Source organism: Mesoplodon mirus (genome assembly GCF_964341445.2).
Source record: "Mesoplodon mirus genome assembly, chromosome: 7".
NCBI lineage: Eukaryota > Metazoa > Chordata > Mammalia > Artiodactyla > Ziphiidae > Mesoplodon > Mesoplodon mirus.
Window position 1 is genome coordinate 24,853,632 of NC_138983.1, and position 72,089 is coordinate 24,925,720.

At 45.5% G+C, this 72,089-nt stretch overlaps 1 protein-coding gene across 2 annotated transcripts; it reads right to left on the reverse strand.

Annotated features, from left to right (window-relative positions):
- Positions 1-10,828: 10,828 nt before the first annotated feature.
- EHF (ETS homologous factor) lies at positions 10,829-49,272 on the reverse strand. Of its 2 annotated transcripts, none has more exons than XM_082629727.1 (9): positions 49,154-49,272; positions 27,668-27,767; positions 23,776-24,021; positions 21,279-21,341; positions 18,542-18,610; positions 18,355-18,423; positions 12,932-12,991; positions 11,186-11,381; positions 10,829-11,082 (listed from the first exon to the last, which is right to left on the reverse strand). In XM_082629727.1, exons 2-9 carry the CDS (start codon positions 27,762-27,764, stop codon positions 10,983-10,985), a joined length of 900 nt encoding a protein of 299 aa, XP_082485853.1. In that variant the 5' UTR covers positions 27,765-27,767; positions 49,154-49,272; the 3' UTR covers positions 10,829-10,982. The 2 variants fall into 2 exon arrangements, with proteins under 2 accessions (XP_082485853.1, XP_082485852.1); XM_082629726.1 differs by having other exon boundaries at positions 12,932-12,994.
- Between the last annotated feature and the right edge of the window lie 22,817 nt (positions 49,273-72,089).

Here is a 72,089-nt window from a genome sequence, read left to right on the forward strand (position 1 = left end):
AAAACAAAAAACCCCAAAGTTAGCAGAAGGAAAGGAATCATAAAGATCAGATCAGAAATAAATGAAAAATAAAGAAGGAAACAATAGCAAAGATCACTAGAAGTAAAAGCTGGTTCTTTGAGAAGATAAACAAAATTGATAAACCATTAGCCAGATTCATCAAGAAAAAAAGGGAGAAGACTCAAATCAACAGAATTAGAAATGAAAAATGAGAAGTAACAACTGACACTGCAGAAATACAAAAGATCATGAGAGAGTACTGCAAGCAACTATATGCCAATAAATTGGAAAATCTGGAAGAAATGGACAAAATCTTAGAAAAGCACAATCTTCTGAGACTGAACCAGGAAGAAACAGAAAATATAAACAGACCAATCACAAGCACAGAAATTGAGAGTGTGATTAAAACTCTTCCAACAGGGCTTCCCTGGTGGCACAGTGGTTGAGAGTCTGCCTGCCGATGCAGGGGACACGGGTTCATGCCCCAGTCTGGGAAGATCCCACATGCCGTGGAGCGGCTAGGCCCGTGAGCCATGGCCACTGAGCCTGTGCGTCCAGAGCCTGTGCTCCACAACAGGAGAGGCCACAACAGTGAGAGGTCCGCGTACTGCAAAAAAAAAAAAAAAAAATCTTCCAACAAACAGAAGCCCAGGACCAGATGGCTTCACAGGCGAATTCTATCGAACATTTAAAGAAGAGCTAACACTTATCCTTCTCAAACTCTTCCAAAATATAGCAGAGGGAGGAACACTCCCAAACTCATTCTACAAGGCCACCATCACCCTGGTACCAAAACCAAAGATGTCACAAAGAAAGAAGACTTCAGGCCAATATAACTAATGAACATAGATGCAAAAATTCTCAACAAAATACTATCAAGCAGAATCCAACAGCACATTAGAAGGTTCAGACACCATGATCAAGTGGGGTTTATCCCAGCAATGCAAGGATTCTTCAATATATGCAAATCAATCAATGTGATAAACTATATTAACAAATTGAAGGAGAAAAACCATATGATAAAAGGAATCTAAATCAGAAAAGAAGAAGTAAATTTGTCACTGTTTGCAGATGACATGATACTATACACAGAGAATCCTAAAGATGCTATCAGAAAACTACTAGAGCTAATCAATGAATCTGCTGAAGTAGCAGGATACAAAATAAATGCACAGAAATCTCTTGCATTCCTATACACTAATGATGAAAATCTGAAAGAGAAATTAAGGAAACACTCCCATTTACCATTGCAACATAAAGAATAAAATACCTAGGAATAAACTTACCTAAGGAGACAAAAGGCCTGTATGAAGAAAACTATAAGTCACTGATGAAAGAAATTAAAGATGATACAAACAGATGGAGAGATATACCATGTTCTCGGATTGGAAGAATCAACATTGTGAATGACTCTACTACCCAAAGCAATCTACAGATTCAATGCAATCCCTATCAAATTACCAATGGCATTTTCACAGAGCTAAAACAAAAAATTTCACAATTTGTATGGAAACACAAAAGACCCCAAATAGCCCCAAAGCAATCATGAGAAAGAAAAATGGAGCTGGAGGAATCAGGCTCCCAGACTTCAGACTATACTACAAAGCTACAGTAATCAACACAGTATGGTACTGGCACAAAAACAGATATAGAGATCAATGGAACAGGATAAAACACCCAAAGATAAACTCATGCACATATGGTCACCTTATTTTTGATAAAGGAGGCGAGAATATACAATGGAGAAAAGACAGCCTCTTCAATAATGGTGCTGGGAAAACCAGACAACTGCATGTAAAAGAATGAAATTAGAACACTCCCTAACACCATACACAAAAATAAACTCAAAATGGATTAAAGACCAAATGTAAGGCCAGACATTATAAAACTCTTAGAGGAAAACATAGGCAGAACACTCTATGACATAAATCACAGCAAGATCCTTTTTGGCTCACTTCCTAGAGAAATGGGAATAAAAACCAAGTAAACAAATGGGACCTAATGAAGCTTTTGCACAGCAAAGGAAACCATAAACAAGATGAAAAGACAACCCTCAGAATGGGAGAAAATATTTGCAAATGAAGCAACTGACAAAGGATTAATCTCCAAAATACACAAGCAGCTCATGCAGCTCCATATCAAAAAAGCAAACAACCCAATTCAAAAGTGGGCAGAAGACCTATACAGACATTTCTCCAAAGAAGATATACAGATAGCCAACAAACACATGAAAGGATGCTCAACATCACTAATCATTAGAGAAATGCAAATCAAAACTACAATGAGGTATCACCTCACACCGGTCAGAATGGCCATCACAAAAAAATCTACAAACAATAAATGCTGGGTAGGTTGTGGAGAAAAGGCAACCCTCTTGCACTGTTGGTGGGAATGTAAATTGATACAGCCACTATGGAGAACAGTATGGAGTTTCCTTAAAAAACTAAAAATAGAACTACCATACGACCCAGCAATCCCACTACTGGGCATATACCCTGAGAAAACCATAATTCAAAGAGTGTCATGCACCACAATATTCATTGCAGCTTTATTTACAATAGCCAGGACGTGGAAGCAACTTAAGTGTCCATCGACAAATGAATGGATAAAGAAGATGTGGCACATATATACAATGGAATATTAATCAGCCATGAAAAGAAACTAAATTGAGTTATTTGCAGTGAGGTGGATGGACCTAGAGTCTTTCATAGTCTTTCTGAGTGAAGTAAGTCATAGTCTTTCTGAGTGAAGTAAGTCAGAAAGGGAAAAACAAATACCGTATGCCAATGCATATATATGGAATCAAAAAAAAAAATGAAATGTTTCTGAAGAACCCAGGGGCAGGACAGGAATAAAGACACAGACATAGAGAATGGACTTGAGGACATGGGGAGGGGGAAGGGTAAGCAGGGGCGAAGTGAGAGAGTGGCATGGACACATATACACTACCAAATGCAGAATAGATAGCTAGTGGGCAGCAGCCGTATAGCACAGGGAGATCAGCTTGGTGCTTTGCGACCACCTAGAGGGGTGGGATAGGGAGGGTGAGAGGGAGATGCAAGAGGGAGGAGATGTGTGGATATATGTATACATATAGCTGATTCACTTTGTTATAAAGCAGAAACTAACAAACCATTGTAAAGCAATTATACTCCAATAAAGATGTTTTTTTAAAAAAATAAGTGTATTTTAGGCAAAGGGAACAGCTGAAGCAAAGTTCCCGAGGTAGGGATAAGTTTGACTATGACTTTCAGTGGGGCATTTTCAGTGACTTGATATGAACAGAGGCCAGATCATGACAGTTAACAGAAGAGAATTGAAGTATAAGGAAATAGAGAGTCTATGGGTAAACTACTCACTCAAAGAGTTGGTCTTGAAAAGAAGGAAGAGAACGGTATTGGTGGCATTTATGGTCGACAGTGGGCAGTGCCAGCCATTTCTCTTTGGGTACCTTTCATTTCCCTTCCCATTTCAGTGATTTCCCCTCAATACCAATATTCTCAAGCGGAAAGCCACATCCTTGGAACATTCACATTAACGACTATGAGGTATTTGTGGGGTTTGGAGATAAGAATACTCAAATCCTCCCACTCCAAGTCTCCACTGACAGCATGGAACTTGTTTGTACTTGTAGATACTGTCACCATTTCAGCAAGCACAGAGATATTTGCTTTGGATCTTTATTATTTTTTTTGTTCTCTAGAATTCAGGGTCACCTCTGGTTTCTAAGGCTTACTGTTTCTTATTTTACTGTTGGTTAGTTTTGCTCACTATCTTTCCACCCTTACCCCATGCTCCCAGGTCAAATTCTAGAGAAAGGCTGTCCAATAGAACTTTCTTTGATTATGGAAATGTTCTATATCTGCATGTCCAGTACAGGAACCATTAGTCATATGTGGCTATGCAGCATTTGGAATCTGGGTAGTGCAATTAAGAAGCCACAATTTCGGCTAGGACAACAGAAGAATTTATATTTTAATTTTATTTAAACATTAATTTAAAAATATGACACATTTAAATGTTTGGAAAATCAGTATGTTTGGAAAAAATCAGATATATGAGTCAAATAATTTGATTATAAAATTTATGAAATCTAAATACAGATCAAGCCTTTCCAATCAATATTTAACATGTGTTCAGTAAGTGTAAAATGCACACCAGATTTTACAAACTTAATATGAAACTTTTTCATATTTCATAAAATATCTCATTATTAACATATTAACTAATTTTAAAATGACTATTTTTATATATTAGATTTTTAAATATATTATTATAAGTAATTTCACCTGCTTCTTTTTACTGGTTAAAGGGAAAATTGGAAAATCTCAAATTTCAAGTTACATATGTGACTCATTTTATTTTCATCAGAGAGAGCTAATTTAAGCTATTATTTACATATTAAAGAGCAGATTTGACAAATTCCCCTGTTCTTAGGTATATGAATATAATTCATAATGTTATTGACTTATGATGCTTTACATTAAAACAGAAGAGTGAAAAAAAAAGCCACAATTTCATTTACATAATTTTCACTAACTTAAATAGCCACATGTGGCCAGCACCCATATTTTTGGACAGATAGTTCTAAAGTTAAAATTCAGGAGAGTTCATAGTTCCCAAAGAGAAGACACTCTGCAAGTTCTTTGTGATTACTGAGAAATGTATCAATGCAAATAAATAATTCCCAGGACAATGAGGGAATTTCTTCTCAATCAAAAAAAAAAAAAGGAATATATACAAAGTAGGCCAAGTTTGATGTGCTTGAATATTATCAGCATACAAATTTAGCCCAAACGTGAAAATACTCCTTCTTGTAAATCAGAGAGGTAATCTCTAAAGATCATCATTTCCCTAAGTGTGTTCTAAAGGGTGCTGATTTCATGAAGTCTTCTTTGATGAAAAAGGTGCATTGTCAAATAGGCTTGGAAAATTGGGAACACTTTTTTCCCTCTCTTATAGATTCACAATACACATCATAACACAAAGGTTCTGGGAAATCCTACAGTAAATAACTCTGTGATACATTGTTTGACTCACTTTCTCCAATGTATTTAACCATGAAACTCTGTGTGTGTGTCTGTGTGTGCATGTGTGTGTGTAAAGCATTAGTGTTTTGACACACTAGAGAAATATTAGGGTTAAGAGTATGGACTTTGGGGGAATTCCCTGGAAGACCAGTGGTAAGGACTCAGTGCTTTCACTGCAGGGCCGTGCCCCTCGTTCAATCCCTGGTCAGGGAACAAAGATCCTGCAAGCTGCGTGGTGAGGCAAAAAAAAAAAAGTATGGACTTTGGGAAAAAGAGAGCTGGGTGAACAATGCCAGTTCTACCACTTACTACTAGCTGTGTGACCTTGAGAAAGTCATTTAATCTTTCTGACATTCATTTCCTTCATTTGAAAATTGGAGATAATAGCTATAAACAGCAGGCTTGCATGAGGATTAAATGTAATAGTGTATGCAAAGAAGATATCACAGTTCCTGGGATCAAGTGGATCTTCCCCAAATGGTTAGCTATTATTATTTTCATTATGACTTCTATTTATTTATTTATTTTTATTTTTAAAATTTTTTTATTGGCTGTATTGGGTCTTTGTTGCTGCTTGCGGGCTTTTTCTAGTTGCGGCGAGTGGGGGCTACTCTTCGTTGCAGTGCGCTGGTTTCTCATTGTGGTGGCTTCTCTTGTTCTGGAGCACAGTCTCTAGCATGCAGGCTTCAATAGTTGTGGTACGCGGGCTTGGTTGCTCCGCGGCATGTGGGATCTTCCTTGACCAGGGCTCGAACCCGGGTCCCCTGCACTGGCAGGGGGATTCTTAACCACTGAGCTACCAGGGCAGTCCCTCATTATGACTTCTTAAGTGACTGAAGGACTGAGAGTTTCTGGGCCCCAGGAGAAATATATTATGAACTGGTAGAGCTCATTTCTTGCCTGGAAATATTTTTACCTGTTGTACTGGAAACCTGGATGTAAGAGTGATCTTTTCTGCCTCTCTTTGTTCATCCTTCACTAAGAATGTACACTCAGCATCAGATGCTCTCCATCTCACTCAAAAGAAAAACCAGAGCCTTCAAAATGACCTCTAAGTTCTGTGTGATCTGGCCTTCCAGGGCCTCTCTAACATTATTTCCTACTCCTGCTGAGTCTACTCTGGCAAACAGACTGTGCTGCTGTTCCTTGGACATGTCAAGAACACACGTCAGGAACCTCAGGAACTTTGCACCTGCTGATCTGTCCAGTAGGGTACCATTCCCCCAGCCATCTGCATGGCTCCTTTCCTTCCACCCTTCTTAACCCTACCTAAACTTGCAATCAACCCTACATACTCCAGCACACTTTACTCCTCTTCCTTGCTCTACATTTCTTGACTACACATCTGATATGCTATGTTCGTCTCTTAATATTTTGTTTCTTGTCTGTCTCCATCCAATAGAACATAAACGTCACGAGAGCAGAATTTTTTTTGTCTCTTTCATTCTCTGCCATAACTCAGTGCCTAGGACAGTGCCTGGCACATAGTAGTAGACGCTCAGTAAATGCATATTGAGTAACCATATGCAGAAACTGCATATGTTGTGTTGCTAAGTGTGTCGTTAAGTGTGTTGCTAAGTGCATTCCCTCTAAGCCTGGTTTTGAATGACTTGTTGAAGCATGAAGCACACAGTTACAGGTTGGTGTCTGTGGTTTTTATTAGTGTTTTCTGGGACCCATCAAACCAAAAAAAATATTTTGAAAAATATAATTCTTTCATAAAACAGAAATATTCAGTTTGAATTTAACACAGTTTCAAGGGCAAGATTTCTGATTTTTAAAAAAATAGCAGCAGTAGGGTTGCTTCCCACAAATTGTCAACCCAGAAGCCAGATGGGAAGAAGAGCAAGAATTAGGCATATAGTTACAGAAAGATTAATCCCAATTAAGCTAAACTTGTGAAGGCTTATACATTTTAGTGGTTCGTGAGGCCCAGCCTCAACACGTTTTTATTAAATGTTCTCTGTATCTCTTATTCCAGAAATGGAATACTGAGAAGCAATGCTGAGGTTAATTCAGCTCTGATAATTGTGATTGCTGTGTTCTTTCTTTCACACAAGAAGTATCCATCCAATGGGCTCTATGGAGCACCTATTATACCCCACATAGTTAGATAAGCTCCTCACAAACATGGTTCCATGCTGTGCACACAGTAGGCACTCAATAAACTTTTTTTTAACTAAAGAAGAATAATATAATTGCCTTTCCCTCTTACTATTTTAACTTTTCCTACACTTTATACATTTGAAAAACAACACACTTGCAAAACTAAAACCTAACATGCATGACTAACCTTATCAAAAGATCCCTCAGTATTTTTCAAAACAACAACAAAAAAATACAAACCAACCCCAAAATACTAAAACTTAGAACTGCTTTACACTTAAATAGCAATTTACATCATATAAACACATTCATAATCTTCATTGGTTTAAACAGGTTCAAGGTTCATGACTGGCTTCTTATACCAGATAAGTCTCACAGTTCCTAATAAGGTGACAGAATTCTCACACAACATACGTTGACTTGCAGAACCAAATAACCTGTTTTGATTTTATTTCAGCGCAGGTAGGAAGGCAAAGTAAAGAGTCTCACAGTAAAATGTTCACCTGATAGATAATATGTCCTTGAAGTTTTGGCCGTTGTGCTCTTCATCCAGTGAAGAAAACAATTTACATCACGATTATGGATATGGCTTCCCAATCCGAGGAGTCTTCCAGAAGACATTCATTCATTAACTCAATATATGGTTATTGAGGACCTGTCTCATGTTAGATACTGGGAAAACAATATTGCTAAGATATCATCCCTGCCCTCAAAGAGCTTACAGTCTAGCAAGGTAAGAGTTTGAAGAAGGACAAGCACATTCACAAGAAAACTCACTGCCCGGGTCTGCCCTGCTCAGAAAGCAAGTTCAAGAAGCTGTAAGTATGTCCCTGGGAGTCAGGGCTTTGCTCGTTTCATCAAGTCAAATATCTAGAAGCCTCAGATGATCTGAGTCTGGTAAAGTCTTAGCAATACCTTTCCTGCCTCAGGTTCCTAGGAAAAAAACAAACAAGAGTCCAAGCCTTTAGTTTAAGGAGAGTTTAAGGAGACCATGCGTAGTGACCATAGGAGCATCAGCTCAGACGAGCTTCTCAAGTGAGAAGCTGTGAGTTGCCAAAAGAAGGGGGCTTCACCTGGTGCTGGCTTGTCTCTGGGATTTTGTTTTCTCTTGCAACACCGGGGGGAAGGATTCTATTCACACCCCAAATTGGCATGGCTCGATTACCTTCAGTTCTCCAAGTCATGAACAGCGCACAGAAAATGCATCAAACTCAAGCCAAGACAATAGAGAGATACGCTGAGAACTTAATACGCCCACCTATTTATGCAGGAACCGGGTGCCAAGAAACTGTCACTTTCAACAAATAACACAATCTGCTAATTATCTGCAGAGTGTTCCATTCAATATGTCCCAGACTCACTACCTAGCAGGGACTGCTCTTCAATGGAGAGGGTGAGGGAAGAGCCAAGACCAATTTGGAGGAATGTGAAAAACTTACAGGTTTGCGGAAGAGCAAGGTCGGAGAAGGATCCAGGCTGCCTAGATGATGAACAGGCCAAGCCAGAGAAGAAACAGCAGAGAGCGAATTAGCAGATACCCCTAATCACGTCACACAATTCAGACACACACAGCCACACAAACATTCATGTGTTTACACAAATTCAAATATCTGGAGGTTTAATTTATTCTGTGGGAAGTATAGTCAACTGCTGGGAAAGCCTCATAGTTCTTTAGCCTTCCTTGGAGAGCAAGGTGTGTCTTTCATGCAGGAATGTCTCAGATCTGTGCTGCTCATCTTCATTTCTCTCAGTTCCCTCAGTAACTGTGACTTGACAACACTGAATAGCACCCAAGTCAGGCAGAGAGAAAAACAACTCGGTTGTACCTTCAGAAGATCATTCATCTCACTAAGCTGTGCTCCAAGGTCACTGGCGATAATGGCTGTCGTTATAATTAGGACAAATTCTTAATTCTTCATACTTCCAACCTTCTGAATCCATTACAGACACTCTGCAACTTTTGACTATGACTCGCTTGCCTGAGTTGAGGAAGGCAGTGCAGGAGGTGTTCCATCAGTGGATGAGACGAGCCCCCTCTTATTGGTACATGTCTTCATTCCCATAATATGCTCAAGATAGAGAGGCAGGAGGGAGGAGAAAGCCAAGGACATGGGGAGCAGGAAAGAAAAGTTGCAAAAGGGATCTGGATATTCAAACTCATTTTCAAAGTGTCTATAGGCTCACGTACCTCCCAGATTTCAGGGTCTGGCGATAAGTCTCCAGGGACCCAGAACAACACCAGCATTGGAGAAGTCTCCAACTCCTTCCTGACCATAGATCCTGAACTGAGTTTTCTGTTTTTCTCTTCCATCCTTCCTTTCTTTTCTTTGTCCTTTTTTTTTTTTTTTAACATTCTTCTGGATGCAAATCTAGGCAAGACATCATTCACTTTGGAATGAATTAAGATGAGACAGGAAAGAGATTATCCAAAAGAGGAAAGATTATAAGAACTAACATCTGCAAAGATTCTCCCCTGGAACTAACTTCCTCTCTCTCACACACACACTCTTTTTCTCTCCTCTCAGTGTTTCCTTCTGTAATATAATTTTTACTCTGTTTTGTAATTCTAGTGCAAATGTGTTCTATTGTTAGCCCTTGTTTATCTGAGTCTAGCTCTCATCTCAGGTTCTGAAAAGAAATCCCTCTAGCTCTTTCAACCCATTGTCCAAACATTTTAAAAATGAAAAATAGGTTGACTTTAAAGTCTTGCTTTTGCTTCTCTCTAGGGATTTTTTGTTGTTATTGTTCCGAGAATAAATCACCATCCTCATCTTGACTAGCTAAATCAGTGGTTCTCCCTCCCCCCCGGCCCCAGGGGCATTTGGTAATGTCTAGAGACATTTTTGGTTGTCATAACTTTGAGGACCAGAGTGCTATTGGCACCTAGTGGGTAGAGATCATAGATACTGCTAAACATTCCAAAACACACAGGACAGCCAAATAATACACAACAAAGAATAATTCAGCCAAAAATATCAATTGTGCCAATTGGGAAACCACAGGACAATGGGAGTACAAGAGCAAACTCATAACTACCTCCCTTTTCCCACTTATTTTTAAGCAACTGGGATAAAAATAACCAAAGCCAGACCTTCTCTTAAGTAACTAAAAGTGAGCAGAGGTGGCAATTGAAGTTTTTCACCAATCATCCAAGGGGGAGGAGGGAAGATAGACTTGGCACCAGGTAAATCATTCCTGAATGAGTATAAAGCCCCCTCCACCATTAGTATTCTCTGATTTAAGCATAAAAGGCATGTGATTATGCAGTGATTACAGTCCACTGTGGATTGTGGACGTCCTCATTCTCCACTCACTGACACCCGAAGGTCAGGGTAGACTTCTCAGCATCCTTCTGGTTCATCCCACCAATCGGAGACCCTGGAGTTCATCCTAGAGACCACGCCCACCCCTCTTGAAGAGGCCACAAGGATGCTATGTGCGGAGGACACGTCACCTTTTCCTAAATCATTTTGCATATAAAAACTTTTAATGCCATCTGATTTTTTTTTCTTTCTCCTTAGCAAGAAGCACATGGCTACAGACTCTGTTCTTGCAGTGGGAAAGAACTTCACAATAGAGGCAAAAATAAATCACAGCCACATACAGTGTCATATTTCACAGAAAACTGTGTACGTTTGTTCCCCATATAGGACATACTTCAAAGTAACAAAATAATTCTATCAACTGTCATGTTCCTTCTTCCTGTTAGAAGTAGATGTATTTTTTTCCCCGTCATGGTACATAAATATCAGAGAAAAGTAGTCTTTGAAATATTTATGTCCAGGGACTTCTTGGTTGGTTATCATTTGGGATGTGTTTAGGTTTGTGTTCAGTGTGTCAGCAGCTTCAGTTTTCATTTTCCCTCCATCCGCGTGCATTCTTCCCAAATTTATATACCAGTCTTCGTCCATCCACACGTTCCAGAATTTCTCTTTTGTAGTAATATCTGTAACAAAAGGCATTGCATAAGGTGGCTGGTCTGATTAAGACAGCCGGGGGAATGACTGGTCACACGGCCTTATCATGTTTGGAGACATGAAACTCCTCACCTCATGGCTCGGCTGAGTTTTTCATAGGTCATGCTGCTGTTGTTTTTCTTTTTCCCCCAAAGCTGGGCGACAGCCTCTGATTTCAAGAACCTGAAGATGCCCTCAGACCGGTCTTCCCACTTGATTAACCCTGGATTCTTGTCTGGGTTCAGGAGGATGTCGCGGATGAATTCCCATAAGTGAGTCCCTCGCGGATCTGAGGTGAAGGAGAAACAGGAGTTTATTCATGGCTGAAGGCCTAGAGGAAGCCTAGAGGTGAAACATCTTACATCAAGTCAGAGATACTCGACTCCATGCTACCCGCCTGTGATGCCAAATCACAGAATCCCCACTGGGTATTTAAGAATGAACTGGCACAGTTTTTTAATTTTACAAATCAGAAAGCTGAGGCATGGAGAATGTAACTGACTTGACCAAGGTCACACAGCTAACTAGTGGCAAAGCCAAGACAAAAGAACAGGTCTTACATAGAGAACAGATTTGTGTTTGCCAAGGGGGCACGGGTTGGGAGAGGGGGCGGAGTGGGAGGTCGGGGTTAGCAAATGTAGGCTATTATATGGAATGGATAAACAACAAGCTTCTACGGTATAGCACAGGGAACTATATTCAATATCCTGTGATAAACAATAATAAAAAATATTTTTAAAAAAGAATGTATATATATGTGTAACTGAATCACTTTGCTGTACAGCAGAAATTAACACAACATTGTAAATCAACTGTACTTCAATAAAAAGAAATAAATTTTAAAAATAGGTTTTAGATCTCCTAGGCTAGGAGGTGTATCTTCTAAATATGGTTGACAGATTGCTGGGCATTCATTTCAACTTGTTACTTCCCAGGAGAGCAACGCTCAACCACTTTTATTCGGAACTTCTTTTATTTAGAACCTCAACCAATTAGACGGCTGCCACCCAGAAACTGTGTGTCAGCCAAATGCGCATCGGTAGGGTCTTAGAATTCTAACTCCTAGAATATATTGGGGCGGGGTCTCACAGGGGTTGAGGGGGCCAATTTGAAAATGAAACAGCTACTGTAATGAAATTAGCAACCAAATTCAATTCTACCCTCACTGGATTTGTGACACACAACTCCCTCCCACACCCAGTTTGAAGGGCTGTGTTCATTCAGTTCTGTGGGATGACCTGGAGTAGCAGATAGCAGATAGCAGTCCAACTCCTTACAATTTCCAGATTACACCACATTGATTTCTTTCCGTGTCCTCCGCCCCCCACCTCCATGTCTCTGATATTTCATACACTTTCATAAGGTTTTATTATCGGGGGAAATACAACTCCCCCAAAGCACTGTTGAATCTTAAGAATAAACAGTATTTCTTGGAACAATAACTCCACAAAAGTAAGAAGCCAACATATAGCAAAAGAAAAAAAGAATACACCCTCAGCTGTTTCTTCCCATCTCTCTCCTCTTCCCACCCTTTTTTCTGGAGAAAGGGAAATTGCTCACCCCATGCCTGAAAGAAGTTCTCGTTCACTGATGTCTCAGTTTTAGCACAAAGAGAACAGAATGAGGAGGAAATATCCACTGGGGATCCACTTTGAGAAGCGACTGCAGAGGGGGTTACTTAGCCAGCAAGTGATGCCTCTCTTTTCACACCCTACCCAGTCTGAGGTGAAGAAATGCAGGCAGCAGGCAGAGGCAATATTTGTCTAAAAACTGGTGGCCTCCAGTTACTCTCCACTCAAGGGGAAGGGCCAGGAGGCATCTGAAAGCCAGCCAACTTACTGTGCTTTTTGGTGTGGGACTTTGTTGGTTGGTCTTGCTGCTTTTTCATATCAGGCGACTCTGCTAAAGAGAAAAATGAGAACTGCTTCATTTCCCTATTTCCTACAGTTATCATCTTCATTCATTCATCCACTCATTTCACCAGTATTTATTGAGCACCTACTACATGTCTGGCACTGTTCAGGTAGGTGATCGTGTCCAAAACAAAACAGAGGTGATAAGTGCTCTGGAGAAAAAATTTCAGGGTAAGAAATAGGGGTAGAAGTGTGGAGATGGGAATAATTTTGCCATTAAATATAAGGTGGTCACAGAAGACGTCTCTGATAAGGGGACCAGAACAGTGTGAGGGGACAGCCATACAGAGAGCTTGTGGAAGAGCTTTCCATGCCTGAGAATAGCAAAGGCCCTGAGGTCAGTGTGCATAGAATAGAAGGAAGCCAGTGTGGCTGTGAACAAGGGGCACGGGGAGCAGGTGAGGTTCACTAAGGCCTTATAGGACTTTTTGAGGATTTTAGCTTTTATTCTGTGAGAGATGGGAAGCCATTGAAGGATTTATTTATCTATTTATTTATTTATTTATGGCTGTGTTGGGTCTTCTTTGTTGCCCGCAGGCTTTTTCTAGTTGAGGCGAGCGGGGGCTACTCTTCGTTGTGGTGCATGGGCTTCTCATTACAGTGGCTTCTTGTTGCAGAGCATGGACTCCAGATGCGTGGGCTTCAGCAGCTGTGGCACGTGGGCTTAGTAGTTGTGGCTCGCGGCCTCTAGAGCGCAGGCTCAGTAGTTGTGGTACCTGGCTTAGTTGCTCCCCGGCATGTGGAATCTTCCCGGACCAGGGGTCGAACCCGTGTCCCCTGCATTGGCAGGCGGATTCTTAACCACTGCACCACCAGGGAAGTCCCCACTGAAGGATTTAGGTCATTGAAAAGTTTTAGGTATATATATATAATACAAAAATGTAAACATTTATAACAAAGAAAGATGACTTTTAAGCCAGAGGAATGCCTTTTTTGGCATGCAAAGTTACCTTTTAATTAGCCTGACAAAGAGGCCATTGACTGGCCTAAGCTCAGTACAGAGGGCCACAGTGGACTATGAAAACACAGATTAGTTTAACAAATGACTCATTATGGTAACCCTTGAGATTATCAACAAAGAGGAGATGACAGAGGAAAATCTGTGAAATAAAACTTGTTAAAGAGAAAACTAAATCATCTAGCAGTGTGTGTGTGTGGGGGGGGTGTGTGTGTGCCAATGGGCACTTCAAATGTCAGGACGACTAAAGCAGATCTTACCATAAAAAAAATTACCACAATCAAAAATCTGCCAACTTGAATCCAGGGCAGCCCCTAAATGGTAGCCAATCCTGATAAGAAATTGGACCAGTATATCGTATCCCTTCTGTGTACATTACATCAGGGCTCCCTAACTTAAGGTTTGCTGACCCATGTGTGGACTTCAAGGGCATTTCAGACTGACTGAAACCACAGGCAAAGGAAGAGGGTCCACAGCTTTCAAGATTGTCAGTAGTGATCCATTATTCAATAAAGTTTGAATACCATTAGATCCTAAGGAAAATGGTTAAGAAGACTAGCTCCTGTTTCTTGACCACTTACTATGTACCAGGCACTGTGGTCAGCACTTTACATGAATCACCTGTTTTGATTCACACAATCGCCCTATGAAGACGGTACTAGCAGGATCCAGAGGTTTTACTCAAAACCACTATTCTATGCCATTTCCAAAGATGGTGCCACATAACAGATTTCATAAACATCTTCCCTGCCAAGAATCAGGTTCAGTTCTGCAACCCACTACTTAGTGGGGAAAAGTCATTCCAATTTGATGATTCTCTATTTCCCCGCGTGCATGGATGCATTCACCTATCTGATCCCCCAGATTGTCACAACTCAGAGCTCCCAGCAGTTTGAAAGTCGTGGTGGGATAAATGAGAGAGTTTTAATAAGATCTGGTTAGAAGAGAAACCTCTTTTTCTGGTTAAATGTGCCACCACCCTCCCCCACCCCGCCGCCCCTCCCCTCAACACTGTCATCAGGAGGGTTTGCACCCGACTTGGATTTCTCTGAAACCTGAAAGAACAAATTCGCAGGAAATGCAAGGAGACTCCACTCTCCCTCTCTGTAGGTTTCAGGGTGAGGTTGCGACATCCCATCAGGATGTGACAATATTGCGACAGGTTGGCACCCACAGCGGTTTCCAAGTGATACATCATTCTGACAGGGCCACGTTGTTCTGCAGACAAAGAGTGGCATTTACCCAGCAGGCCACAAGCAAAGCTCATTTTCAAATGGCATCCAGGAGGGATGCAGGGCCATTATTTCAGAGCCAGCACTGAACTCAGAAAAACCCAAGGGTAGGTGTCTCTCAGCTTTTTGGCCTCAATCATTGTTTAGGGGTTGCAAACTCATGTAAAGCAAGAATCAGTTACTTTGGGGAGTTAAGGTACCTTTATGAATAAAATGGAAACCTTGGCCCCTCTCCCCAGAAAAAGGCACATATGTGTACACTCGTGAAATTCTGTAACAATTTCAGGAGTGTGTGGGTCACTTAGGAGTCCATGGACTCCAGATTAAGAAGCCCCAGACCAGCTACACCACGAGGAAATGTCTCTTTGAGATGTCAGCCATTTACCCAAGCTAGACTTCCATCCAGCTTAAGAAAGACCCCCCGCGAAAAAAATTCCCCCAATAAAAATGTGTGCATCATCGTAGGCAAGAATATGCAGCCAAAGGCAAAAGAAACTTGAATTTCTTCCAGCCTCTTCTTCCAGTCCCCAGGGCATGGGGGACAAGCTGTGGAATCACCCACCTGCCTCAGCACTAAAATCTTTTGATCTGAAACCTTACCTTAATATGATGGCCCTGCCCCCTGTCTCTTCCCCTGGCCTCAAAATAAAAGTCAAAACCTTTGAAGTTAGCCACGTGGTTAAGTGATTCATCCTTGTAAAATAATGGCTTGCTCTGGGGAAACTGTCCAGCTTGGCTTTCTCCTGCTCCGCTCCCAGGCACCTCAGGCCAAGGTCCAGTCCAGACGGGGCAGCACCGAGGCACAAGTTTATGATGAGTTCCAGAGCGTGACTTCATCTAAGCTGCTTCACAAGAAGCAAAGATTAGAAGCATTTGCATATGATTCAGCTGTGAGCCATTTCTTTACGGGATATACAAATTTCAGTGTTATAATATACAATGCCACCCTCGCTCTAGGCTCAGCGAGTCGGTAAATAAACACATCAATCCCGAGTTAGCGTGATCGGCTCGAGGACTATCGGGCAGATCAGGAACACTGGCGGCGGCCATTTTATGAAATGAGCAGATGACAGAGAAATCAAAACAGAGCCCGCTCCCCCACCTGTGTTTATCAGCAAGGGCGTCAGTTGACATGTGGCCTCGCCTCAGCGCGGCTTGTGACTTGCACTAAAACACATAAAGATACTTAACTGCACTCCATTTCATAGGAGCTGGAAATCTAAAGACTCAGACAAATGACAAGGGTCTTTGGGGGGGGGGGCGGTTCTGGTCCCGTCCAGTAAAGACTAAACTATTCTAAAAGGAATTGATCCTTACGAGGTTGTAATAACTATCCTACCTGGAAGGCTGTTACCCCAAAGAATTCACCAACCCAGACACTGAAATGATTCTTTAAGTGATCATTCTGATCGGGGTCCTGGATGGCTTATCTCATTTTCCAGCCTGTGTTACAATTTCAGGATAGGAATCTGGAGTAAGGTGATCAAGAATCAGGGGAGGTACAGGAGAGCAGATTTGTAAAGCCCATTTGAAGAAGGACTATTGAAAAGTAGAATAGCTGAACTCAGGAGACAGTGAGTTCCCTGTTACTACAAATATGAAAGCCGACATTGGTCCCTGTTGATTGGGAGATTCCAGCAGGTTAAGTCAGGATGCAGGAGAGAGCAGTGTGTCCTGGCTGGGAGGGCAGCAGAGTTGTTGATTACGGCTTTTCCTTTCCCAGGTGCCTAGAGACTTAACCATCCCTGAGGCTCAGGAAGTGGTTGGTTCAACTTTATTCTTCCTTGGAATCTTCTGCCCTAAGCCAAAGACCCAGGACATGGGAGGTGACACCTTAGGAGGTGTGTCAGGAAGTCAGAGGGTGACCATGGTGGTTTCTTCAGCTCTGAAAACCTTGGTCTTGACTGGGTGGTGACGATTGCCACAGAAATTTTACCCTGACTGACTCAGTTCCCCCAGCATGGCAAATCCACTGCAGAACCTTTCTAGTGTTTGATCTAGTTCCCTAATTTCAGCAAATACTTAGAGTGACACATAAGGCGATGGGCCTCTGTGTGGAGGGGGAGGTCGAGAAATGAATTGGCCTCCATTCTTAACCTCAATTCCAGAAGCATTTACCCTGGCTCCCAGACCTGTCTCATTCAAAGGGCTTGACCCGAACAAAACCTCAAACCAAAAGCTTTCATTTTTTCAGTTCTCAAAAGCACACTCAACAAAATGAAAAAAAAAAAAGGAAGGAGGAAGGGTTGTTGTTTGATTCTTCCTTTCACAGACACTCTTTTAAATCCCAGTTCTGAAGTTGCCCCAAATTCAATTCCAGGAAAAGACAGATTCACTTGTGACGGGTCTAAACTCCATTTCACAGAGCCAAACAGATTCACAAATTCGCACCGAGATCAAGAGACAACACGAAACCCTCTCTTCACCTCCCCCATGCACTCATTCCTACCAGTGGAACTATTTGTAAGTGGACAAGGAGAAATAATCTGAAATACAATCTGAAAGCTTCTCTCCCAGACTCCCAGCAGACCAGCCCTCTCATTCAGTGTAACCTTGATTGAGTCATGGGTAGACCCCAGATGCATCCAATCCTAACCAAACACGACTCATATGAACATAATTCATAATGTGCAGGCGGTCTGACTAATTAGAGAGTCCTGATGAGCCAACAAGGTCAGACTTTAAAACTGACCTGTGATTCCCAGGGTTCCAGAAGTTTTCAGCTACTGCCCCTCCACCCAGAGACCATCATCCCAGGTTCACTGTCCTCTGAATTCCACTGTTAGACATTCATTCTCTAAAGCCAAAGACAGCTTGTTGAAAATTAAATAGAGCCTTCTCCCCCATAAGTATACCCACATATGAATAATTTTATTGGATAATTTCACAAAAGCAAGTTTTTACTGAAAAGAGAGTTTCTGTTGTCACAGAGAGTGACTTGGTTTCACAGGAGCAAAACACATTTCCTAGAGGCATCCTTGCTGGTTATTTTCAATGTACAAATATGGGCCCAAAAGCAGATTCTTTATAAACCTTTCCTAGCCTTTTAATGGGAAAGACTCCAGTGAAGTTGGAAATGTAGGGCATTGGTAATTCTCATTCATTCACAGTAAACACTTGCAGGAGGCACACTCAGCCTCAGATGCCAGGACAACTTACCAATGGGAAGGTGACCGCTGGTTGTCATGGAGATCTGGGCCCGGCAGAAAGTTTTGCTGTCCAACAAATCTGTGGCAATGAAAACATAAAGGACATTAAGAGTCCCCTCCTTACCACATAAATTTTTGGCTGTTAGCAAACCGGAATAAGAATGTAAAAGGGTCTTAAGCGTTGGGGAGTTAGTTACCTACTGTGCTACCATAGTTGGTATCATAGAAATAGTTTTCTTCTTTCCAGGTGTTCATGATGGAAGGGTCTACAAAGGACAGAAAATGGGACTGTCAGCAATCACCTTCCCCAGGTGAGGAGTTTGCCTTTTCTTACTCACTGTTCATCAAAGAGGTGTGGGACAAGGGGCTGGTTCTCAGAGAGAAGAGATAAGATTCTGCTTCAGCCACATGTTACCTTATCATAATGTTACCCCAGTTTTCTTCCAGGGCCCTAGGGGAGATGGACTTTGTTACGGCCCCATCCAGGTGTTCTACACCTGTCGCATTTTGAGGGAAGTGAGAGAAGTTGTAACAGTGGGATCCTGTCCTGGACCAATGCTTTCCTGAGGATATTCCCAGTCTGTACTTGGGGGGGGGGGGTGTCCAGGAGCCTGGCATTGTCTTACATTCTACTATATTGTCACCAGAACATCTTTAGACTAGTAAAAAAAAAAAAGGTAGGGACAAAATAATTTCATGATTAATGAGCATCTTTACTAGTAACGTCTTCCTGGGAGAATTAATGATGTTTCTTTAAGAAAAAGTCTGCTCAGTCTTATCACAGAGTCTTTACTGCTAAAATCCAGAGAGAAACTCTCCTCAAGTTGGGTAACAGCCCCCTCCCTCCAGAATTTCTCCAATATGCTTAAGGGGTAACATAAAATTTTCAAAACAGAACTAAGGAGAAGGAGATGAGAGTGTTACCAAATCAAATAAACAGGTTTTAAGAGTAGGGCCTCATTGCTTCATCTAGGAAAAGTTCTCTCTCTCTCTCTCTTCAGTGTGCTGGGTAAGCACGTCTCCTGACTCTTCAGATTTCAGACTCCAAGGAAACTCCCCTCCACCTACCCTAAACGAAGCCCAACTCCTACACACCCCTCACCTCTGGGCTGATCTCCAACCGAAGTTTCTTCTTTCCTGGCTGGCCAAGAGCTGTGAGATCTGGCAGGAGCTGTCACCTCATCCCCACCAGGAACTTCCTGCTCTCCCCTCGTCACAGACAGAGGCTGCCCTCCGCTCCCTCCTGCTCAGCATCTGAATTTCAGGGCCGGGGTGGTAAGCCACTGGCCGAGTTTCATTTTGTTTGTGTAGCATAAGTGGTATACAAACCTGACTCACTGGCTAAGTCCTCCTGTTTACGACATAGGGATTTAGCTGGTATTTGAACTAATAGCTACGTGTTTGGGCACCCCAAGCCTGATCACTTAGGGGTTACACCCTCTGTCCTCGTTGGGTCACCTTGTACACCTGTTGTTGTCTCTGAAAACAAACTGAACCAAAAAGATTTGGGGGTGTTGGCCCCTGTATGAGCCTCCTTTCCCCTCTTCCCAGGGTGGAGCTTCTTCCCCACCCCTTGGCTCAGCTTTTGTGAACTGGCAACATGAGAATGTCTGGATGGTCAAGGAGGAATTGTCAAGTACTTGGGACCTCTCCAGTACCAAACTGTCTCCTCCGCTGGGGCTATCTGTCCAGTCAACAGTGGGGATTTGGGGTCAGGGGGCACCATCCTCTAGGCCAACTCCTGTGCCTGCCTCTAGGGCAGTCACACCCATAAAGCATAGACCATCTGGGTAACTCAACCCTGGTCTCTGGGGGGAAGGGCAGGGCTAGGAATACCTAATTAACATGTTTAGCAGCTACTGTTTTTCTTTAATAATGGTAGACCAGCCCCCTTACAAAAGAGTAAATAACTGCGTGGGGCCAATTTCCGCCCCTAGTGACTCAAAAATCACCCCAGGTAAAATACAGTCCTTGGTGACTGGCACGCAACCTGCAGGGAGGCCTGAGGCAAACTCTGTGGTTGGTCCATGTGGCCCACATTCTCACTGATGTGGACATGGGGAGTGACCTTGGAGCAGTGGCAGCTCCTATGGGCTTGGGGGGACTTGCAGAGCTCTCCCTAGCCGAAGAGGTCATAGGCCAAAGGTCACTATACAAAGACCTCTGATTGGTACAAGGCTCTAGGGCACAACTTCTCAAGGCAGTTACTGCCCCCTGCAAGTCCCCAGGGGAGACAGAAAGTTCTCAGGAGAGAGATTTTGGGACAGAGGAAGGAGGGATGATTAGGCAGATGGAGAACAAAAATGAATGTAGCTACTCTGGGCCTGCAGACTCTACTCAGAGCTCAGAATAGTGTCTTTTGTCTAAAAGCGTACTTAAGGCGGGAATCAGTTCCACAGCTGCCTTTGGACATCCCTACAGAAACTCCAAGGTCCCCAGAAACTATAGTAACTACAACACCAAGTCTGAATATTCCTCCTCCTTGTGAAACACACTCCCTCCAAGGGAGGAGGGGGAGAGGAGACACTGACCCTTCCTCTTCTCTCCCCTTGCTTCTCCTAACTTGGCCAAGTCCAATCCCCTGACTCTTTGTGGTGACAAGAAAGCCCACTTAGATTCTGCATTTTCTGGGCTCCTGGATCAGAGCCTGGGTGTTCCCTTGACCAACCATGGAAAGCAGAGAAGTGTGGGCAGAATTAGGCTCACCATCAATCTTAACAATCAGAAATAGTCGTCAGTCATTGGTCCCAAGGACGAGGGATGAGGCTCATGGCTGCCTGGCCCATTGGAGACAGCCAGGGAAGAGAGATCCCTGGGTTTCCTGCCAAAGTACTGGCTCCATCCTGCTCCCACACTCTCCCTCACACTCCCTCCCAGTTGTCCTCCGCAGGCCTTTGCCTACCAAGTTGGCTCCCTTCATCTGCCACGACTCACCAGCTTGTTCGGTCTTGACAATGACATTGTGTGTGGACTGGAACAGGTCACTGCTGCACTGGCCTGTGAAGGACAGATTGGGAAACTCAGAGTGGGCCCACGTGTAGCCAAAATGTGTTGCTTGACCAAGGACGAAGCTGGCTTCATGGAAGAGCTTCTGACAATCCCACAGCATGATCACCCTTCTTTGCTTCTGGGAGGGGGCTTCCCTCTCTGGATCTATAATCTCAAGCCTGGGGCCCTTGGCCCAGAAAATCAGTAGCTAGGGCACCAACATCAGATGGAATTATTTGGCCTTGTATAGAGAAGGCATCCAGTATGAAGGAAATAGAACTTTAGAAGTTGGAAGACCAGTTTTTCCACTAATAGCTGCAAGGTACTTCACCTTTCTTCATCTTGGTTTCCTCAACTGTACATTTAGGAGATTAAGCTAGCTAAAGTCATTAGATTTCCTCTAAGGTTCTTTCCCATACTAAGATTTGATACAAAATGCAAAGGAAAACCACCTTAGTTCTTCTTTGATCTTAAATTTAATCAAACCCCTTTTGATTAGATCTAATCTATGAGCTATGTCTGGATAAGTGCAGTGATTCTTCCCTTATTTATGCCTGGCAACTTTTCTCCAGATGCATCATATATGAAAGCACATATATACAAGTGAATTCGTTTCATATGTTTTTCCTGCCCATCCAGGTTATAAATATCTCAGGAGCAGAGGTCATGCTTTAATGTCTCTGACCTTCAGTTTTCCCAGATGAAAACTGCCCCTGTCAAATGGGTGCAATATTTATTTTCACATAAGGTCACCAAATGAATCAATTCACTTAGAGTCCTTGTATAAGTAAATACTCAATAAATGTAAGTTAGTAGAATGTCTACAAAAAGGCAAACAATGAAACAAAGGTGAGAAATCTGGACATTAGGCATTCAGAGACACCAGCAGCATGCAAGTCATGGAAGGCCAAAGGTGGAAGGTCAAAGGTGGAAGGTCAAGGATGGCCACATCACCTCCCACACTTCCCTGCCTTAAGCTTCAATCAGGGCAAAGCTTTAAAGGAGCGGATTTAATTGGAGGTGGGGAGGTAAATATTTTTAATTCTTCAAGTGTAAGTCTGCTCTTTCTGAAGATGCCTGGGGGTTATTTTTAGAGCTTTGTTTGGTTTGGTTCTAGTAAAAGAAAAATGAGCAACCACCTCTGTGAGGTGGATGGGAAGTAGGGAGTGCCCAGGAGCTGAATGAGGTCATCTCAAATGGCCACCACTTCTGCCTGCTCCGAAGCCAGACGCTGGATTCTCTTCAGTGTTGATGGCAGCTATCTGGACCTGAATCTGGTTCATAGCCCTGGAGCTCATGCTTCCCAAAGCTCCAGCTACATGTCCAAACACAGATTCTGCTTAGACAGACATGCCCATTCTGATGTGGACAGGACAGCTCACTATTCATACATATCACTGCTTTCCAAAATAGTTCTCAGAGGAGCTAGTTTTTTTGTTTGTTTGTTTTTTTGCGGTACGCGGGCCTCTCACTGTTGTGGCCTCTCCCGTTGTGGAGTACAGGCTCCGGACGTGCAGGCTCAGCAGCCATGGCTCACGGGCCCAGCCGCTGTGCGGCAAGTGGGATCTTCCCAGACCAGGGCATGAACCCATGTCCCCTGCATCGGCAGGCGGACTCTCAACCACTGAGCCACCAGGGAAGCCCGGAGCTAGTTTTTTATAACCATATCAGAAGAACCTTAGGCCCGTGTCAAGGACATTCTGCAAGATAGTTGTCTACCCTACCAGCTCTTGCAAGCCAGTGTAGCACGTGTGTAGTTGTGAATAAACTATCACCAATGGACAGCCTTTAAACGGTGCCTGTCTATGTGCTATGTGAGGCCTCAGGAAAGACACCTGGGGCTCTAGGGCAGCACCAATCCCAGAAATCACTGAAGAAACATCCCAAATGTGTCCAGACCATTCGTTTTAAGCCTTTTTTCGATTCAGGACCTTTTAAAAATCTGTTGTAAGATCGTAAGCTTTCTCCCCTCCCAAAAAACAAACTAGATCTAATTTTGCCTATTTTCTTACCACACTTACGTCCCATCTTGAGAACCTAGGTGTAGAAATGTTTTTAAAAAAATAGCCATGATGATCTTAACAAGCAAGGGATTGGGAATGAAACAATCGAACCCCATTTGCAAGAGAAAGAAGTGGTTTTCTGAGAGTACCAAGTATCCTGTGAATACCCAGCTAACCTTTGTCTCCTTGGAAATTAACCATGTAAAGAGAGAATTACAGTATGCTGGATTTGTATGGGATTAGACACACCTTGTACCCTAGGCTTCAAGCCTGTCCTCTCACTTCCCTTCTACTTCTCTGTCTCAGGAAACAGTCATTTGGAGGTGAGACCATCCTTGGATTCCCCTAAACAGGAACCCTGCCAGCTGTGGAGTCTCTGCTCTTCCCAGATGGCTCCTAGCAGGGCAGAGAGACAGAGACAGAGACAGAGAAAGAGTTACCATTCCACTTGAGATGCTGCAAGTTGCTGTAGAGGAGCTGTCCTGCTGTCCCTGCCGCCCGGGTGAACTCCTGCAGACTCATGCTGCAGAGATGCTCGCCGTTGATGTCAAACTCCTGGAAAGGGATGCAGCTGGCGTCCAGCTGGTTGGTGTCCAGGAGGTGCTGGAGCCACTCCCACACCTGGTACTTGGTCCAGTACTGAGGATGGATTTCATGCCACTGGCCTCCAAAAAACCCGCTGGAAACTGCAAAACAGAAGGCGGCCCTGTGAGTGACCCGTGTTTGTTTCCGAGCATGATCCCAGACATGGGGATGCCCCTCTGGCTGCCAGACGTCACAGGGATCACAACCACCCTCTGCGTGCATCAGTGGGGATTGGAGCTTGAGATGGGCTCTGGAGAGGAGGCTCTAGGAAATGCAATTCTTTCCCCAGTTGTGGTGGGAGCCAATCATTCAGCCTCCGTATATCTTCATTTTGTTCTCCATATACTTACCCCTGAGCTCTGGATGAGGACACAACACTTGAAATGCTCTGAGATCATGAGCTCTTTCCCCACCTCCCACAAACTACCATGAAAGCTAAAGCATTGCTACAGTTTCAATAGAGTATTAGCTTCTTGTCCACACCCACATAATTCTCTCCTTCTTCTCCCTCTCTCTCTCCCATTTATTTCTCTCTCTTACACACGCATATATACACATACATACCCAAAACTCAGACCATTTTCAACCAAACTGAAGCTTGAGACTCAGGTTCTTGTCTCTGTGATGCCTTTGCTGCTCCCCAAAGTGGCCCAGATGATTCATCTGCTCACTGTGCTGACATCCTCCCACCCCATACTGGTTATTACAGCCACTAGGATGTCACTTCCCTACTCAGCTACCTTCAGCAATTTCCCTTTATCCACTGAAATTAGGCCCAAAACTGCCAAGCCAGGCATTAAGGCTCTTCACTAACTATTCCTCAAGTGACCTTTTGCCTTTTTTCTACGTTGTTCTTTCAGCCTGGTTTGTATTCTACCTACCACTGCCTGTTGAATTTCTACCCCGCTTGCTGGCCCTGACCACCCTATAAAGCCGTCACAGACCCCCTTGACTGACTGCTGAGGGCTGCTGTCCTCTGAATCTCTAGGAGATGCACTTTACATTTCTCCTAATTACGTTTGTCATATTCTGCCTCTCTTGGTGGGTCTCTAACTACAGTCCTGTTCTCCTTTGTAAATTGTATGCTCAAGGTCATGGACTCTGTCTTACCCATCCTTGTATCTCCCATAAAAACTACCTCAGAGACTTTGCCATCATAGGTACTGTCTCTCTCCTTTAGTAAATTTGGGGCTGAAGAAGAAATAACGTTGGAACCTGGAAGAGTTGTGAGGTGCATTCACAAGATGGTTAATTCAAGTACCGGCGAAGAAGAGGAGTTCATTCAAGCCAATAAATATTACTGAGCTCACTATGGACTAACCATCTATGTATGTGACACTCATACTCACTTAAGAGAACATGACTAAATCAGCCCCAAATCCTGGAGGGATGGAGAAGAGAGAACCAGCCTCTGGCAGCATATAAGCAGACTGAGAGACCTTACAATCCCCTTGAAAGCATGGGCCAAGGGAAGGAGCTCTCTAGTGGGAAAGGTGAGGGGCAAGGACAAGGGGAAAACCCTATTATAGCCCACCAAGCTGAAGGAGGGGAAATCCAGCTGAGCATGACACACAGATATTCCCACAAACTCAAGGATAGACCAATAGAGGAAAACGTAGCAAAAGAAAATGGTCCCTAACTTTTTCTTCAAGGTCATGCTAGATCAGTACTTCTCAAACTCTAATGTGATTATGAATCACCAGGGGATGTGGTTCAAATGCAGATTCTGATTCCATAGACCTGGTGTGGGGCCTGAGTTTCTGCATTCCTAACAAGCTTCCCCAGGATGATTATGATGCTGGTCAGTGGATACAGTTTGAATGGCAAGGAGCTACAGAGCTCCAAAAGGTTTGATCTCCATAATGCCTATGGCCTAGCCCTCAACACCTCAGGAGGAAAGGCTGAAGGGGGAATGTTTCCAACCTGGTCCCACCTGCCACTCATATTATATGCCTTACTCCTCATTCCTCATGGCCACACAAAAGCAGGCCTAAACCCTCAGCTTGGGCCCTAAAGGAGAAGCCAACAGTGGAGGGGGAAGGGGCAGGGACTGGACGAATCTAGTCCCAAAATTTAATTACATAGAAATATTCCCTAATACACCAACACACAGAGCCTAGACCGGATGTCTCCACTTCCTCCTGAATTTTTGGTGTCCTACCAATACAGCTATTTAAGGGTGGGCTACATTTTTTGCAGCTCCCCAAGTCTTTGTACTTTTATTTTTTAATTAATTGTGTTGCTATGACCCTGCAGCTCCGGGTTTGTAAACAAGAGACCCTCAATAACCCCACACCAGGCCTGCGGTACTTTCTTCTCTCGATGTCACATGACCCAGATGAGAGGATGGCTCCTGATAGCGCAGCCTGTTAGAACTTGCCAGAACCCGAGAATTTTGTCTAAAGTTGACCAGGGGAGACTCCCCATCAGCCAGGCGACTCATCAGATTCCTGAAGCTTTGGGAAAAGCACTGAAAATCGTATGAGTTCAGCTCCTCTCTGGCATTCAACTGGCCTCCCCCATCAATCATGACCAGGAGGTGGGCCCTCTCTGGGGCCTCTGGAAGTTAGAGAGTAAAAAAGTGATGTTTAAATTCCACTCCCTGCTGACTACACTCCAGAGCAAACCAGAGGGATGCTGCCTTAATCGAGGGTCCTAGGGCCTGGCATCCAAAAGATTTTGCAGCCTAAAGAGCTTTTCCCTGTTTGGAATCATCCTTTGAGGGCCCCACAAGGAATCTGAGTCCTGCCACAGGGAAGGTCATGCCCAGAAAAGGCAGGAGTTCAGAAGCACAGGTGATCAGTCAGAGAAGGTCACCCATCCCCGCTTTTGACCACGTGTGGCTGGGCTTCCAAGCTGGAAGGTGGAGCTGCCCACGGATCGGCCACTTCTTGGAGAATGCACCCCTTCCATCAGCCTCCCACTGCTGCTTCCCAGACTCTGCTCACCGATGGCCCATTTCCATTTTCTCAAGGGAAGCAAGCACAGCAGAGTCTCTGGGGAGGAGATTAGCGGCAGGTATTGGGCAGGAGAAGGCTCAGAGCTCCCTACACCCACTGCAGTTCGGTACACAGCAGTCTGTGCAAACTGAACACCTTCACAATGGGGTGCGGTGCCCTGATTCAGCAACAACTTTTTTCAGTCCGGCTTCTACAGTAAGCCATGGGCTTGATCACCAAACCCTCTCTAAGCCCCACCACCAGGCCCTCCTTCTTCTAATCAGTCGGTTCTAGATTAAAGCACCAAAGGCAGGCACATGGTCTCCTAACAACTCTCCCCTCCCTTTACAAAGGGAAATCACCGGAAAATGAAATAGAAAGATTAAGCTGCTACAACTCTCTTCTCCTTAACTTCCACGCTTCCATGCGACACACACATACGCACACACACATACACACACACACACACAGTTTTCCATCCTATCCTATCTTGATATCCCAGCCAACACTATTAAAGTCGGCCTTCCTCTGGGGTGCCTCTTCTATCACCCTCTCTGCCAGGCTACCAACCTGGACCTTTGAATATTGGGAGAAAACCATGGAATATCTCAAATGGGCTTCTGGCTGGGGCCCTGGGGGGCCTGTGAGGACCTCCAGCGTGAAGAAGAGTTTTCTCCAGTCTCCCTGGTCCCCACACCCCCCGGCTGAATAAAACCTGTATTTTTCATTAAGTTGGGAAACGAAGCCTAATTAAAGCCGAGGAAGAATCCCCATGGGGAGTGACACTGACCCCCGCGCGGCCCCTTACCATTGCACGTGGGGTAGCTGTCTGTCCAGGCCGGCTGCTGGTGGAGGAGATTGTTGCTGGGATTGAGATTCATTACACCACTTCCTTCCAGAATCATGATCTGTAAAGGGATCAAACAGGCCGTTCAGCCAGTGCCTCTTGGACAAACGTCATTTGAGAGTATAGATCATAGAGTGAATTTAGGAAGGAAGAAATAATTTGGTCCTTCCATCCATTGCCTGTGAAGCATGTTGCCACAGCCGTTTCAGTAAAAGCAAAACTCATTGGCAATTAAAAATTTCCAGGTTCGATTTTCATACGCATGAGGCAAGATTTTATAGCCACCCATTCACAAATGAATAATCTCTGATCAGGAATGAAACAGGAGGAAAATGTAATACTTGCTCACTGGGCGAGTCTGGCCAGCAGCCAATTTTTTTTTTTTTTGACAAAAGTGAAAATACCGAAGAGGTTTTTATTTAAAGTAATATTTCAATCAATGAAAACCCAAATGGGTAGCAGAACAGACCCGGCACCTGTGCAGGAACTCTGACCTGAAATCAGACATTTACAAATCTCAACACATCTGAGCAGCCTACACCTGGGCATCCAGTAAATTTCCTCAGCACAAATGTCTGCCACGGGATGGGCTCGTCTTGGAGGACCTCAGCCATATTTGACCTAGAGTTTTTCAAGTATTTGGCTCCGTGATAATATTAGAAATCAGTTGGTTTTGGGGACAAGACACTGCCCCTTCCCCTCCTTCTTGGTAAAAATTCAGCCCCACATTCCCTCTCCTTTTAGAGACCTGGAGAATACCGCAGGTTTCAAAGCTGATCTGAAGCTGACTTTCTCAGTCTGAGGGCTCGTTTTCTCAGTAAAGGACCCAGGAGAAGGACCCAGGCTCATGTCTTCCATGAGCCTGTTTGGGTTTTTTAAACCATGTAAAAATTTTACACTTTAGAAATATTCACCTCAGTCGTCCAGCATCTACAATGTTCCTACCCTCAAGGCAGGCGCCCTCCACCTTTCAGACTCAAAGCCCCAGAAGTGTGTTCAATCATCCAAAGGATGAACAGCTTGTTTCCAGAGGATGATTGAGCATTACCCAAGGCCTCTAAGGGTAACCTGTTCTTTGTAAAGGTTCAGGTAGGGAGAAGAGTCTAGCTTTAGAGTAGCAGTTCACGGAAATGTTTCTGCCTGTATGGGGGAAATCTTGCATCTTCACGAGTCACCAACCTCCCCCAGTTGGAAACTGCCCAGCCAGAGTAGTTCCATCCCTCAAAACCCTTTCCTCTAATTTAGCTAGTGCTCCTCTGGTTCTATGTAGGGCTTGAGAGGGGAGAAGAGGGGTCTGGAAAAGGCATAAAAATTCATTCATGTGTTCATTTATTCAACAGATATTTATCAGCCTTGCAATGGGCTGGGCACAGTTTTAGGGACCAGGGATAGAGCAGTGATTAAGAGTTGAACTAGGCTAAACAGGAACATTTATCATGATTATTAACATCATCATCCTGGTTGTTTGGCAAATAATTAGGCCTAAGTAGAAGGTAGGAGAAGGAAAGATGTGGTGGGAATAATGAACACTGTAACAGACCACAGTGTGCGGAGATGGCAGAGCTGGATTCTACGTGGTGGTGCCATAGAGATGAGTTTCGAAGTCAGAAAGAGCGGGGGTTTATCCCACGCTCTCACACTTACCTGCTAAAGTTGGTACTAAGTCGAACAAAAGTCATTAACCTCTCTGAACCCCAGTTTCCTCTTATGCAAAATACAGGTCATCATACATACCATGTGTATTGGTTGGAGCTTAAACGAGTTTCTATACCTCAAGCACTTGGCACAAAGTAGGACATGACCGCATGGTAGGTGTTATGAGGAAGAGGGCTACTACATCTCTGGATAACCCAAACCAGAAGCAACCTTGGGCCTCAGTTTCCCCACACAAAAATTTAAAGAAGGTAGATTGCTTCTTAAGTTCATTTCCAGAAATCGCTTTGATTCTCACTCTCAGAGAAAACCAACCCAAGTCGAGCCTTTTTCTCCTTCACAGGAACTGGGCCTTTTCCCATCGAGCTTTCTACAGCAATTGCCCTAAGCTAAGAAACCAAATGGGGGACTCCAAGGTACAAGAAAACTTCCAGGTCCCCAGAGGGGTGGCTGGGGGAGGGAGGAGGCATGGCACCGACTCCTGTTTGCTCAAGGCTGGGCTTGTTCCTTGCCAGCATTTGCTCAACTACCAGCAGTAGACAGGTTACTGTTTAACCCTGAAGGGGCTGCAGCTCAGAGCCCAGCCCATCTGCCCTCCAGGCTGTGGGTAAGGGTGGGGTGGGCAGCGGAGGCTTCCCTGAAATTCTTTCACAAGGGTTTGCCCGAAGGGCTGTTTCAAAGTGGCCATTTCAGTGGAAGCCAGACCTGCCGGGGCCAACTAGGACCCACCTCTTCAGCCGGCTGGCCCAGACCTCCTGCTCACCACTTCCCAAAAAACTAGAAGGCAGGGTGGTGTGAGGACTGAACGCCTGGCTTTGAAGTCAGGGAAAGGTGGGCTCAGATCCTAGCTCCCCTGCTCACTGTGGGTGACCTTGAGCAAGTTCAAGTCTGTCTAGCCTAAATCTTTCTGATCCTCACTTTCCCGCCCTGTAAAATGGGAACAACCCAGACACAGAGGGCTGTGGGCATCAAATGAGCTTGTGCATGCAGAGAGCCGAGTGGGTACTAAGGAACAATTCAATAAATGTCTCATGACCGTGTGGGCCAGTTTTCCTCTTAGGACTGAATGCCCACCAGCCCCTTTCCTCCGGGCAGACATCATTTCTCAGCACGAGGCACCCAGAACTCTCAACCCACAGAGAAGCCCTGAGGACTACAAGGTCACAGCTGCCCGGTTGCCACCTGGCCCCCCAGGAGGCTGAGCATGCTCCCTGCCAGCACCCCCTTTCCAAGGGAAAGCAGCTGGCAGGGTGAAGGGCCCTTTTTTACAGGGCACAGTAAATGGTTACTGCCCATAAAAGAGTTTATGTGGCATATTCCTTAGTGAGTCAGAGTTCACCGAGGTCACCCAGGCTTGTGAGGAAAGAAGATCAGTATTTTCAACCCAGCTTGGGGCTGCAGAGACAGCGCCCTTAGCGTGGGCACCAAAGGCCCCCCACCTCGGGGCCAGCATGGCAGAAGGCCTTTCACCAAGTCCTACCCCCCCGGAGGCCCAGCTCTTCAGGTGTAAATTGAGGACATTTGTCCCCCAGCAGCCTTACAAGACTGTTGAAAAGATCAAATGAGATAATGGATAATAAATGTGCCTTGTGAATTGTTTTTTTTAAAAAAAGCATTATTATAATCAACTCAGCCACACTCCCATATATGAATATAAACTTTCTATGGTACATGGTGATTACTTTATGAGGTATAAAAATCAACCCTTTTCATTAAAAAGTAAGGGAATTATTTAATGCTGCTCTTTAAGCTTTCTACTTTACCTTCAGCATAGCTTTTATTATTTTCTTTCAAAAGAAAAATATATCAAGTGTGGGAGGTAGAGACTTTGGAATCTCTGAGGCCTGGGTTGGAATCCAGGCTCCCCATCTTTCAGCCACGTGACCTTGAGTATGTTACCCTTTCCCAGCTCAATGTCTTCACTGATTTCAAAGGGGAAGTCGGGGAAAGTGGATGTCCTCCAAGCCTAAGGGCTGTTTGGAAGGATAAATAATATCATGGATTTAAAGGTCCCTAGTCCAATGCCAGAACACATGCCCTCATTTAAAATCAGTTTCTTTTCCTTTCTTTAAACATCAGTTCTCAGGGTGTTGCTCTAACACATTTTACTTCTTCCAAGATTGGAGGAAGTAAATTCAGAGCCTAAGTAAGAAGGTTCCATCCTTCGAGCCAAAAGCAAGCTGGGAAAAGGATCTATTTGGCCTCATCTCCAGCTCGAGGGAGAATTCTAGGGGTGAAAAGCAGTTTCTCAACCTCAGCACGACTGGCATCTTGCTTGGTCCAGGATGGTTCTTTGTTGCGGAGCCGACTTGTGCATTGCAGTATGCTTAGCTGCATCACTGGCCTCTAGCCACTAGATTCTAGCACTCACCCACCACCCCCCTGAAAAATGTCCCCTGGAGCCAAATCACCCCCAGTTGTTGTGAACACCAGTCAAATTAGAGCCTGTGGAGGTGACAGCTCAGGCTTTGATCTTGCTGGTGTGGTGAACTTGGACTGTTTTCTATCCTTTCTGAGCTGCTATATCCTCTCCCAGGAAACAGCCGTGGCATTAGTATCACCACCTAAGCTTGCTGGAGGACTGACTGAGATAAGGGACTGCGAGGTCCCCAGCACAGTGCCTGGTCATGCTGGGTAATTGCCTCCTAGGTAGAAATTTAAGAAAATGCACTGGGTATCAGGCCCACCTTTGTCTATTCCCGCATTGTATGTATTCTGGGAACACAGCGTAAATTACTACCTGGGCTCTTAAAAACTGCACACCAGAAAAAAGGTAAATCTTAATTGAAACCGAAAGAGTGAAATGCAATGTGGGTGATGCAGCGTTTTTCCATCTGCATTCTCTTATCCCCCCTTCGTGTATACAAACAGTTGGAGGGAATTTTTGCCCCCTGTGATTGTCTTGACTTCCACATTTGCCCAAGACATCACCCTTTGCACGGCAGTTCTAAAACTGACACTTTGGGCGACAGAAGTCTGGAGCCACGCGTGGGACCCAGTCGACTACAGTAGACGGTACCTCATGCCAGTCTATTCCACCTTAGGCAGCAATTCCATGGCAAACAATGGGCCACTAAGTTTTGACCAGTCCGAACCCATTTTGTCAGAGAGACGGCACCATGCTGTGCTGGGGTGGCCACAGACACTCTTTACTCCCCTACTTTGTTAAGTGGCAGTTCAGGGTTAAACACAAATTCCCACAGAGCCCTAAGATGCTAGGGTCTCAGACCACTTCTGGGCCACCCACGCATAAAGGCGATCTACCACCTCTGTACCCTCCCTACCAGACCTTCATCAAAGGCTAAATTCCCTTCGAGCACCGGCTTGACCACCACGCACAGGGAGGACCAATGGATCGGGGTGGAGGCCATCAGAGCACTTGGCCTGACCCTAAAGTTTAAGAGTCTCACATTTTAGCTGCTGCTCGGTGGCACAAATGGGACTGCATGAGAAAGAGTCTCACTAACATCTAGGTTGAAAGGGCATACTCAAGGTGCGAGGACCTTCAAACCCAGCCCGATGTTGCTGCATTTCTGGAGGGCAGCTCTTACAGTGACTCAGATGGTGAAGTTTGAAATCTTGATTCTGCCCCTTGGCAGGCTGTGTTGACCTTGGGGAAGTACCATCCTCTCTAAAGTCTCAATTTCCCCCCATGACAGAAAGTGGGGGAAATGGAGTTGATGTGCGGATTAAATGAGAATGTTTAATGTGTGAGAATGTAAAGTTCTCACACATTATCTCATACGTGGCAAGTACCCAGGAAATGTTGGCAGTTATCATGGGGTGTGCCCAGGCATCTGTCTCTAAACTGTGCTGGTTGGTTTGGGCGACATTCTTGGGGTCGGGTTAGACCCTTCAGAGGCAGGATGGTGTAACGGTGGAGAGCTCCAGGCTCTGGAGTCAGATGGCCATGGTTTAATCCCTGGCTTTGCCAGTTTACTAATGGGGCAAGCTTGGACAAGTGATTCAACTTCTCCTGAAGGTCTCATTTTCCTCATTGATAGAATGGTATGAAAAGTGTTGATAGATGATATGAAAAGGGTTGTTGAAAGACAAAATGAGATGATACCTGTAGAGTGCTTGGAAAAGCGCTTGGCACATATTAAGTACTTGGTAAATTTTAGCTGGTCTTTATAATCATTATTATCATTTCTTTATTGTGTTGTGGCTATTATTTTGTTGAGTCTCTAAGGAGGAAATTGAGGGTTTAGTTCACTTCAAGCAAGGCTTCCAACTTCCACCATCTACGTAATATTCAGCAATCCCAGCTGGCTGGCACAATCTAGCCTAGGGCTGGACTCGTGCCTCCCCACTCCCCATCCTGGGCTGCTGGGCAGACGCACCGTTAGGCTGAGCTGTGGGCAGCATCTCTCAGCCCCTGCTCACAGAAGCCGTGCTCCGTCCCTCTGGGCCTGCATCCTTCCTGTTCCCCTTTGTCCCACCAGGCACACGCTGCCTGAGGCTGCCAGGAGCGGTGGAAGGGCACACCTCTGCAGGCCTTGGGTTACCACCCAGCATTGTTCTCTCACACACCATGGTTGGTTGGCAGGTGCACAGGAGAGCAGCACATCCAAAGTGGGAGCTCCTGGCAGAGAATGGCCAGAGGATCTCTCTATCCTACAGGGTCCCTTAGCACATGAACTGCTCATTTACTGGAAGAAGGCGGTCTGGGGTTTGAGCTCATGGGTTCAGAAAAATGAGGGGAAAGAGGCACCACTGGGACTTTGACAAGGGACCAGAGTCATGCACTCCAGAACCCAGGAGGCTCTGCCCAGTCTCGGGACTCCTACCAAGGCCAAGAATTGCTCCACTGGTCTCTCTCCTTAAACACACAGAGAGAACCTGCCAACAGAGACAAACGCAGCCCAGCTTGGGCTCGCTTATCTGGAGCAAGGTGTGTCTTTTGTTCTGTGGTGAGGTTACTGAGACCAAGGACAAAATGCTGTAAAAATGAAAAATAAAAAACATAATAGTAATAATAATAATAACCATACTATAGTAGCTAGGGTTTATTGAACATTTAAAATGTGCTGGCTCTGTGCTAATAGTTTTAAATGCATTGTCTCAGTCAATATTCACAATTACTCTGTAAGGCATTATGTCATTTAACAGATGGTTTATCCGAGGATCAGAGAGGTTGGATAACTTGTTCAAGCTCACACAGTTTCGAAAGAATTGAAGCTAGAAGAGAATTCAAACTCCACGTGTCTAGCAACAAATCCTGGGCACTTTCTGCTGAGAAGGGGGTGCTTTGCCAGAGAAGAAAGATGCCTTCAACTCATCCTCACCTCCATCCCCATTCCATACATACTCACAGCATTCTCCCTCTGCCATCTGGGGCCTCACACCTTTACTACGTTTCTCCAAGATTACAAAATCCTCTGGTTCATTCAGTCATGCAGTGACCCTGACTGAAACCCTTCTCCTTTTTGCCAGAGCAACCTGAAGCCATCACTCTTCTCAATATACTCAAGCGTTCTTTTTAGAATGAAAGGGTAGAAATCTGTCTTCATTCTGTCATACCTATGATACACTCAGGTAGGAATATTTAGGGTATGAAAGCTGGGCCAGTTTTACTCTTTTAGCCATTAATTACAGATTTATACCCCTATATATTTATATACACATACATACATATTTACATGCATATATATACATGAGTATATTTGCACACATATATAAGATAAACTCTCCTTTTATGACTCAATAAAGTTATTTTTATTTTATATTTTGGAAATAAATTGGTCCATAATTCTTTGTGCTTCATCTGAATTAGCTCTCAGTCCAGAAAGTAGGGTTTGCTCTTTCTGGGAGGGTAGAGATACACTGGGAGCCACCAGGACCACAGAGCAGACCATAAGCAGGGCTTTGCCTGTATTCCCTGTTCCCAGCCCCAGGGGACTGAGAGTCAAAGCCATGGTCTGCCTTCTTCCCAGCTCCTTGATACATTCAACCACAACATCCCCAAATGGCCTCAGACCTGGCTGTCTTGTGTGGGTATTTTTACTCCTCAGGCTCGAGGAGCAATTAGACATTGTAAATAATTACTTTTGCAATGACAGTAATATCCAAACCATTCTCGGTCCTTAATAAAGTTGCCAGCAGGTGAATTCACAGCATTTGCCTGAAAGATGTTGCAACAGATTACTGACTTCCTGTTTCAATATGACTGTCATTTCAAGAGAACTACTCCCAACGAGAAGAAAAGAAAATTCAAGTACCTGTGAAATCTAACTGAATTCAATACAGACAATAATTTGTGTTTTCCAAATGTATTAAAATGTGAATCAAGCTTGGGGAATGTATTTGATCCTCTCGGGATTACATCACAGGTAATTTCATACCCTCATAATGTGTTTTGAAACAGACATTTCATGTTCCCAGGGGCAACATCAGAAGCATTATTCCTGGGCTTTCAAGCATTTTCATGTGCAATGATGCCATATTGGGAGGCCAAGAGTTGATCCATTATAGATACACTTTACTGACTGTGAGCCATTTGGAAATATACATATTAGGCTGATCCTTATCAGTCTTGGTGCCAGATCCAGACAAGATTCAGATACCGACAGTGGACAGGCACCAAAGTTGATCAAAAAACAAGATTACCTTTCACGACCCCAGGAGCCTTTATCAATCTCGTTCAGATGCGACAAACTAAGAAAAACAGGGCAAGCTTTGAAGCATAAAAGGTCACAGAGTCTTTTGAGACCTCAAGAGAAACTAGGGTTTTCTCCTCTTCAAAATGCACACCAGGTTTTGCACGTATTTTCTGGGCCCCAGGCCCTCTAAAGACCATCCACTCACCCCTGCAAATCTATGGACACCATGGATCTTTAAAAAAAAAAAAAATCTCTCTTGCACTCATGTTGGATTGAAATGTAAAGAAAACTTTGCAGTGGAGTTAGGGATGGGAGACAAGTCTACTCCGACCTCTGAGAGAAGGCCTGAGAGATTCTATTCTTGCTCTTACTTGACATGAGTGTTGCCTAGTTTTCCTATGGTGACACCAGGAGGGGACCCACTGTCCCTCTCCATCAGCACCTAATGTAGAGATCATGCTGCATCCAGGAGAGTCATTCTGGACCTCTGTTTGGCAATACAGTGAAGAATTCACTATCCTCCCCACCACCTTGAACCTCAGTATCTCTCTCCCCACTAATCCTCAATCTCTATTCTAAAACCAAATAATCATAAAGTAAAGATCATATAGAAAAAACAAAAAAAATCCAAAAAAACCCCAAACAAACAAAAAACCAGGCCTACTTTTACAATCCTAGGTCTCTGTAGGTCTTTGGAAAGGTACAGGTATGGGGACTAGAGGATTACATTTATGGTGCTTATTCTCCTACTTGACTGATGAGGCCGCACACCTGTTTCTCAAAGGTTGGTCTATAGGCCACCTGTATCATCATCACCTGAGGAGAAGTTAAATTTGAAGTTTACTGAGGTCCCGCCCAGACCGTGAATCAGAATCTACATTTTTAAGACCCTTCCTTCACGAATCCTTAAACACTCTCACAGCTGAGAGCTTCTGGCCAAAGATTCATCTACTTGCCTTCCCTCGATTTCCCACAACAAGATAATAAACTCCAGCAGATATCAGCCCTAAAAGAAACATCCATAAACACCAAGAAATCTTTGTAAAGTCAGAGACAATACATTCAATCCAAAGAACTCAAGCTCCAGTTCATCTGAGGAGATTCGATCACTGTATTATTTGCAAACTTGAAATAAAGCTGTTCCTAATGTCCAGTACCACCAAATGGTTCAATGCAACGGTGCTCAATGAACTTACAAGTATGAGTCTCTGAAGGCCAAACAAACAAAACCAGCATTTGCAGAGGATTTTTGTAATGATTATTTCCATCAAGGGAATCTCATGGCTGGCTGAGTCACCCCTTATCCCAACCCCCACCCCCACCTCAGCTCTTCCAAAGTTTACTTAACCACCTTGGATTTCAGACCTCACACCGGAGAAAATTAGTATCTTAGCCTTCGGCAGAGAGAAACAATCATCAAGGAATGTTTGTCCCACAGGTCTAAATATTTATCCCCTCCAATTAATATATATTTCTTGACTGTCTACTAGATGCTAGGCACCGTGCTGGGAGCTGGGGGCACAAAACAGTGAACACAACACAGAAGCTGCCCTGCTCTGTTGGACTATCCAGAGAGGACACCACTTCTGAAAACAACAGTAGATCTTTCCAAAATTGTCTGACCTCATTCGCCATCTCCTGCTGGGGTTACCGTGGAGCCAGAGGAGACAGAGCCTGGCAACCTGCTCTGGCATTTGGAAATCACCACGCTTGGAAAGAACTTCAACTCCATTTAAAAACAGGACTGACCCTCCTCTCTCCAGCAACCCCAAGCCCTCACCTTCACAGGAAACCCTCACCAAGACCTGGAGTTGGCCGCCATGAGTTTCACACGAAGCAGCCTCAGCCAAAACCAATCTCCACGCAGGGCAGAATAAAGCAGTTGGTTGTCTGGATGGCTGAATGTCTCTCCCCGAGACAATGGCGTGTTTATGTGTCGGAGGGGTAGGGGCAGGTTAACATAAAACCCACCGTAAACAGAGCTGTTAATTCAGTTGCTGGCAGGGGCTTCTGTTATCTTCTGAATACCTCCCAGAGGCTATAAGCCCTACCTTTGCATTTGAGTTGGCAGCAGAGGTATTTCTTTGCACCTGTTACTCTGCTCCAATAACAACGCAGTTAAGCATTGATTTGTTGGAAAATAAACAGAAAGAAGCAAAGAAAGGCATCTGCCCAAACAGCCTGAGCTGGTTTGACAGAGCGTTCATGCCAATTTGTTTTTCCTATAAAAATCAAAGAAAAACCTGCGCTTTCACTTTGGATGCTACCCTCCCACTCCCTCAGAAGAAAAGGTGGTATCAAAGAGGCCAGCCAGAGCTGGCAGGGCCAAGGAGCCAGAAGACACTGTACTTTTCCATCGGCTGGTTCTGTGAGGGCGCTGAGGGGTGTCCAAGATCTGCAGAATGACATGGCCAGCCTCCAGCCAGCCCAGGTTAAGATCCTGAGTCAGATTAACAAGGGCGGAGAAGGGGCTGCTGGGGTATGATCAAAACCCAAACCACACTCTTCCAAATGGTTGACTCCTGAAAGTCAATATGGTTCAAGGAGGAGGTGTGGCCTATGGGAACCTCCCTAAGCAGAGACTCAGCCTGCTTCTCCTACTTCTTCATCTAGCCCTGGGCAGCAAGCATAGTTTGAAAACTCCAGGTCCCCGGACCATAGCTTTCCCAGTGGGGAAAGGAGGTTAGCCATACCTATCTCCAAGGCAAGATGTGTAGACTCACTCATGTCCCGCCAAGCGACTTGATGTGTCAGGTCCCCAGTGGAAAGGACCTAAGATGTTCACGGTGTGATGCTTGCATTAATTCAAGCATCATCGTGCTCTCATTTCTCAACAGTTTGTCCACATCACATGAGGAGCTCAAGCCAAAAAGGGCCACAAAGAGCTAAACAAATCACTCAAATGGAGATCATGACAATACTAATTAAGCAGTGGCATCATCACCCACCCTTTAACACACAGTGTCAGAAGAAGCCTCTTAATATCTCTTTTTAAGCCTTGAGCAGAAAGCCTAGGACATGGGCAAGGCTCACTTTTCCCCGAGATGACCACCTCCCCTCAGCTTTCTCTCAGCTGTTGGGCCTTCATTATCACCAGACCACTGGCTTAATGGAGGAGTCACAGCAGCGGGGGAAGGCCTCGGAAAAGCCGCTTCTCAAAGAGCGTTACGAACAAGGTGTTCCGACAGAAGAGGGATATGGCTGGCTGAGCATTCCCAAGCATTCTTGTCATGAGCAGGGCAGGGAGTGGAGTGCCTTGGAACCAAACTGGGCAGCCAGAAAAATAAAAGATTTAACAACACCCTCAGTTCTCTGAAAAATAAATAAGACCAAGGACGCAAGAATGCAGGAAGGGTGGAGGGAGGTAAGAGGTGAGAACCGCAGCCAGGGAGGGGTTGGGATGGACTGGGACAATGGATTTGACCATGTTGAGATTCAAGTGTCTTCCCAGAGAAAGACTAAGATGACCCAGCCAAGGAAAGATCAACAGCCACCAATTTAGAATCTCACAGATTGTATAATCACAAAACAACAGACAAAATTACGATGAGGATGATAGTTTAATTTATTGAGTGTTTATGATGTGCTAGGAGTTGAGCTAGGCTTTACAGGAATTTCCTCACTCAATCCTTGCAATAGCCTCAAATGTTGGTACTAATATTATCCCCATTTTACAGGTAAGGAGGCACAGAGAAGTTAAGCAACTTACCCAAAGACACGGAGCTAGTAAATGGACTGGATATATTATAATAAATGTATTGGAGTGTGGCAGGAAAGAGCAATACAACTCTTGCAGCTTTGAAATCGCATCCTTGTATTTCCAAAGACCAAGAGGATGTCTCTTTAGGATCACATTCTTTTACTTTTGAAGTTGAGATCCTTTAAGTACAGATCCTTTCATTTTTTCCCTAAATGTGAACAAGAGGCATACTAAGCATCCTTGTGCCCTAATATGAAAGTTCTCTTAGTGTCCATCAGTGTGGATGCTACAGAAGCACCAGTTCACTGCCACGCAAAACCATTTGTCAATACTTCAGCCTGGCTTCCTGTTGAAAGGCCCAGACTGACTCAGGAGTTGGGCTTGGCTGCTTGAAGCCACCTCAGACTTATTATCCATGATAAAAGAGCAATAATAATAACAAGGAAACAAACTGTTGAAAAATTACGGGAAAATTATACCTCCTTTGGAAAAGCATCTGACGACTGAGCTGTCACACACAGGCCCTGATGTCAGACCTGCTGTGTTGTGGACACCACACCCACAAGAGGAGGACTGTGAACGTGTCACTCTGGGAGCCTGCATTCCATCACTCAGAGAAGAACTCTAGGGAAGTCCACCCTCTCCTCCACCAGGCGCACGACCCTGCAGCAGTTTGTAAAAACGTAGCCGTAAAACACAGACAGAACTTCATTAGACTCGTTCCAGTATCATCTTTGCAACTTAAGAAACAAATAATATCTGAATTTTCTCACGAATTAGAGGATCTCCTCTTTAGAAGAAGTAGGATTTTCTCTTCGTACAGGCAATCATTAAACGACAATAGACAAGAAAGATGCGTTCCTTTTTAGTGCCATCCTACAAGAACAATAGACTCTCAGCAACCCAAGTCTCATTTTTCCTTCCAAAACACATTTTGCTCCGCTTCTCCTAGCTCACTGGCCTGTGGATTAAGCCCTCTGGAAAATAACAAATGGAAATACTCCTCAACAAGGCAAGCAACTGCCTATCAGAAATGTTTTCTGGGCTTCCCTGGTGGTGCAGTGGTTGGGAGTCCGCCTGCTGATGCAGGGGACACGGGTTTGTGCCCTGGTCCGGGAAGATCCCACATGCCGCGGAGCGGCCGGGCCCGTGAGCCATGGCCACAGAGCCTGAGCGTCCGGAGCCTGTGCTCCTCAACGGGAGAGGCCCGCATACCGCAAAAAAAAAAGAAATGTTTTCTGAGGAATCAAATCCCTTCCAGCCGATTATTCAGCCATCCCTCCCACTGCTTCAGTGGACACCTTTGACACTCAAACAAAATGACCCAACTCACTAACTCAGAACGCCCAAGGTCAGCTAGATGAGCACGACTAGAATGAGTAGGGGCTCTCCCAACAACTTCCCGGCTTGCTGGCTTCCCAGCATCAGGAGCTGTTACATGTTTGAATAATTTCATCACACCCAGAGGGAGGTCCAGCTACACAATTTGCAGGGCTTGGTGCAAAGGAAAATTCGGAACCCCTTGTTCCAAATGTATTAAGAATTTCAAGACAGCCGCAACAGAGCATTAAACTAAGCACAGGTGCTTTCTAAGTGTTGGACCCTGTGTGACCGCAGTTGCTCTATCCCACTGACACCGGCCCTGTCCCAGGGGTCAGTCCCAACTTTTGCCTTCACCTGTACCCTTGCTCTATCATCATGGAAGGCAGGGGGGATCTTTGCTGTCTAAAGCTTTTCTGTCTAAAGCTCCTAAAGTGGTTAGGAGAATTAAATGAAATATGACATTGAACATGCCTGTAACAGCACCTGGCTTACAGCAGGCACTCAACAAACGTTAGCCAGTATTATTATTGTTGTTATTATTATTATTATTTTCATTATGCCAAGGTCCCTTGACAACTCCAAAGCTACCCATAGGCAAGAATGAAGGGTGGGAAGAAAATACACCCCATTTCGACAGAGACCATCTATTAGCTACTGCTGTTCAGAAATCATTTCATTAGCTCTGTGTGAGAGAGTGCTATAAATTAAGCATTCTTAGCCTTCTCTTTATACCATGGACCCATTTTATGCAGTCTGCTGAGGCTTATAGACCCCTTCTCAGAAAAAATGCTTTTAAAATGACAAAGTAAAATAATAAGATTAGAAAGGAAGTTTATCTTGAAATACAATTATCAAAATACTTAAAAAATAAATGTGTGATATCATAATAACATATGGGCTTCTTTATTAGTACATTAAACAAGAATATCTAGTGCAGGTTCAATAACTTCCGTAATATCAAAGTAGTGATGAATAGTGATATTTTGAGACATTTGTAACCAGGATAACATGATATGAAAATATCTGTAATTTCTCTTGGTGCCAATCAGCTACAGCTATTGCTACTGGGGAGTTTTGCTTACATTCATATTGAAATTGAATTCACACTGAATGTTGAATTTTAGTTAGATTACTGAAAATAAACATGTAATTTTTTTCCCCACATCCAAGTTCACAAACCCTCTGATTTCTCCCCATGGACACTAAGAGATCTTTGGATCCCAGGTTAGGAACCCTTGCTGTTTTACAGCAACGACTGCTTGTTCAATTCAAATAGTCTCTTGAGACCACTTTCACATGGCCAGAAGCCTCAGCTGAACAATTTACAGGAGGCAGACCCTATAGTGCCTTGGCAAAATAAGTAGGAATTTTTTTAAAGCCTCTAGAATACCCAGAGTAAGTAATGCCTTAGCTGCAGTGGCCAGTAGGTATCTGGAGACACTCAAGAATTTAAGGGTGGGCTTCCCTGGTGGCGCAGTGGTTGAGAGTCCACCTGCCGATACAGGGGACACGGGTTCATGCCCCGGTCTGGGAAGATCCCACATGCCGCAGAGCGGCTGGGCCCATGAGCCATGGTCGCTGAGCCTGAGCGTCCGGAGCCTGTGCTCCGCAACGGGAGAGGCCACAGCAGTGAGAGGCCCACGTACCGTAAAAAAAAAAAAAAAAAGAAAAAGAAAAGAATTTAAGGGTTGGGCAACATATATAAAGTTGCAGTTAACCATGTGAACTGCTGGGACTGAGATCAGTTTCTCCTGGAGGCCCCTACCTGCCAGGCATCAAGATGGGATAAAAACATGCTATGTACCTACCCCAGGTCTTCCTTGGAACTGCCATGGGTGGTGGTTTGCAGCCAGTTCAACCCAAGGCTCCATCTGGAGTCCCCGGCTTCACATGGCTCAACCCATCTCCCTGCTGCCCACCTTCCCCCACTGAAAACCCCATTGCAGTTCTTTCCCAAGGTCACAGTGCAGAACCAACATCGATCACTTTGAAAAACAAAATTCCAGAATTATTATCAGCCACTCTTACTCAATAGCACCTCACCGAAAACACCCATGTTGAGCACTGACCCTCCAATTCCGTTCCACAAATTACTAATTGTTTCCTCACAAGCATTTGTCCAGGTGCTTTCAGAATCTTTTTCTAATTTAATCCTTACAACAGCCTGTGCAGATGTTATTAACCCTATTTTCCACATGAGGAACTTATATTCTTGAGCTTACATAGTTCACCCAAAGTCACTCAGCGACTTGGTGGCAGAGTCGAACGTGAACCCAGGTATTCTGACTCTAACCTCTGTGTTCTTTGTACCACATTCCAGCTGCTTCCAGGCATCAAAAACTCATAGCCTCCTGCTCCTTCAGATACATAAGCAGCCAAAGTCTACTCTTCACCAACGTTCCTCAATCCACAGCCTCTGACAAGTGAAAGGTAAGCTAGGTGCTCTCTGATTTTCTCAGTGGACATAATTGAGACAGAGCCTGAATTGGGGCCAAATCTAAAGTCCTTTGCAGGGGCTTCCCTGGTGGTGCAGTGGTTGAGAATCCGCCTGCCAATGAAGGGGACACTGGTTCGATCCCTGGTCTGGGGAGATCCCACATGCCGCGGAGCAACTAAGCCCGTGCACCACAACCACTGAGCCTGTGAGACACAACTACTGAGCCCGTGTGCCACAACTACTGAGCCTGTGCTCTAGAGCCTGCGAGCCACAACTACTGAGCCCGTGTGCCATAACTACTGAGCCTGTGCTCTAGAGCTCATGCTCCACAACTACTGAGCGCATGTGCCACAACTACTGAAGCCAGCACGCCTAGAGCCCGTGCTCCACAACGAGAGAAGCCACCGCCATGAGAAGCCTGCGCACTGCAACGAAGAGAAACTAGGGCTTTCTCTAGTTTCTCGCTGCAACTAGAGAAAGCCCGCATGCAGCGATGAAGACCCAACACAGCCAAAAATAAAATAAATAAATTTATTTTAAAAAATAATAAACTAAAGTCTGTTGCAAAGAAAACATCTTGTCAGTAGTCACCCTGGAGACAAGGCTGAAATAATCTTCACCTTTCAGACCCCACTTACCTCATCCAATAGGATATATCATTAGCCCTACTGAGGGAATTTTTTAAAGGTCCTAAGAGGGACCCCTCAAAAAAATCTCTATGAGACAGTCATATGCTCCAAGGTCCACTGTCATACACAAAAGTAGGAGGCATTCTTCATATTCCAAAAAAGACTCAATAGACTTTTGGAAGAAGTCTGCATCAGGCAAAGAAAGGGCTGGCAGGCAGACTAAAATTTCTCAAATCCACAATTGGACCCATAAAGACCTAGTCCCCGAGATTGTTTATGTGGTGTCTATAATATAGAGTCAGGGGGATGTGACAGAATAGGAAATTTTGAATTCAACACAATTACAACAACATCAAAGAAACTGTACATCTAGACAAGGTCCTACGAAAGTAAAAATAGTTATTTTAATAGTGGGGTTCAAGAGGTGGTCTAATAGTCCAGTAATCAAAATATTATAGGAAGCATTTTGGCTCCTTTTGATTTGGAGCTTGGTTTTCATCAGAAAGCAGGTTTGGAATGCACCTCTGCTGGCCACATTTTAAATAAATAGGCAGATACCCTTAATAACAACGAAGATGCTCCTGAGAAAGGACAGGAAAGAGGCTCTAAGGGCCGGGGTGTGGGGGAAGATTGGAAGAGAAGAGATAATGTGAATCCAATGAACCAGAGCAAGGGACTCAGCCCCATAAAACAAACCGAAGACAGAGTGTGCTTAGGTGCTAGTGAAATCAATTTTCAAAGAAGTATTTTACAAAGTATCTCTTTTAAAACAAGGCCAATTAAAACCCTGGTAGCCTCGGGCTTCCCTGGTGGCGCAGTGGTTGAGAGTCCGCCTGCCGATGCAGGGGACATGGGTTCGTGCCCCGGTCCAGGAAGATCCCACATGCCGCGGAGCAGCTGGGCCCGTGAGCCATGGCCTCTGAGCCTGCGTGTCCGGAGCCTGTGCTCCACAACGGGAGAGGCCACAACAGTGAGAGGCCCGTGTACCGCAAAAAAAATTGAAAAAAAAAAAACCCTGGTAGCCTCTTTAAATGGGCCATCCTGCTTGACCCTATTGCAAGCTTTGGTTGCTCCAGATTCGGGCCAAGGGCCTCTGGGAAGACCAGGCTCTCCAGGTGGACTGCCCAGTGGCTTGGCCAGCCATGTTCCCCTTCTGATGACCCCTCGGGTCTTCCTCTCGGAGAAGTGAGTCCATGTCCATCCAATCTACCCGGTAATTCATGGACAGTCAAAGGACCTGATCAGCACCACACAAGCTGAGCAGCCTCCACGGGGTCCTGAACGTTCACTTTTCAGCCGGCTGCTTTCATGTTTTACAGAAGACAGCATTAGAGTGCCTACCCGTGGACACCACTGGCTCCCGGTGGTCACAAAGCAGTCAGCTGCATCCACTTCTACACTGGCACCAACTTCACATAAATGAGGCAATTAATTGATAAAGATGGGATGTTGTCATGGGAACAGCTCAAGCACCCCTAGTAAAGGTACCTAGTCTTTAGTACCTCCACCCGGTACATCCCTTGGCCAAAATTCTGAAGACCCCAAGGAAGCCACTTAAGGGCTCCTACTGGTCTTCTTTCCTGTCTCATCCTTAGGAAGGCATCTCCCACCCCATTCTCAGCTTTCACAGACTCAAGCTAAACCTGCTGACCTCTAGGCATAGCTAGTTTCCCCGGGTCATCAGATTCTGAGGGCCAAAGTGGATCTTACGGATGATTGGGTTCAAACTCCTTTGTCCAGATAAGGAAACAAAAGCCCAGAGAGGTGGAGTGTACTGCTCTGGGAACACAGCTTTGCTGGGACTACAAAACCAGGTCTCCTGACTGCCAGTTGCATGACTGTTTTGCACCCTGCCTTACCCACACCATGCTCCAATCACTCAAAAACGTGAGTCTGGAATTCTTCAAGGAAGATTCTTAAAGAAATATCTTTTTTTCCCCCCTCCGAAGTCCAATAAATTTTTTATCAAATAACTCTGAGGGATCCATGGAAATTTCTACTCCAGCACATCTCAGCTTCCCGACATCAAAGCCACTCAGCTTGAACATATATCCCATCCTAACATTAGCTGCTGTGGGAAGCCATCCTCCCCCACTGCACTCTTTGTTTCCTGCACAGCTTAATAGTCTGGGCTTTAAAACCCTGTCCGATTTAAATAAACGTAGTAGTCATATATGTCTAATAAGAGCACAATTGCAGCTCCTCAAAACAAATCCGATGATTTAAAATCTTATTATGAAAAATTAGATAAGAAAACATTAAATAAAGTTTACTATCTTCCCTGTCTCTTCAGTTATTCAGCAATAGATTTAAGAGAACTCCAGCACCATACGGCTGCCTCTCTGCCTCTGTCTTCAGGTGACACCCCCCAGCTCAGACAGAGCCGGTGTGGCTCACCCAGGCTGACAGCCCCGCACGGTCAGTTACCCAGTAACAAAGCAAGGATTAGAAGCGTGGTCTCAAACACCAAGGCTACACGGAGCCCAATCCTCCCGACTGGCCCCTCCCACAACAGAAATGATTGTCACTTAAATTCTACCAGAGAGGGACCCTGACGAGAGAAATAGGCTGAGACGGCGGAAAAAGCTATCACCGAAAATCAGCTTCCGACTTCATATTTGATTCCTTAAAACCGTGGTGTTGCTTCTCAAGTGTGTTAGCAATTTCTACCACGGCGTTCTTGGTATCCATCCTACCCCATCTCCCAGAGGTCTTTGAAAATCCCATCTGTTCAAAAGGACTTAAGGAGGAATACAACTGGAGGAAAGGGGGGAAAGACTGGATCACTTTTTAACGATTTGTATAAACCTCTATGGCTGGGCTTGATGCTTTAACATTAAACAGGGTTCCTACTCTGAGTTTTCAAAAAGCAAAGAACACAGCCCAGTGCTAACTCTAATTTGGGGGTAGAGGTATAGGTGGAGATGAGGAAAAGTAAAACGTTACAAGATTCCAGAAAGCTAAATTCTACTTCCTGGAAGTGAACTTTGACCCAAAGCACTCACTTTCTGGCCTAGGACCTGACATGAGTTCCTTCCAGTTTCCAATTAGCTAACTGAGTGCAGTTGAGTAAATATTTTAACCTCTCACTTTGTCTCAGCCTTTGAAGTCGTCAAAAAGGTAATGAAAGAGGATCTGCATAAAGTTGGTAAATTAATGGGAGCATAAATGTGGAATCATGAGTGTGAATGTAGGGCTTCTCAGAGGTCCAGAAAGGCCCAAGTCATTTCCATTTGGGGGAGCTCACAGTATATTTAAAAAATGGGGAAAAAAATCAAAAGGGGGTTGTTTGAATTTAACAAATAGATGCTTTTTAACACAAAAGAACAAATATAATTGAATTTGAGATCTTTCCTACATATGAGGCCTGGATCAAAGGCATCACCCTACCCACAACCACCCTAAAAAGGTCTCGACTAACGCCGCCGTCTTGAACAGTAACACAAGAGAATTTACAGCATGGTTGTTCCCTCAAAGTTACTTTCTTCTAAAATGCCTCTGTAAAATGGTTTGGAAACATGGAGGATTGTCTCCATTATATTTATTATTTTTTCAAGTGTGATCACACACTTCCAAAGGACCCTCATTCCATGTCCCCACTGTTTTTTAAAGTCTATCCATATAAGCCATGAGTGATGGTGTGAGAATAATGTGATCCTACCCGACTTCAGATTATAAGATGGAATTGATGAGTTATTTCATAGTCTCAGAATTCTAGGTCTCAAAAAGAGAATAAATGGAGCCTTCTGCAAACTCCAAATGCAGCTGTTAAAGTCATTCTTTTCCTTTTTAAGAATTAAAGATTATTCACTGTTATAGAGCTCCATAAAGTCATTCTTACAATCTCTTAACAGCCTTTCCTGGTAGCATCCCTTACCCCTGAAGTTCTACCCAATAACACGACTTCATCTCTCCTGTTGGAAATCAACTCTTCCCTTGACCTCAGTGGAATTAGCGCATGGCCACTCATGATCCCCAACTATGCTTTTATGCAGTGAAAGGCTCTATCTAAACACATCCTCACAGCCATGCCTATAGAACCAACTCCTGCATTAGACCTTCCACTGAAATGTTCTCAAGTCCAAACACTCACTCACTTTATTCCTGTTACTAAGGTCAGTGCAGATAACCAGCAAGACACCTGTGAACTCAGACTCACAGAAGCTTATGCTTCATCATAACAAGACACAGGCTCCCACAATCCTAGGAGTATCCTAAATCTTGACGAAGACGGGTGGTGAAAATGTCAATTTCCTGACTCGGCGTTGTCATTTACCAGCAGGAAGATTAACTCCCCACTGTTTCCAGTTCTATGCACACGTAGGCCAATTCTTCTCCATTGTGTCCAAACAAAATCAAAAGAGCCCCTGTCTTAGAAGGCATTTTGGGCTGCTGACTCACATCTGCCTGTCTGGTCATAGTATCCTATCATGGAACAAACAAAGGGTTAGTTTGACCCCATGTGAAATGACAAAACTCTTTGCCAAAATTGTTTTTGTTTTTTGTTTTCTGGACAGAGATGCGCAGCTCTCCCCAATACCCTTACCTACCTGGGCTGCCTGACCCCTTTTTCCAATGTGGGTGCATACACCCTTGCCTGTTTCCAGACATTTTCCAACACCAGAATATACTGAAGATACTCTGCCTTTCTCTACAACTAATGTAATGAGTCAGAAAAACTACCAAGAGAAGACATCTCTAGAAGGTGAGAACATGTGCCCTGAGCCCCAATAGCTATTCAGCCAACCAGTTCTTCACTGAGAAGAACCTATCCCCAGCTTTCAGCATTTCAGCATTCAATCCAGGGAAATGGCTTTGTCACAGAAAGAGAGGGAAACCAGGGGGCTTTTAAATTCACAGTGATCAAAGACCAGATTCCATGCAGGGAGTTCACAGATAACATCCAAAGTCACCCTGCTGCCCTCCAAAATAAAATCCTAAGACAACCCAGTGAGGAAAGCACCGCTGAGGCGAGCTTCACTTCCTGCCAGCTGCCTCCGGGAGTCTGGTTTATTTTCACCTGTCTGATTCAAGGCAGGTTTCTCTTTCCACTCAGGTGTTTGAATTCCAGATTCAAAAGAAGGTTTAAAAGTAAGGACTTACCTCATTTACCTAAAGATTCTGGGTGGGAAATCCAGTAGCTGTAGTGAATGGAGGGAAGGTAGCGAGCAGCACTCACGCCAGCTCCTACAGGGACAGGGAACCAGGAGTGTTATCACGTCTGAGCTCTCATCAGAGTGAAGATCAATGCACATGACAATAATTTTACATCATTTTGTAGGATGTTAAGCAATAAGCCACCAACCGGGAATTCCCTAAGTCACTTCCCCCTCTTCTGATTGGCTGCTGGGCCCTTTAAAAAAATAAAATAAAGGATTACAAACATTTGCTCATTTGCATTTGGCCAACTCACACGTTAGTGTTCAAACAAAACAGGTCTAACCAGGTTATGCCTGTGTCTCGAGAACAGAGACAACCTGTTAATGGATGAGGAATTGATTTGGTGCTGACTGTTCTTTCCAACTTAGAGGCTGTTTCAGGTGAAAAGCACCAGGCTTGCTCCCCAAAGACACCAGCAGGAATGGAGAATGTAAGAGCAAGGTGAGCAGAAGCTCAAATCTGGAGGAGATGATGGTACAGGGGATTCGGGGGCGCTCTGAAACCTCTGTCTCATGTACTAATTTGTATTCAGTCCGCTCTGCTTTGACATCAAGATCTTTGCCCTGGCCACACAGGTACCAGGTTCTTAAGGGATTCCTGGCCAGGTAGCAGGAACATAGGTTCTATCTCCAGGCACCATGATTAACTCCTTGACAGTGACCCTTGGCAATTTCAGTGGACTTTGAAAAGCCCATCTCCCCTGGCCCCAGGTAAGAGCTTTGGAAAATTTGAAGGGAGGGTCCTAGAAGGGAGAGTCTACCCTGAGTTGTTCAGGTAGAACAGTCAGCTGTTAACAGCTCGAGGGCTGACTATCTGGTTGGTGGATTATCCAAATTCTTTACATCCTCTTGACACTTCCATGGTCTTTTTTACTATATATCAACCCTCCCTACAGGTGCTAGAGAGGGAAAGACCAGGATGCTGTAACTGGAAATACAACAACACACTCTGGGCAAGAAGAAGATGGAATCTGGGGGAGGATCCACGGATTTCAAATGCCCATGCTATCCCCATCACCCTGGGCCAAGGGCCTGCTTCACTGGGTCACAAAAGCCCTTCCACCAATACAGATGAGTGCAGGCTCCTGGCAAGGAAAAATACTCTCCCCTAACCATGAACTTTCTCTCTTGGGTCTCCTTGGACACTGGCCTGGCATGAGCTAAGTGTCTAGGTAGATTTCTTTAACTCACCAGGCCTCCCCTCTGTGGGAGGGGAAAGGGAATTTGAGTTTTGGCAAAGAGACAAAGATTTTGTGATCAAAACCAAGAAGTTCCTTGTGTAAAAAAGGAAAGTCTATATATGGGCAACAACTGAATAGAACAAAAAGCAAGCAGTTGTCCTATTAAGGTGGAGTGGTGAGTGGACGGTAGAACTCCTTTCTTGCTGATTTTCCTAGTGTGGGCACCCACCGTGTTTGCTGAGGTTTGGGAAGGTGTAAAAGACTCGGTGGGAGGGCAGGGGTGGGTTTGGGAGGGTCTTGGAACTCAGGCAGGTCTTGAAGGTTTTGAAGGTTTGGGGAGTGCAATTTAGGGAAGCTCTAAAAAGCCCCTCTACCTCCTTGGTCTTCACTAAACATTCCCACCATTCCCTATCTTCAACCTACGTGTTTCCCAAAGGCCTTGTTAAAATGCAAATGTCTGATAAATACAGTAAATGTCATTATTGCCCATTATCACATTAGCCCCAATTAGTCTATCAGTTCCAGATCTGAGAGCAGGGCCCTGAGGGAACAGACTGGTGATGTTTTGCTTAAAAGATGAATCAGGAGCCACCTGAACTACCAACCCCACCCACTGCAGGGTGTGTGTGTATATGCGGGAGTCTCTGTGTGTGTGTGTGTGTGTGTGTGTGTATTGGGGGGAGGGGCGGCCAGGTGTTTTGAGTGCCAGTGTAACTCCAGGAAGCAAACTTGGCCTTCTTTACAATTTTGCCTGAGATTAACCTGAAACAGGGACTTCCCTTGTGGTCCAGCAGTTAAGACTCCATGCTCCCAATGCAGGGGACCTGGGTTCGATCCCTGGTCAGGGAACTAGATTCCACGTGCATGCCGCAGCTAAGAGTCCGCATGCCACAACTAAGGACCCTGCTTAACACACGAAGACCCCACGTGCCACAACTAAAACATTCCTGCATGCAGCAACAAAGATCCCGCAACTAAGACACGGCACAGCCAAATAAATAAATATTTTTTTAAAAAACAAACAAAAAACCTGAGACAGCCGCGGGGTAGGTGGGAGGTAGGGGGTGTGTGGTCAAGAGATGGTAAACCTCAAAAGCAATTCCAAAAGGGGTGTGACTCTCCGGTTCGGCCCCAACCACCTTTAATTGCAGGCTCTTTCATTTCTAGGTGAAGAGTTTCAGTTACATCTCTATTTCTTCATCCACTCTTACCCTGCCCATTTTCCATCAGAGGACTGCTCCATTAGGGCACTCCTGGGAAGAGTCATTTGAGGATGGTAGTGGTGAAAGAGGATGGAAAGACGTCACCTCCTACTCACAAGCCACTTTAGTTGTGAAGTGTTTATGTATATACACAAAGTACCTACTACTGTGTCTGGTCCTTAGTGGGTTCTTATCCAGTATTGGTTATTTTCTCTACTTGGGACTTAGGTGAACCTCCCAGAAGAAAAACAAAAACAAAAACATCTTCCTCCTCTATCTGGAAAAAAAAAAAAAAAAAAGGCTAGATTTTTAGGCATGTTACACCCATAGAGAAATTTCTTCAGAGTATGAGGTCTCTTACCCTATAATTAACTTCAACAAGACAGCACTTACATCAAATTAGATAGATGGATGGTTAGATAGACAGATAGATGGATCAATGGATGTCACATCCATAGAGAAATTCCTTCAAAGTATGAGGTCTTTTACTCTATGGTAAAAGAGACAGCACTTACATCAAATTAGATTGATGGATAGATAGATGATAGATAGATAGATAGATAGATAGATAGATGATGGAATGGATAGAAGTCCTGATTTTTAACTGAAAATGCTAAAAGTTGGATTTGATGCTGAAGCCTTCAACTGCAAGAGCCTCAAATATATCAAGCATGTCTCTCATGGATAAGTTTAAAAGTGTAACCACAAAACCATCAGACACACCAGAGCCTTTATATAAACACATTGTTAGTTTCTTGAAAGTCATAACCTTCTCAAGGAGGAATCAGGCAAGAGTCTTGTTATCAGGTCAGAGCTGCAGCCCCATCACAGATTCTGTTTGTTCTGTGCTCCGAGGATCTCCTGTAGACTGATAAAGACAAAGGGAAGCAATAGAGTGATGAGACAAAGCTGACTGCCTGGGTTTTAAGGATGGGAGGACTTAAGATAGAGAGGCAAAGCAGCTTGCCCTCAGGTCAAGCTTTAGATAATACCGAGATAACTGGAACCAACTCTGCAAACCCAGTTACTCTGCATAGAAACCTTCCTGATTTCAAGGCCCTATCACTGTCTCAGACCTGTGCAAAGACACAGAGGCTTTGAGTCAAGCTGCGTTGCTGGTTCACACAGAGGAAAGGGGGGCAGAGCCAACCAGGCCAGGGTGTGGGCAGTGAACTGGGGACCCTGAGTTCAGTTGAATTGTCTGCTAGGAGATCCACATTCCTACATCAAAGCCAAGACAAAGAATCTCTCTGAGCCAAGTATCAAGCCCTAAGGGGTCAAGTCTTAACACCAACACAGGCTGTGGTTACAAGGTTAACGAGAGCCGTATGCTTGCTTTGCAAAAAGAGGATGCTGGCTTACTTTACACAGCACCTTTTAACTAGAGGCCCTATATTTATTTTTGAAAGCAAGAGTGTGTTTATATCTGTTTCTGTCTATCATCCGCTCTTGATGACATGGACTTACCTCCGGGGCAGAATGTAACAACTATTTAGTGGAAGCCACACAAGAATATTACTCTAGAACTAACAGGAACAAGAAACTCTGGTGGGGGGAGGGAAGTGACAGAGAGCATTATCATCAGTTACCTTGGCTAGAGTCAAATAAGGTACCACGATTAATAAATATCATCTTGCCTCACACCCTACTCCCTTCTAAAAGCTACGCTCCCCAAATCTTTACATTTTGGCTTAGATTCGATTCCCAGGGATATACAAATCCTCTGAGGAGAAATTTCCTGGGCTCTGAAGGTAGCACCTGAGCTCCATTTGGGAGGTCTGACAGCTGTCCTAACAGATATGCAAGACACCTTTTGACCATGTCTTTTGCCATCACATCTGGGCCTACACGCTGAGAATATTCTCTGCCCATGGCACATACCACGCACCTGCTGAAGTGGGGACAACCTTGGTGCTGGAGTGGGAAAGGGTGGCTCACCATTTCTGGAAAAAAGTGATCTATCGCATACACGCTTCCGTGCTCACACACACAGCTACCCCTCAGGCACCTGGCTGCGCCACCAATCTTACCTAGGCACCAACGGTAAATGTTAACGAACTCACCCTTCATATTTTAATTATTCTCAAGATACCTCCATTCTTGACTTACTTAATTCACCCCTGACCCATTCCTTCTGCTTCACCTATATCTCATTACTTTCTTTCTGGCCTTATCTCGCCTCACAAACAGCTTTACACAGTGCCCTGACTTAATGCCAACTCCACTGTTGGTGTAAGCACTTTGTTTCTTGATTTGAGAGCCTAAACAGCATCTCCATCAGGGTCTTCAGGAAAGTTCATTTCTCCATCTCAGAGCAGGAGGAAAGACGAGGCAAAAGTTGGCCACTTCCAGACCATCTTCTTGCAGCCTATATTTTCTTCTTTTTTGTGTGGGGAAGAGCTTCTTAACAATTATAGGGGTTGTATTTATGTATTATTTTGGCATTAGAACTTTTTCCACTATCATGGAACCCCCAAATATAAAACAGAATAAAGAGATGCTTCTGCAGATGGATTGGAGGTGAGGCATCTGCAGCCTCCCCTGATCAGTCACCCTTCCCTTCCCCCACAGACACTCAGCCTTCTCTGACCCCTGCGTCCTTGCTCTAAGCCAGTGGAGCAACCGTTTTGCCTAATACAACTCAGGGGCTCCTGCCTATACCTGCCAAATTGGCACCTCCAAAGGTGGGTGACAGCAGAGACAATAATCAATTTTGCATTCATCAACGTCTATTTTTATTTTGTGGGCTCCCATATTATTCCACCAATGATAAACCAGAAGCCTAGGTTCCTACTGTCCAAGAGGACATTTTAATGGGACTGATCTTGGGTGAAAGTCTCAGTGCCTCATCTTTTTCACCCAGGGACCGTGAGAGACAGCAAACTCTCAGACCCAAGTAGAAAATGTGTAAAATCACAATCTAAATGTCTAATTATTGGGGAGAACCTGTGGTGTTATAAGATGAGGGGGGCTAAGAATTTATTCCCTCACCCTCAAAAAAAAAAGACTCAGCTTTCTCAGCAGCCACTGTTATTGTGGAAAGGACAGAGATTTTGGAGCCAGACAGACCAGAACAATCTTGTCACATTTACTTACACTTTAGCTCTCAGTTTTCCCATCTGTTTATTGGGGATATAAACACTCTCAGTGAGCTGTCTGAGGATTTAAATGAGAAATGTACAAAGCCTCAGTCGAGTGCCTGGCATTTGGTGGGCTCTTGGGAAATGCTTACTCTCTTCTCTAGGTATGGGACTTGAATCTCAAGAGATCCCCTTAGCAATACATGAAAGTTACATATGGGTGATCAGAGCACTAATTATCCACGTTTCAAAAGACAAAGTAGGAGAAGAGGGTGGTGCTGGACAAGTTATAGGAAAATGGAAGCGTAATAATGACTCTTCACTTTTATTCATTTTTAACCGTGTCCCAGTCACTAGACTAAGAATTTAACTCGCATCACCTCATTTAATCCTCACAAAACTCTATGAGAAAGGTCTTATTACTCTTCTTACTTTGCAGATGAGGAAACTGAGCCTCATAAGCCTGATAAGTAGCTTGGCCAAGGCCACACAGTAAAGCAAGTTGCTGGAGCTCAGACCCAGCCAGTGTCATTCCAAAATAAGATCTCAACCACAACCCTCTTCAAAAAAGAGAAGCTTAACAGTGTGTTGAAATTTGGATTATAATATCTTATAGGGACAGGGAAAACCAAGCTCATTTCTGGAAGGCAATTGGACATGTGATTGTTTCTTGGAAGAGTGAGATTGTAAAGGTGAAATGAAAAAAAGTATGAAACAGGCAAACAGGTCTGGACCTTCTAGGATAGTCTTCACCCCCTGCCCTTCAATACCAAATATGTACAAAGCCAAATGCTCAGAATAAGAATTGAGGGGAAACCCACTGGAAAATGTTGTGACTTGGTCTTGCCTGGGAAGTCATGAGTCTCTTTTGACACAAAGGTCACCCTGCCACACACCAGGCCTGATAACACTAGGCAGGCTAAGTCCCATAGCATCTAGATCCAGAAATGGCAGAATAGAGTGAAGAGCTGGAGTGATGATCAAGGCATTACACATGAAGGTTGAGGGCAGTAGCTGAAACTCGTTGGGGGCAGGGTCTCATGAGTTTCCCAATCCCACTCTTCATAAGCAATTGAGAGTGTCTCAAGAAAATGTAAAATACTAACCAACCAGATTCTGCTCCTAAATGCCTTCCAGAAAGAAATTAGGAATTCTGGACCTGCTCATGCCTCTGGAAAGAATGCATCTAGAAACCTCCTGGAAATGATATCTGAGAGTTGACAAGCATGTCCACTGGAACTATGTAAAACAATTCATTGCATAAATAAATTATTCATTCAGTCCATTCAAAACATATGCACCTGTACTTTGGTGGAATGTCAAGAAAGAAGCCCTTGGAATTATTTCTGAATAATTCCTGATTTAGGGGAACTCCGGATGAAATCTCCCCACATGTATCATGGCGTGTCTATGATTTTTCTCCCCTTTCTCTCCCCCATCCCCATTCTTAGCAACCACATGTGAGTTCAGGGTTTGGAATTAGTCAATCTGTTTTCCTGGACAAGGACAGTCTACCAAATACCTATTTTGAGACCTGGTTTCTCTTATGACAGTGCCCCAGGAAAGTTTTATAAGAATCCTGATTTAAGGTTGGAGGTTAATAGCTCTGAAATTCTGAGAACCAAAAGATACTGTGTAGGTGGGTGCACAGTCAAACTGAAATAAGGAACTCCTCTGTAAACTGAATCCAAAATCTGCACAGTCAGTTCATCTGAAAACTTCTCTCGGGAGGACAGCCCCAAGTGAAAGGGACCAGCCACAGTCTACCCACTTCCTTACAGTGGAAAACATGGAGGCCCTCGAGCTCTGTGTTGCTGGAAAGAATGGGAGATGGAGAACAAGGGGCAGAGGCACCTGACAAGGCGAGCCTGCGAGAAGGGCACGGTCAGCTTGCCTTGGACGTTCTCCATCAACACCAAAGTCCGACGTTGAGGGACTTTTTCCATCAGCACCAAAAGGCTTCAAGGTCTGCCCAAGGTTTACCATCCTCAAATTCACCAGTTTGTGGTTCTCCAGGAATTGCCAGACCCACTAGAGCAGAAAACCTCAGGGAGTCCAACCTTAGCTCTCACAATTGTGTGTGGTTATGGTGGAGGGGCCACACCCTTGGCAGATTTCTGATTTTTGCTAATCCATTTTCTTTTCAGCTTGGCAGGTCACTTTAACTTGGACGCTGAATGCACAGCTAGGAAAAAGAGGCTTGTTAGGGGATGGGTCAATGCTCTGTGAACTTGAGCCTTGGCTGGGGTAACATTCTTTGAACAACCACGTAAGATGAGCCTAGGAAGACACAGCACTATGCCACCATGGACACAATTGCTGGGCATCCACACCCACCATGGGTCACCACGCAGCCCACATCCTGACCCCCAGTGGACCACTCGTTGCTCTAACTGCAACCCCTCTCCATTCCTCAGACCTGTTGGCAGCAAGCACTAGACGGTGGGGCAGAGTTGCTGGGGAAGAGGGTAAACTGAGACCAAGAAGGAAACAGATGGAGAGAGAGCAGTTCCTGCATGTTTCATCCTGAAGCCCTTAGAGAAACTGTGAAATGCCCTCCAAACTCACCTTGTAATATTTCTTACCATTCTGGTCACAACTAGACCAGAATTGTATTCACACACCCCCATTCTTCATGTTTGCCACCTTCTCAAAAAGCAGTTAGATCATTCTCTTATTCCAAAATCTTTGCCAGTATCCCCATTCCCTGGAGCTGTGCTCCTCAGAGGGTAGACAAGATGATTTTTAAGCACAAATAATTTCTATTTTAACAATTATATGTTTTTGATGTAAAAACAAACTTAGTAAAGTAAAAGAGAGTCGGTGTAAGTCAAAAAGAAAATTATTAAGCAAATAGTATAAATGGGTACAAGACATGGCAAAAATAGTGATAATAACTATCACTAATAACTATCACTAATAACAATAACAAAAATAGTGATAATTTGAGTGATTGAAATGTGGAAAATAATGCCTTAAAGACAGGCAGTCCCAACTCCCTGAGGGCACACCGTTACCGGTCCCCATCACTTGGTCTTCACCTATGTCCTAAGTCCCTGGGGGCACATCCCAGACACCGTGGGCCCACATGGCTTCTGCTTCCCTGCTTCCTGCCATCCCACCAAGTGGACCGTCCCCTCCCCATCTTTGCCCAGTGGAAGCCAACCCACTTTCTCCATTCAGTCTTCTCCAATTGCTTCATTAGGATTTAAGTCTCCCCAAATGGTTTGTTTGTACTTGGAACCATTCTATAGTCAACATTTAACAAATGTTTATGGAGCTTCTACCATGGGCCAAGCACTGTGCCAGGCAATGGGGATTTAGCCACTGGAGAAAAAAAAAAAGGCAAAAATTCCTGCCATCAGGAACATAGATTCTAAAGAAGGGAGACATCCGCACATTTACTATTCTGCCATGGGGGCCACTTGGGGTTCCGCTTTTCCCCAGCCAGCCTGGGTAACCTAGGCAGACAGGGTCTACATTGCCTATCCCCAGAAAGTCCTGACATGACTTCTCTCAATAGCAGGGCACTGAGTTGGTGAAACCCCAGAGCTGGGGCTCTGGTGTCTAGAAGCAGTGGCATAACCCACACACCCTGTGTGTCTATGGCTCTTTAGAAACTGTTTCCTCTTTGTGTCTCCTTAGATCTTCCCAACGTTCCTGGAATGTGTGATGCATACAAGATGGTTGAAATGATGACCCCACTTGGTTTGGCATCTTTCCAGAGGTCGTGCAGTTAGCGCAGAGCAGACAGCGGTCTGAGGTCACGCGCATGGTTCCCAGTGGCTCCTCTGGCCCCTGCAACGGCTCTCCTCCAGCCTCAGGGAGAGACACCTCCAGGCACAGACAACTCTAATTCCCAATGGGAATCAAACCCACAGAAGATACGGAGTACCTCCTGGTGCAAGGCTCTGTAGTGACTGCAGGAAAGAGGAGGGAGCCTGAGAACAGTGTCAGGAGTGGCAGAAGCTCTGGACATCTTTCCAGAAAGAAACAGTGCAGAGCTGCTGCTACTGTTCTATCCCTGCATTTCCCTCTTCTCCTCTCTCTCACCCCAGGTTTTTTCCAAACTCACTGCCCAGCCTCGGCGGGGAGATGGCATGTAGAGGACTTAACGCATCCCAGACTTTCCTGATTTTAGCACTGAACGCCCCACCTCCCAGGAAACTCCATGGTCCAGGAAACTCCTGCCAAACCAGGAAGGTTGGTCAATCCAGCTGTGTCACAAAGGCTCCAATCTGATCTTCTCTAACATCTGTGTCCTTGGTCAGTCACCTACCATCTCTGAGTCCTCGTGTTCTTATCTGCAAATGGAGACATTGCCATCCCCCAGGGCTGTGGAGGGGATTAAAGTCATAACATATGTTTAGGGCAACACGCCAGTGCACCATAAATGATTGCTGTGATTAAGCCTGTGGAGGCTGGACGGAGAGCTGCAGTTGAACCAAAGGTCCTGGTTAATGAACTCGTAAGAGAGCTTGCCGAGTGGCTCTCTTTTAGAGGTGCCCGTGCCAAGGATCACGTGGCCACAGTGACCATAGTCTCACCAGGGCCTCTGAATGGCAAGAAACAAGACACTTGCTAGCCAACCAATCACACAATCCACCCAGCTCTGCCTTATTATTTTTATTAAGCACTTACTAAATGCCAGATACTAAGTACTTTATTTACATACAATCTCTCATTTAATCCTCACCACAGCCCCTCAAGGTAGCATCATAATCCCCCATTTTAATGACAGGAACCTGAAACTGAGGGGGATTTAGTAACTTGCCTGAGGTCACACTGCTGGGAAGGACAGACAGAAACCAGGGCTGCCTGACCTCAGAGCCTCTATCCCTAACCACCCCTAACCTTAAGTGAAAAACATCCTCTCCCGTTCCTCAGCAGGAGCTGATCGCTTTTTCTCCCCTCCAAGTAGAAGGAAATTGGCATTTGATGAGGCACTGGGCCATCTGATCAGCCTCCGAGAGAAGGGGAATTAGCAGGCTAGCCCTTGCTTGCTTGCTGTGAGATGATGGCTTACCCTGCAACCCTGCTGGGTTTCCCAGAACCCTGAGTAAATATTTACATAATCTCATTACATGGCTCCCCAGCTTCAGACTGTGCAGAAAACATAGAACCAACCCAGGTCGATGAACCTTTGTAGTTTGAATGTACTGTTTTTCAGCCCATGACAGTCTTATAGGCAGACTCGTGCCTGTAGACTGTCCAGTACAGAGAAAAGGACTCTTGACTTGGAAACAGACTGAGGTTTTCATCCCAACTCTACCGCTTACGAGCTATACCCTTCGGACAACTTGAGGCTCGGTTTTCCCATCTGTAAAATGGGCATAAAGTTTGTCCCAGCTTCATTATCCTCATCATACCTCGTGGAGAACTTACAGGTGTGCTAAGCATTATATTTCCATCTTTGCATCAAATCCTCTCAAAAGCCCTTTGATGCAGTTACTATTTTTATCTCTGTTGAGGAAATAGAGTCTCAGAGAAATTAGGAAATTTGGCCAAAGTGATACATCCAGTAAGAAGCAGAGCTGGGTCTGAAACCCAGGTGGCCCAACACAAGATTCTTGCTCCCTACCCCTCTTTGCCTCATTCTCCCATGTACTATCTCTCATAATATGTATGTACTGTAAAGCTTTCAATGAGATGACACACGTGAACATGCCTGACTCAAAGGTCACCCTGTAGCAGCATCCTCTGTTCCACAATTCTCAGCCCATGCTCCTTACCAGTACCTGGAAAGTTGGGAGAGGAGCTCAGGGTGGGAGCACTTCCTCCATGGGAGCATCTCTTCCTACATGACTGTACTGCCCTCCAAGGTGATAGTGAACGATTGGCCAGTCCGGATAAGCACCCGTCAGCCTGACAGTGACTCAGGAATGCAGAAGGACCAAGGAAAGAGTCTCTCACTGCAGAACAAAGCCAGGCAGCAACCTGTGACAATGCTCATTACAGGCTGGAGAGGCGACACGAAGGCTGAGAGCTGGCTGGTTTACACAGTGATGAGTCACAACCTCAAAGCCTTTGAGGTCTAGAAGCTCCACCAGGCCACTGGGGACCCAACTAGAATTTCTAAACAAAAAGCCCAGACCCCCTGCTCCTCTCCCCAGCTACCACACTGCATAACCTCTTGCCTTGCCTGCCTCCACATTAAGCCTACCTGGATGGCCCCCACTAGCCCAAAATTCTCAGAGATGGTGGGAGGAGGGTGTACAGTTGGAGTGTGATAGAATTGTCAAGTATACAAAAATCAGCCACGTGGATTAAAAATGGAAGCCAGGGCTCTTCGTGTTGTCCTACTAATGGGTAAAAATAGGTCATTTTTGGGCTTCCCTGGTGGCGCAGTGGTTGGGAGTCTGCCTACCCATGCAGAGGACACGGGTTTGTGCCCCGGTCTGGGAAGATCCCACATGCCGCGGAGCAGCTGGGCCCGTGAGTCATGGCCACTGAGCCTGCGCGTCCGGAGCCTGTGCTCTGCAACGGGAGAGGCCACAGCAGTGAGAGGCCCATGTACCGCAAAAAAAAAAAAAAAAAAAAAAAAAGGTCATTTTTCATCAAGATAAAAAAATGAAAACCTCCCATTATCATATTTAGCGATCTATGACATCCTCATCCAAGATGAGCTCTGCCAGGCCGAAAGAGAGGTTCTCCTCAGCGTTTGGGTTTAGGGTCAGATAGACCTAAGTTTGTGTTCCAGATCGGCCACTTGTGGCTGTGTGACCTTGGCCAAGTGACTTGACTTCTCTGAGCCTCTACTTCCCCATTTATTAGATGTGGACTATCACAGTACTAATTCTGTAGGGTAATTAAAGGGATTCAGTTAGGTAATAAATGTAAAGGGCTACTTTTTCAGTTATTCGATTTATCATTCCTGCCATTCTGAATTCTGCCTCCTCAGCCTGTGTAACTGTCTTACACAGTTACACTCTCTCAAACTGTGTAACTGTCTTACACAGTGTCCATAGATCACCGTCTCCCCAGAGTCCATTGGGCTTGACTCCCTGTCCCTGCTTAAAGGAATTTTAGATTGGGGCCAGTTGAATTGGTGACCAACCTCAAGCTGGCCCTAAGTCTTAGGCTAACACAAGCGGGGCCAGTGTTGTCAGTAATTGGGTCTAGAACTTTCCAATGGCCCCTTGTTTTGGGTTTCGAGGGCTGCAGAGGCCTCCTTCTCCCCCTCTCCACTCTTCCCCTTTTCCTCTTTCCCATAGCGCTCACTCTCTCACATGCAAGCACCACCAGGAGGTCACGGGCTCTTTCCATGGAAATGCTCTTTGGTTACCTGGCGATTTGCATTTTGTAACACGGAAGGCCTGGATGTGACCAAGACATGTGACCAGCCACAGCTTGGCAATGACAAAGTCACACTTCGTTAAACTCACACCTCAACCTCTCCACATCTTCCTCCTCTCTCTCACCACCATCCCTCCAAACACAACAAAGATCTGTGTGTCAGAACTTTCTAGAATAACAAAACCAATAACAATAATAATACTTGTGTCAGGTACAATGCTATGTGCTTAAAGTAGGTGACTCTATTGCTTCTGGATTTTATGTTTGCAAATGTAGTGACTCCATTTAACCCTCAAAGCAAAGCATTCCAGATAGTCTCAGGACAGGGTCCTACCATTTTCTTGGGTAACCATTTTTCAGACGGCCCCTGCCCACTACTGTCACATGGCACTCAGCTTGTCAGGCAGAGGAGCATTGGAACAAAGCTGGTCAGTGGACCACGTGGCCAGCGGAGGGAGGAGGGGGTTTCACAGTTTTAAAAGCTCCAGAAGAACAGGTAACACCCACATTGGCTTCAGGAGCACCGTGGAGGGTATGTTTGTACAATCTTTATGGAGAGCAATTTGGTGGTATCTGCCAAGATGTGAACGCTCATACCCTTTGGCCCAGCAACTCCATTACTCAGAATTTCTTTCATAGATATATGCACAAAAGACCACAGAAATATATGATGAAAAACTAGAAATAATATTAATGTTCACCAACAGGATAATGTTAAGGTAAACTATGGTCCATCTATACTATGCAGTGATATTAGGAAGATAGGTCTGTGTACCAGGACATTAAAAAATGTCCACATACAGTGAAAATAACAAGCTAAAAAACAAGGCTTATAAAATTGTTGTATTTTTTTGGTTTAAATTATGTATTTCGTGTATGACTGGGAGAATATACAGCAATCATAATAATAGTTGCTGCCAGGGGTTGGGGGTGGGATTGGGAGGAAAATTCCCGTTCTTCTTTGTTTTAATTTTGTGACAGGTGTCTATTTATCTATTTATATCTATAGGACAAAAGTATTCCAACACAGCAGATCTCTCCATTTCTCTCCCTGCCACCGTTTTGCAGAATCCTCCAGCAAAGCAATACATAATAACCCCAAATAAATATTTATCCAGAGCTTTGCTGTTTACAAAGCAGGTTCACAAATAAAACCTCATCTAAATCTCACACTACCCCTGTGAGATTATCCCCATTTTACAGATGAGGACACAGAGACTCAGAGAGGAAAAGTCATTCTGCCCCATGTCTAATGGCTGGTGGTTGGTAGAGCAGGACAAGAAGCCCAGGTTGTCCTGCTCCAGTGCGAGGCACCTTCCCAGCCCTCCCAACTGATGCCTGCAGTGTTCTTTCCAAGGCCAAGATCAGATGATGCTTCCTCAGACCTTCTCTGGTCCAAGGTGAAAACCAGGATACCTGGGCATAGCTAAGAAAGCTCAGGGTAGAGGGGAAGAGAGCAGAGAGGGGAGAAGTGAAGGGCTTGGTGGAAAACAGATTTAAAAGGGGTTGAGAGGACTTCCCTGGTGGTCCAGTGGCTAAGACTCCACGCTCCCAATGCAGGGGGCCCGGGTTCCATCCCTGGTCAGGGAACTAGATCCCGCGTGCATGCTGCAACTAAAAGACCCGGCACAGCCAAATACATAAATAAATTTTTAAAATAAATAAATAAAATAAAAAGGGGTTGAGAAGGACAAGCGGTGTGGCAGCCTGTTCAGTAATTAAATGTGTAGGCCAGCAGCAAACCAGCAAGACCCTAACAGGTGCCTCCTTCTCGTGACCGTTCCGGTGTCTGGGGCTGAGTCATTTGTCACCATCTTGCTCTCAGCTGTATGGGAGCCGAGCCTCAACCCCGACGTGGCAGCGGACTGCTCTCACCCTAGGTATGTCACATGAACCTCTGCCCAGGAGGCCCTTAGGGATCTGTCCTCAGAGCCACGGGTGGAAGAAGAGGAGATCTCAGAGGCCTTTCTATAATATGCATCTGCTGGTTTAACACACTTCCATGGCTCCCATTCCCTTTGCAGTAAAGTTTAGCCTCCATCACCTGATTTGCAAGGGCCTCTGTGATCTGGGTCCTACTTATTCCTTCAAGCTCATCTCCAGCTATTTCTCACTGGACTTCTACATACTGGCTCCATTCAGTCCCCCAAACAGGCAGGTCACCCTCCCCTTCTCTCTCCCTCTGTCTCTATCTCCTCCAGTCTATTCCATATGCTAGACCATCTGCAAGAGCACACTTCCTCCTGCTTCTCCTGGCCAACTGCTACCCAAGCTTCAGATCTCAGCCCAAACAGAGCTTCATCTGGGGAGCTTTGCTGCTTGATGGCCCTGACACCATCTCCTCACCCATCACCCCTGAGTGGTTCCCTCCCTTCTCCTTGGCTCTTCCTCCAAGGAGCATTTATTGCACTGCATTGTAATGGCTTAGTCACTTGTCTCTCTCCCTGGCTGCACTTGCGCAGTGGCGGGTGCACTATAGGAATCCCTGAACATGTAGTTAGTGAATGAGGGATGACATGGTGTGGCCCACCACCCCACCGTAGATGACAGGTGTCAGATCTCAGCAATGGAACTTAGCCTTGCAGCCCTGGCGGGTGTCACATAAATCCTCCTGCCTTCATATGCGGGGCCAGTTCCTCTCTGCCTTTGTCTGGCAAATCTTAAGCTTTGAATAAGTTATGTTACGAAGGGCAGTACCTATTGGGGGTTGTGTCCTGAGAAATTTCTGGCAGGTTCTAACCACCGCTCCTTAGGGAGAAAAACAGAACACCCTCAGGTTTACAAAGTGCTCACAGAAGCAGAGGGCTGTGACCAGGCTCCAGAGGTCAGGAGTTCATTCCCCTGCCTCCAGGCCAGACTGGCTCAGTGGCAGACAAGTGGGTGCCTCCTTGGATTATTAGTAGGACTGTATTATTATTAATATTCTCAGCAGTCATGTAATGGTTCCACTAAAGATAAGCACTCACAGGGAAGATGGCGTCACAACCTCCCAGCACTCAGGAAGACACGGAAGCAGGTCTCCACAGTGTGAGGTCTGGCTCCATCCTTCGGGCCAGCGTGCTTGCCCAATGCAAAAAGGAAAGCCAGTAGGCTCTCTCCAGGAGAGGGCAAAGAAAACGTTCTAGAGTCAGGCCTTTGGTGCACAAAGACATCAGGGTCACAATCAGGCACCTGCCATTTACAATCAACCCAGCCCTGCCTTGTGCACCCAAGGTCCTGGCCGCCCAGCATCTCACTGGGTCCTCACAACCCCTCCAGGGTTGGGAAGGAACTGGGCTGGGCAGGCTTTGGCTCAGGCTTCCAGAGGTCTCAGTCCTAAGCGAGCGGCCAGGCTAGAATCAAGGAACCAAGACAATTGGTTGCCAGTCTGATGCCCTCTGCATTTTGACATTCTGCTTCTCAGTCCAGGAAAGAGAAAGGGATGGAAGGGCCCAGCCCAGGTGCCCCATGGTCCATGCTTTCAATTGATACCTGAGCATCTCCTGTGTTCCAGGCACTGTTCCAGGCTCTCGGAATACTAGGAATAGAGAAGGGACTGAAACAGATTTTAAAGAAACAAAAACCCTGCCCTCATGAAACTTACATTCTCATGCTGTGGCATGTATTAGTGGTTACGAGTGACATGATTTTAGATGATACATGGGCCTGGAATTCAACAACACTGAATCGCATCGTGAGAAAAGCGTACCCTTTCGAATTCTCTTTCCATGTCACACACCTTAAAGGAGACCTCCGTCTGCTGATGGCCCCTTTTAACAAAAAGGGCACAACGGCAGGAGCCAGTTAAAAATTTATCCCATTGTTGGATTTTCATCCTGTGACAGTTACCGTGTATGCCTAGCAAGTGATGTTAATTTTCCATCAAGGGTAGTGATAGAGTCACTTTCTAAATAAATGTACATTCTCTGATCAGGGAGTCATTTTAAAGAAGGCCCTAAGAGGCTAATAGGACAGGTGGCCAGTGGCTGGAACAAAGCAATGGGTCTGGGGGGCCTTGAACTAGGCAGTGTGGCCGAGAGCACTTCTGCATCTCGAGACGGTCTCATGTCACCTTGTTTTGGGGCTTTGAAGAACCGGTCGGGATAGCCCAAAGGTTCACTGCTTCACACTTTAATGGATCCCACCCCTGTCCCCCTGGGCCACCCCACACTGTCTCCAGGACAGAGGCTGCAGCAGCTGAACCTGGAGCCAGACAGCAAACACCCTGCCGCCTGCCCGCTGCCAGGGATCCATCTCCCTTATCTTAATCCCCACACTTTCACTGAGGGCAAAGGTCACTCTCAGGAAGCTCCCTCCAAGTTAATTACCCTTCTTCCCAGAAGCCGGGCTCCTCCTACTCTAAATGAGATAGAAACGCCTCCAGTCCCCACCCAACCCAGTTTCTCTCTGGATCCAGGGCGCCCCACAGGCTCAGTATCAGAGGCACCTAAGGAGCTTTACCGGAACATAAGAGTCCTGTCCCCCACCCCCGCCACACCGCCGGGCAGACTCGCTGAGTCAGAGTCACTGCAGGATGGGGCCTGGGAAGCTGCATTTTGTGCTCCCTTCCAACTATGTTTGGATATGCTGGGTCAGGAAGTTCTTGGCTGGGAAGGCCTGCTCAGTGGGCTTCCTGTGTGGCCGAGGATTGACCCACAGTTACGTTACCAAGGCAGTAAGTGTAGTTAGTGACTTGGTCCTCGGGCTTTGGAGTTGAGCAAACCTGGATTCAGATCACCACAAGGAAGTGGCTGAGCTGCCTCAGGCAAGTGGCTTAACCATTCTGAGCCTCAGTCGCCTCGGCTAGCAAAGGGAAGTAACGATGGTTCCTGCTCATCCTCAGGTTGTTTGGAGGATTCTGTGACCTAGTAAAGTGCATGATACTAGGACCGGCTCAGAGTAAGGGCTAATGGAATACCGGCTAGTACTGTTAGGATTGGTTTTTTTGTCTTGGTAACCAAAAGGGACTCAGAGTGGTCTGCAAGAGGGGAGAAGGAAGGAGAGGAGTGAGAGGAGGGAGAAGAGCCCCAACGATCCACACTGTCTGGATCTTACCCGCCCCTTTCCCTTCAATCCCTGGTATCCCTGAAGCCAGAGGTCAGGATTCCCAGTCATTCCCCCTGCCCCACACTGGACATGGGGCCAAAGCTACCGAGGGATCCGCAGATGTGACGTAGAGGAGCAGTAAACCAGGAACAATGAACTGAGGGGATGGAGGACCCCTGAGAGGGGCAACCTAGCACTCCCACATCATGGATGAGGGATTGGGAAGGCCCTGCCTCTCCACTGACAGAAGGGATGCTCCTGTCTCCCCTTCTTTTCTTCACTCGCAAATGGGGGGCTGTTTCCTTGCTGTACACATAGAAAATCCACATGGAGGTCAGCGCTCGCATTCCTTCCTTCCTTCCCTCTTTCAGCAGATCCTCACTGAGGGTCCACTGGGTGCCCACCCTTTGCATATAGAATTCACCATGGGACAGGTGTCTTCTGCTTCACCTGCCTTGTTTTGCAGGTGAAGAACCCGGGACCCCGGAAGGTGAAGTGACGCAGTCACCGTCTCACCACCAGCGAGTGGCAGCCCCGGCACCCTGGCTCATTCCACTCCACGCCCTGCCTGCGTGAAGGCCATAGCCAGCAGCATCCCGAGGACGCTTGTCTCTCAGCTTCCATCAGCTGTCTGGCACAACGTGTAGAGTGTGGGAATTCTACGCCAGTGGAATGAATGAAGAGTTTGGAAAGCAAATCTCCTACTGGGAATAGAGTATAATGCAGTGCCGGCAGCGCTTCCTGGACTTCAATGTGCATGTGAATCACCTGGGGATCCTGTTCAAATGCAGATGCCAAGATGCTGATTCTGGCTGTTTGGGGTGGGCTGGGGTTCTGTGGCCCCAGACCATAACTTGAACAGCATAGCCTGAGCACCCTCTGGAGCCAGACTGCCTGGATTCGAAGCCCAACTCTGCTACTTACCAGCCGTGAAGCCTTGAGCCAGTTCCTGTGCCTGGGTTTTCTCACCTGTGAAGAGGTGTGGATGAGAATAATAGGGCTTACTTTATAGGGTCATTGGGAGGGTTAATGAGTTAATATGTGTTAAGCAGTTTGCCCAGTGACTGGCACATATGAGGTGCTCAGAAAACCATTGGCTGTTATCACGAGGTAGCAGAGCCTTCCTTAGAGCAAGGCAACCCCTCCTCCCTTTTGTCCTGGCCCCCACCCCAAGGAGACCCAGCAAATTCTTCTGCAGCATCCGGTTAGCCTTGGTCTAAACCACCCTTGAACGGCCCTGATTCCTAAAAGGCTGAGGCTCCCTCACCAAGCCAACGGTCAGAGCAGCGCAGGGCACTGCTCACCCCACCCTGCCACCCCAGCCCGGCTGCTGCGCAGCTGTGTGAACAGGATGGATGAGAATGGGCCACAGGCAGAAGGAACAGATTTTTGCCTTGCAGAGCTCAGGTTCCGGCTGGCGGGCGTTTCGATTTGTTTCCTCTGAAAGCCTCTCAGATCTTTTGGGAGGTCGAGAGTTTTTAAGTCCAAGATCCTGAGGAGTCAGGAGGTAATCAAGATCCATGAGGTTATCCATGAGTATCAGAAAGAAAGCAGGCTGAACATCAGGGAGTTCTCGGAAGACATAAATTAACAGCTCTTTGGGACTATCAGGTCAGAAGGGACTTAAGAAAAATTAGGAAAAACTCAGAACCAGGTGCCCTACGTTGGGCTCTTTTTTTTTTTTCTTTTTCTGGCTGGGAGACACTTGTTCTGTACTTTTGGCAACCCCCGTCCCAAACTGCAACATTCCTGTCCCCCAGCAACGTGCCCCCCACCTCGTCATTCATACTAAGGCATGAATGGCTGTCGGCAGCTTGAACGGCAGTCTGGAACTTTTGTTTTCCCCAAGATTCACATCTTTGGCTAAAGGGAAAACACCCCACTGAGAACATCTTAGACGTTAGCCACGGGAAAGGGACAGTTGGATGGAAATTGATGTGGTTTTAAGGTTGGGAAGCCCTAACTTGGAATCCCGGTTCTAGCATTTACCAGCTTGGGAGAGTGTCCGAGTTCCTTATCTGTAAAGTGGGGCAGGCAGCTCCCATGCGAGGCAATGCGGGATTAGAGATAATGCATAGGAAGCGCCCAGGATAATGACGGACACTGGCAGCCCCTCAACTAATGACTGTGCTTGTGAACTCCTTGGAGCGCCCTCCCTGACCTCCCCAGGTTGGGCTGACCCTTCCTCCTTGGTCCCAGCCTGTCTGTCTCCTCCTCCGCCTGCATTTCAGCAGCTAGACTACTGGAGACATGCCCTTTGGGGCTGTTCCTTTCCCTGCTCCCCACGGTGAGCTCACTGAGGGCAGGGACCTTGTCTGATTTATCTTGGCTCTCTGTGTCCCACACAGACTTGGCACCATAAAGGGGCCAATCTGAATTCCAGACCCTGACCTTAGAGATAAAGGGAGCCCTCCCTGGGTCCCTGCCCCCATTTGTCCTTGGGGCTGAGGCTTGGCTGACGGGACAGGGTCTAGTGGGGAAGGAGCCACGACAGCCACCAGACCCTCAGTCCTGGTGCACTACAGCCCCTCCAAGGCTGGCATGTCACTTGTCTCTGGCGAACAACCTCAGTTCGATCCCAGCTCTCCGGGCAGGAGAGGTCCTGGCGTGTGCAGGCAAGGAAGCTCTAAGCTCTGGGTTGGGCATTTGCTCCATTGTTTCATTCTCTCTCTCTTATCTCCAGCTAGTTAGTGATTAACTGCTCTTTGAAGGTTTCTCAGCCTCCAAAGCTCCCCCAGGGGCACAGGTGGCCACTGGATTGGAGCAGGAGAGCTGACTCAGGGCCCAGCTCTCTCTGCAAGACGGCAGAAGCCAGAGGCATAGCCAAGTGGCGGTCATGTGGTTTGATGCTGTGCTAACAGGCAGGGTTTCCTGGGAAGGGCACCGAAGGCGTGTCTGCAGGCGCTGGTTCCTTGGAAGAGTGTGTGTGTGTTGTGTGTGTATGGGGGCAGGGAAGGGTGGCTGGAGGGTGACCACCAGGATGGGGAAGAGAGAGGCTTGACTCTCTGTCACCACCGCTGCCTCTGACCAACCCCAGGAGCTTTCTGTACAAACCCTGATCCATGCATCTTCTGTCAAATAAGAGCTAGGTTTACAGACGGCCCCCATAAGCTGCAGCAATCACCTCCCACCCCTCTCCAGCAAGCCTCACCTCAGGTAGGCCACCACGGAGCCCAGGTGGAAGCAGCTGACTTGGACCAGCACCGTCTAGGACTCTCCAGGGGACACAAAGCCCTTTTCTGTTCAGAACATCAGTCTCTCCTCCACCTTTTCCTTTCTTTGATGCTGGGGTTTTGGATTTAAGGTTTAGACTTCCATAGAGGGACTTTTAGGATACTTATGAATGCTCCACCCCCGGTACACAGTCAGCAGAACAATTGGCAGTATGAATCTAAGTATAGTTTTCTAGGAATGGGCTTCTAGCCTCAGCCAGAGTGATATAACCAGACCTTGTCACGTCTCACCCTAAAACCCTTGAGTTATTTCTTGTTGTTTCCATTGCTTTTACAGGGGAGGTGAGGGCAGCAGACACTTATCATGACCTAGATGGCCCTGCCTGCCCTCTGTCACCCTCTTCTTCAGCCTCAGGCCAGGATCATGGTGCTTGGGCCCCACTGGCTCCTTCTCGGCCCAGGCCCCTGGACTTTGCCCTCGCTGTTCCCTCTCTCAACACTTCTACAGCTGCCCTTTCTCCTAGTTCAAGTTCAGCTCCGATGTCTCACCCTCAGACCTGAATCAGCATCACCCCCCATCACTCCCCCAGTTCCCCACAGCACCCTGTTTATGTCTTCATAGCACATGCTAGGTCTTGCTTTGCTTGTTTATTTAGTGTTTATTAAGTGTTTAGAATGTAAGCTCCCCAAGGGTAGGATTTTATGGTGCTCCTGCCATAGCTCCAGTGGCCAGCAGAGCACCTAGGGTTCAAAACATTTGTAGGATGAATGACTTAATGTGAAGTTTTCCTTGGGTTCTCAGAGGGGTTGGCTATAGACCCCCAAATTTCAAAACTATGGCTGTAAGTCAGAGCTCAACTAACTATAGCCTTTGAGCCAAATCCAATTCACTGCTTTTGTACAGCCTGCGAGTTAAGACTGTTCTTTACATTTTTAAATGATCGAAGAAAAAAACAAAAAAAATAATATGACTTAGTAACACATGAAAAATATATGCCTTTCAAATTTCAGCACCCATAACTGAAGTTATACTGGAACATAGCCATAGTTACCCATTTATATATTCTCTGCCACTGCCCTCACACTGCAACAGCAAAGCTGAGTAGTTATGACAGAGATGGTCTGGCCTGCAAAGCCTAAAATATTTACTGTCTGGGCCTTTATAGGAAATGTTTGCCAACCTCTGCTGTAACTAATGCTAAGAAGGAAGTAGAGGTGGAATTAAATTAGATACAAGAAAGGATGGAGGAAGGGAAAGAAGGAAAAATAAAAGAGTAAAGAGAAGCAATAAGGAGAAAAACAAAACATTTTATTGAGCACCTACTATGTAACATGCACTGTGTTTGGTGCTTTACCTACTTTATTTCTCAGGTCTAGACAAAACTTCAAGTAGAGGCAAAATCTTTGGTCAGGAAGCCTCCATCCCTCGAATCCATGCTTCCTCTGTCCAGCCCCCTCTCTGTCATGAAGGCACTGAGCTTTGTCCCTTCTTCATAGCATTTCCTGTTCCAGACATTTCTCTCTGCAGAGATCAAAGCTTGCTTGCTCCTCTTATTCCCTTAAAGTCCTGAGTGACTGCAGGAGTGAAAAGAGGTTTTTTTTGGTTTTTGGTTTTTCGTTTCTGGTTTCTTCTATACTACTTTCACCCTCATCCATACTATCCAGCATGGTAGATGGCACATAGTAGGAATTCAGTAAATATTTGCTAAGTGACTAAATTACACAATCAACCACACAGAGCTTTAGCTCAATTAACCACCATTTCTCAGGTCAGAGGACCCCAGTGTGGGGCACTTCTGAAAGGAAGATGGTTGGCAACAGACAGATCCTTCTGGGCAATGTTACAGCCCACCAAAGACCATTCCATAGAGACCTGAGGGCTCGCGGCCTGCTCCTCCACCTTCCTGCTCTCCTGCCCTTTCT

Excerpts from the sequence above, each read along its gene's own strand:
- EHF (XM_082629726.1), bottom strand. The coding sequence starts at position 27,764 with ATGATTCTGGAAGGAAGTGGTGTAATGAATCTCAATCCCAGCAACAAT. Across the intron at positions 24,022-27,667 it reads CAGCTACCCCACGTGCAATG|TTTCCAGCGGGTTTTTTGGA; the intron begins GTAAGGGGCCGC and ends TCTGTTTTGCAG. Across the intron at positions 11,382-12,931 it reads GTCCCACACCAAAAAGCACA|ATCCGCGAGGGACTCACTTA; the intron begins GTAAGTTGGCTG and ends CCTTCACCTCAG.